Source organism: Choloepus didactylus, chromosome 5, assembly GCF_015220235.1.
Source record: "Choloepus didactylus isolate mChoDid1 chromosome 5, mChoDid1.pri, whole genome shotgun sequence".
Lineage (NCBI taxonomy): Eukaryota > Metazoa > Chordata > Mammalia > Pilosa > Megalonychidae > Choloepus > Choloepus didactylus.
The window spans coordinates 133,825,657-133,897,745 of record NC_051311.1 but is presented as its reverse complement, the minus strand read 5'-3'; the positions used below and the strand labels follow the sequence as shown (position 1 = coordinate 133,897,745).

The 72,089-nt window shown below is 38.8% G+C and overlaps 1 protein-coding gene and 1 pseudogene across 1 annotated transcript; one reads left to right on the top strand and one right to left on the bottom strand.

Moving 5' to 3' along the window:
• Positions 1 to 12,455: 12,455 nt before the first annotated feature.
• Positions 12,456 to 20,230, bottom strand: NPY (neuropeptide Y). Its single transcript, XM_037836910.1, has 4 exons — positions 20,075 to 20,230; positions 18,920 to 19,107; positions 14,509 to 14,589; positions 12,456 to 12,644 (listed from the first exon to the last, which is right to left on the bottom strand). The coding sequence occupies exons 2-4, from the start codon at positions 19,105 to 19,107 to the stop codon at positions 12,620 to 12,622; spliced, it is 294 nt and encodes a 97-aa protein (XP_037692838.1). The 5' UTR covers positions 20,075 to 20,230; the 3' UTR covers positions 12,456 to 12,619.
• Positions 20,231 to 42,544: 22,314 nt separating this feature from the next.
• Positions 42,545 to 43,824, top strand: LOC119535451 (annotated as a pseudogene).
• The last annotated feature ends 28,265 nt before the right edge of the window (positions 43,825 to 72,089 follow it).

Here is a 72,089-nt window from a genome sequence, read left to right as displayed (position 1 = left end):
GTCAGCCCTCCTTTCAGTCAAGTCTGTCCAAGTCAAATGCAAAGAAGGGTCTTCCCTGTCTTTTCTGGGCCTGTGACTAGTCCTGGGCTTGTGCTTGCCAGTGACATTAGAAATTCCCCTGTTTACAGGAGCTTGAATGCCGCCTCTATTCCCAGGAGACAGACTTCCTCCCTCTTCCAGGTGTTTCACTGCCCAACTTAAAGCAGGTAAGCCTTTGCCCCAGGTAGTCTGCCTCAACTGATTTTGTTTTTTGTTTTTTTTATTTCAACAGTTTTATTCCCACACCATACAATCCATCCCAACAATACAATTAATGGCTCTTGGTATAATCACAGAGTTATGCATTCACTACCACAGTCAATATAAGAACATTCTCATTTCTTTTGAAAACAACATAAACAAAAATCCCATACCCCTTTATCTCCCCCATTATTGACATTTAGCTTTGATTTAGTGCCTTTGTTACAGCTAATGAAAGAATATTACAATGTTACTCTTAACTATAACCATTAGTTTGCCTTAATTGTATTTTTCCCATATACCCTATGATTAACACCTTGTAATAGTGATGTACGTTTGTTCTAGTTCATGTAAGAACTTGCTTATATTTGTTCACTTCCCTATTGTCATCATCCATGTTAAGTTTCTCTAAGTTATACAGTCCCAGTTTTTATCCTCTAGCTTCCCTTCTGGTGACGTACATGACCCTAGCCTTCCTCTTCCAACTATACTCACAGTCAGCTTTTTCACTTACAGCAATTGTTTTTTATACTGCTTTCATTGTCTCAAGCTGCTTTAGCCTGGATGGAAAATTCTGGGAGTGGGAGACACACTGGAGAGGCGTTTCCCAAGTCAGTCTTTCCCAGCCAGAACAAGTCCAGTGACCCACCAACCAATTCCAAACTGTGGGGGTAGGGGATAAGGGAAGGGTCAGGGAAGGCACCAGACACTTCTTTCATGACTCCCCAAAGCTGTGCTTCCTTGGCCTACCCAGCCAATGCAGCCCTTCAACTGCCCTCCACAGCTCTGAGGAAACATATCCTCTTTAAGTCTCCTCTGCCGCCTTTGTCCTGGGCATGTTGGGACAATGGCTGCCCTCAGAGCTGGGCACCCAGCAATCCTAAGCAGCTAATCAAAAGCTGTGATCAGCGATCAGCCTACCTCAACCCTGGATCATGGGGAAGTGGATTTTTATTTCTCCTGTCATCAACAAGCTATGCCAGGGACCAGACTATACTGCTGCCTGCTGTGGTAGTGGGGGGGTCGGCTATTACAACCGTGTGCGGAAAGAGCAATTTACTGATATTTACTGTAATTTACCAGCCTCTTCCTCCCACTCTTCCCTAAAGCTGTACAGTATTCTCCTGGAGCCTGGAGTTTCAAAAGTTGATTTCAACAGTTCCTGCCTGTTTAACAATTGTTCTGGTGGATCTTCCTACTCCACCGTTGCCCCGCAATCCTCTGTATCGGCAACTGATTCTTATATGTATTGTCAAGGAAGTCCAAAGGGAAGCATGATGAATGGGAAGTTTCTAGCACTCAACTACATCCCAAACCTTTCTAACACATCCATCTTTGTAACTGGCGACAATGCTCTGTTATTATCTATCTTCCTCATTAAATGGCAAATTCCATGAGGAACTGTTATTAACTAGCATTTGTATCCTGAGTGCTTAGTACAACACCCAACACATATTAGGTGCTCAGAAAATGAATGAGTTTGGCCAATCGTGAATCTATTTCATCAATCACTTTTCCTCTGTTCCTGTCTGGCGGACCCCCGAATATTCCCTACACCAATGTGCCTGACCCACCTCTATCTTTGGCTCAGCTTTTCACCTCACCCAAAATGCCCTCCTTCCCAGCTCAATGTTCACGTTCTTTGTTGAGCCTTTTCCAACTCTTCTGCCCACGGTGATTTCCTTTTCCAAATATCAATTGTTCTAAGCATGCCAGAACTTTGTAACTAGATCCTGTATGATCTGGTTTCAAATTTCACTTCCAGTAGACATCAACAGTCAGGGCAAAGATGGCACGTGGAAGCATTGCCATCCAGTCCCACTAACATGATATAAGGTGAGTAAGTCACTTTCATTGGGCCTCAGTTTCCTCACCTGTGAAAGTGGAGGGAATCACCTGTACCATGGGCATTAGAAGGATCAAAATAAAAACAAGCTCACATATGTGGAAAACGTATGCGCAATTTAAACGTCAGAGAATGTAGACTAGAGCTAGGATCAGAGGAGAGCTTAATAAATGATTGTAGATTTACTTGACATTGATTATATTGCTCCTAGGCATCTCATTAACGAAGCCTGCATTGTTCTTATTTTAACTCCGGTGAGGATTTTTTGTGTCTGTTTTTTGCAATGGCAAGTGGGAATGAGATGATTAGATGACCCAGTGCCTTTAAATCTATTCCAACGAGGGTCAGCAGGGTGAACATATTTGAGAAATACTGGTATAGGGAACCTCTTGGAATAAAGTCTTGAAACTTTTTTTTCTTTTAGTGTGCCATCACTGTATTTTTTTTTTTAATCTTCATTTTATTGAGATATATTCACATACCACGCAGTCATACAAAACAAATCGTACTTTCGATTGTTTACAGTACCATTACATAGTGGTACATTCATCACCCAAATCAATCCCTGACACCTTCATTAGCACACACACAAAAATAACAATAATAATAATTAGAGTGAAAAAGAGCAATTGAAGTAAAAAAGAACACTGGGTACCTTTGTCTGTTTGTTTCCTTCCCCTATTTTTCTACTCATCCATCCATAAACTAGACAAAGTGGAGTGTGGTCCTTATGGCTTTCCCAATCCCATTGTCACCCCTCATAAGCTACATTTTTATACAACTGTCTTCGAGATTCATGGGTTCTGGGTTGTAGTTTGATAGTTTCAGGTATCCACCACCAGCTACCCCAATTCTTTAGAACCTAAAAAGGGTTGTCTAAAGTGTGCGTAAGAGTGCCCACCAGAGTGAACTCTCGGCTCCTTTTCGAATCTCTCTGCCACTGAAGCTTATTTCATTTCCTTTCACATCCCCCTTTTGGTCAAGAAGATGTTTTCCGTCCCACGATGCCGGGTCTACATTCCTCCCCGGGAGTCATATTCCACGTTGCCAGGGAGATTCACTCCCCTGGGTGTCTGATCCCACGTAGGGGGGAGGGCAGTGATTTCACCTTTCAAGTTGGCTTAGCTAGAGAGACAGGACCACATCTGAGCAACAAAGAGGCATTCGGGAGGAGGCTCTTAGGCACAACCATAGGGAGGCCTAGCCTCTCCTTTGCAGCAACCATCTTCCCAAGGGTAAAACCTGTGGTAGAGGGCTCAACCCATCAAACCACCAGTCCCCTATGTCTGTGGTCATGTTAGCAACCATGGAGGTGGGGTAGGCGAATACCCCTGCATTCTCCACAGGCTCCTCAAGGGGGCACTAGATCTTTTTTTTTTCCTTGTATTTTTTTTTTTTTTTTACTTTCCCTTCTTTTTTAAATCAACTGTATGAAAACAAGAGTTAAAAAGAAAACAAACATACAATAAAAGAACATTTTAAAGAGACCATAACAAGGGAGTAAGAAAAAGACAACTAACCTAAGATAACTGCTTAACTTCCAACATGTTCCTACTTTACCCCAAGAAAGTTACCTAATATAGCAACATTTCTGTGAACTTGCTCCTACTATATCCATCAGAAATTAACAGACCATAGTCATTCCTGGGCATCCCCAGAACGTTAAATAGCTTATCTGTTCTTCTTGGATTATTGTTCCCCCTTCCTTAATTGCTCTCTATTGCTAGTTCCCCTACATTCTACATTATAAACCATTTGTTTTACATTTTTCAAAGTTCACATTAGTGGTAGCATATAATATTTCTCTTTTTGTGCCTGGCTTATTTCGCTCAGCATTATGTCTTCAAGGTTCATCCATATTGTCATATGTTTCACGAGATCGTTCCTTCTTACTGCCGCGTAGTATTCCATCGTGTGTATATACCACATTTTATTTATCCACTCATCTGTTGAAGGACATTTGGGTTGTTTCCATCTCTTGGCAATTGTGAATAATGCTGCTATGAACATTGGCGTGCAGATATCTGTTCGTGTCACTGCTTTCCGATCTTCCGGGTATATACCGAGAAGTGCAATCGCTGGATCGAATGGTAACTCTATATCTAGTTTTCTAAGGAACTGCCAGACTGACTTCCAGAGTGGCTGAACCATTATACAGTCCCACCAACAATGAATAAGAGTTCCAATTTCTCCACATCCCCTCCAGCATTTGTAGTTTCTTGTTTGTTTAATGGCAGCCATTCTAACCGGTGTTAGATGGTATCTCATTGTGGTCTTAATTTGCATCTCTCTAATAGCTAGTGAAGCTGAACATTTTTTCATGTGTTTCTTGGCCATTTGTATTTCCTCTTCAGAGAACTGTCTTTTCATATCTTTTGCCCATTTTATAATTGGGCCGACTGTACTATTGTCATTGAGTTGTAGGATTTCTTTATATATGCAAGATATCAGTCTTTTGTCAGATACATGGTTTCCAAAAATTTTTTCCCATTGAGTTGGCTGCCTCTTTACCTTTTTGAGAAATTCCTTTGAGGTGCAGAAACTTCTAAGCTTGAGGAGTTCCCATTTATCTATTTTCTCTTTTGTTGCTTGTGCTTTGGGTGTAAAGTCTAGGAAGTGGCCGCCTAATACAAGGTCTTGAAGATGTTTTCCTACATTATCTTCTAGGAGTTTTATGGTACTTTCTTTTATATTGAGATCTTTGGTCCATTTTGAGTTAATTTTTGTGTAGGGGGTGAGGTAGGGGTCCTCTTTCATTCTTTTGGATATGGATATCCAACTCTCCCAGCCCCATTTGTTGAAAAGACCATTATGACTCAGTTCAGTGACTTTGGGGGCCTTATCAAAGATCAGTCGGCCATAGATCTGAGGGTCTATCTCTGAATTCTCAATTCGATTCCATTGATCTATATGTCTATCTTTGTGCCAGTACCATGCTGTTTTGGCAACTGTGGCTTTATAATAAGCTTCAAAGTCAGGGAGTATAAGTCCTCCAACTTCGTTTTTCTTTTTTTGGAGTGTCTTTAGCAATTCGAGGCATCTTCCCTTTCCAAATAAATTTGATAACTAGCTTTTCCAAGTCTGCAAAGTAGGTTGTTGGAATTTTGATTGGGATTGCATTGAATCTGTAGATGAGTTTGGGTAGAATTCACATCTTAATGACATTTAGCCTTCCTATCCATGAACATGGAATTTTTTTCCATCTTTTAAGGTCCCCTTCTATTTCTTTTAGTAGAGTTATGTAGTTTTCTTTGTATAGGTCTTTTACATCTTTGGTTAAGTTGATTCCTAGGTACTTGATTTTTTTAGTTGCTATTGAAAATGGTATCTTTTTCTTGAGTGTCTCTTCAGTTTGTTCATTTCTAGCATATAGAAACATTACTGACTTATGTGCATTAACCTTGTATCCCGCTACTTTGCTAAATTTGTTTATTAGCTCTAGTAGCTGTATCGTCGATTTCTCAGGGTTTTCTAGATATAAGATCATATCATCTGCAAACAATGACAGTTTTACTTCTTCTTTTCCAATTTGGATGCCTTTTATTTCTTTGTCTTGCCGGATTGCCCTGGCTAGCACTTCCAGCACAATGTTGAATAACAGTGGTGACAGCGGGCATCCTTGTCTTGTTCCTGATCTTAGAGGGAAGGCTTTCAGTCTCTCACCATTGAGTACTATGCTGGCTGTGGGTTTTTCATATATGCTCTTTATCATGTTGAGGAAGTTTCCTTCAATTCCTACCTTTTGAAGTGTTTTTATCAAAAAGGGATGTTGGATTTTGTCAAATGCTTTTTCAGCATCTATTGAGATGATCAATTGATTTTTCCCTTTTGACTTGTTAATGTGTTGTAATACATTGATTGATTTTCTTATGTTGAACCATCCTTGCATGCCTGGAATAAACCCCACTTGGTCTTGGTGTATGATTTTTTTAATGTGTCTTTGGATTCGATTTGCAAGTATTTTGTTGAGGATTTTTGCATCTATATTCATTAGGGAGATTGGCCGGTAGTTTTCCTTTTTTGTAACATCTTTGCCTGGTTTTGGTATTAGATTGATGTTAGCTTCATAAAATGAGTTAGGCAGTGTTCCATTTTCTTCAATGTTTTGAAAGAGTTTGAGTAAGATTGGTGTCAGTTCTTTCTGGAAAGTTTGGTAGAATTCCCCTGTGAAGCCATCTGGCCCTGGGCATTTATTTGTGGGAAGATTTTTGATGACTGATTGGATCTCTTTGCTTGTGATGGGTTGGTTGAGGTCTTCTATTTCTTCTCTGGTCAGTCTAGGTTGTTCATATGTTTCCAGGAAATTGTCCATTTCTTCTACATTACCCAGTTTGTTGCCATACAGTTGTTCATAGTATCCTCTTATAATTTTTTTAATTTCTTCAGGATCTGCAGTTATGTCACCTTTTTCATTCATTATTTTGTTTATATGGGTCTTCTGTCTTTTTGATTTTGTCAGTCTAGCTAGGGGCTTGTCAATCTTGTTGATCTTCTCAAAGAACCAACTTTTGGTGATATTTATCCTCTCTATTGTTTTTTTGTTCTCTATGTCATTTATTTCTGCTTTAATGCTTGTTATTTCTTTTCTTCTACTTGGTTTAGGATTGGTTTGTTGTTCATTTTCTAGCTTCTTCAGTTGATCCATTAGTTCTTTGATTTTGGCTCTTTCTTCCTTTTGAATATATGCGTTTAGTGCTATAAATTTCCCCCTTAGCACTGCTTTTGCTGCATCCCATAGGTTTTGGTATGTTGTGTTCTCATTTTCATTCGTCTCTATATATTTAGCAATTTCTCTTGCTATTTCTTCTTTAACCCACTGATTGTTTAGGAGTGTGTTGTTTAACCTCCAGGTATTTGTGAATTTTCTAAGTCTCTGGTGGTTATTGACTTCTAATTGTATTCCATTGTGGTCAGAGAATGTGCTTTGAATAATTTCAATCTTTTTAAATTTATTGAGGCTTGTTTTATGTCCCAGCATATGATCTATTCTGGAGAAAGTTCCATGAGCACTAGAAAAGTATGTGTATCCTGGTGATTTGGGATGTAATGTCCTGTATATGTCCGTTAAATCTAATTCATTTATCAGATTGTTTAGGTTTTCAATTTCCTTATTGGTCTTCTGTCTGGTTGATCTATCTATAGGAGAGAGTGATGTGTTGAAGTCTCCCACAATTATTGTGGAAGCATCAATTGCTTCCTTTAGTTTTGCCAGTGTTTCTCTCATGTATTTTGTGGCACCTTGATTGGGTGCATAGACATTTACGATTGTTATTTCTTCTTGCTGAATTGCCCCTTTTATTAGTACGTAGTGGCCTTCTTTGTCTCTCAAAACATCCCTGCATTTGAAGTCTATTTTATCTGAGATTAATCTTGCTACACCTGCTTTCTTTTGGCTGTAGCTTGCATGAAATATTTTTTTCCATCCTTTCACTTTCAGTTTCTTTGTGTCCCTGTGTCTAAGATGAGTCTCTTGTATGCAACATATTGATGGTTCATTTTTTTTGATCCATTCTGCGAATCTATATCTTTTAATTGGGGAGTTTAATCCATTTACATTCAACGTTATAACCGTGAAGGCATTTCTTGAATCAGCCATCTTATCCTTTGGTTTATGTTTGTCATATTTTTCCCCTCTATCTATTAATATCCTTTATTGTACCCATACCGAATCTCTTTAGTTCTGAACCTTTCTCCAAGTCTCTCTGTCCTTTCTTTGTTTCTCTGTCTGTAGGGCTCCCTTGAGTATCTCCAGTAGGGCAGGTCTCTTGTTAGCAAATTCTCTCAGCATTTGTTTGTCTGTGAAAAATTTAAGCTCTCCCTCAAATTTGAAGGAGAGCTTTGCTGGATAAAGTATTCTTGGCTGGAAATTTTTCTCACTCAGAATTTTAAATATATCGTGCCACTGCCTTCTCGCGTCCATGGTGGCTGCTGAGTAGTCACTACTTAGTCTTATGCTGTTTCCTTTGTATGTGGTGAATTGCTTTTCTCTTGCTGCTTTCAGAACTTGCTCCTTCTCTTCTGTGTTTGACAGTGTGATCAGTATATGTCTCAGAGTGGGTTTATTTGGATTTATTCTATTTGGGGTTCGCTGAGCATTTATGATTTGTGTATTTATGTTGTTTAGAAGATTTGGGAAGTTTTCCCCAACAATTTCTTTGAATACTCTTCCTAGACCTTTACCCTTTTCTTCCCCTTCTGGGACACCATGAGTCTTATATTTGGACGTTTCATATTATCTATCATATCCCTGAGGTCCATTTCGATTTTTTCAATTTTTTTCCCCATTCTTTCTTTTATGCTTTCATTTTCCATTCTGTCATCTTCCAGGTCATTGATTCGTTGTTCAACTTCCTCTAGTCTTGTACTATGAGTGTCCAGAATCTTTTTAATTTGGTCAACAGTTTCTTTAATTTCCATAAGATCATCCATTTTTTTATTTAGTCTTGCAATGTCTTCTTTATGCTCTTCTAGGGTCTTCTTGATTTCCTTTGTCTCCCGTACTATGGTCTCATTGTTCATCTTTAGTTCTTTGAGTAGCTGCTCTAGGTGCTGTGTCTCTTCTGATCTTTTGATTTGGGTGCTTGGGCTTGGGTTATCCATATCGTCTAGTTTTTTCATATGCTTTATAATTTTCTGTTGTTTTTGGCCTCGTGGCATTTGCTGAATTTGATAGGGTTCTTTTAGGATTTGTAGACCAATTGAAGTCCTTATCTCTAATTTATCAGATCTACAGCTTCGTGGAGTACACTTTCTCTAACTAACCAGCAGGTGGCGTCCACAAGCCACCTGTTCTCCACAAGCCAGTTCTCCCCTGCTTAGCCTTTTTGGTGAGTGGGGGAGTGAGTCTTGTGGGGTCCAATTGGTGTACCAAGCTTGAGTGTGTAGTTGGTGTTGCCTGCCCTGTATATGGGGCGTGTTTCTGGGCAGTCAGAGAGGGGGGGGGGCTCTAACAATCAAATCTCCCTGGTGATCCTAGAGTTTTAAAGCTGCTGCAATAGTCTAGTCCTTCAGTTCAGTCCTGCCACAGTTTGTCTCTGCCACTGACCCACAAGTCCTTGGTATTGGCGTATGGCTCCTGAGACTTGCAAGTGGGCCCCTCTTCCAGGCCGTGCACCCCGGGTCCTCTGTTGAGGGATGACTGTGCTATGTCACAGGTGAGTGCCGTCCCCCCAGGGCAGTTCTGGGCTGCTGGGCTGTGTAGGGAGGCTCCCAGTCTGCTGAAATGATGGCTGAATGGGGCTTTGTTAAGTCACACTGCTCTACCTTCCCAACTCTGGGACAATCAGCTGAGGTTGCAGGGAAGGCTAATGTCCACGCCCAGTTTTGTGGTGTGTGCCTGTCATTTGAAGCACCTCCATCACACTGGGCCGCCTGGGGCAGCTCCGGGCCACGGGGCTGGCGATGGGCAGGAGTGCTTCCTGTCCACCAGGATGATGGCTGCGAGCGGACACCCCCCGTTTCTTGGGAAGTTGTGGTGTTTAGTGAATTTTCTCAGCCACTGGATTATTGCGTTTTGTCTCAGAGCTCTCCTAGTTCTGCTCTTGACTTGACCTGCCCAAATTGCAAGTCTTTGAAGCTTTCTGTATTGGGCTTCTTAGAGTAATTGTTTTAGAAAAAGAAAAAAGGATTAAAAAAAAGGGCCCTCCTCAGAGATCTAATGGGTTATTGAAATGCTAAGAGACAAAGCAACCAGGGCCATTAAGGAAAGGTCCACAGGGCAGAGAGATCAGCTTTTCTTCGGGATTTGCATATGCGCCTCAGGGCCCTTCCCCTTTCTATGTTCACCAGAACTCCAAAAATCCTCCGCTTTTATTTTGGAGTTTTTCGTGTTGTTTTTTTTCTATGCCTGTCTCCTCTCTGCTGGGCTGGCTGCTCTCAGATTCTCTGGTGTCTGGTCTCAGTCTATCTATGGATGGAGTTTGGATCAGTAGAATGAGTTTCCGATAAGGGCTGCCACTGCAGTTCTCCCTTCTCCTTCCTGGAGCTGACAGCCCCTCCTCCCACGGGACTGAGCCTGGCAGGGAGGGGCGCGGGTCCCCTGGCCGCAAAAGCTTACAGATTTCGCTGATCTCAGCAGTTCCACGTTTTCATGAGTGTTGTATGAAGTATGCCCAAAGTCAGATTGCTCTGTGGTGTCCAGTCCACGCAGTTCCTGGCTTTCTACCTACTTTCCTGGAGGAGTAACTAAAACATACAGCTCACCAGTCTGCCATCTTGCCCCGCCTCCCCAACACTGTATTTTTAAAAACTGATTCTTGTTTATTGAAGACTTAGAATCCTCACAAACTTCATCCTTATCTCTCTCTCTTTTGTTACTTACTTGTAATGTTATCTTAACTTGACTTTGATCCCAGTATAGGCATATATGGAAAGTTGGGCAAGAATTATTATCCCCACTTCATAGGTGAGCACTCAGAAGTTTAGTGAACTTTAACATCAGAGAGCTTGGGATCCACTGACTCAGGACCCCAGAGCTCACAAGGTGTGGAAACTCAGTCCTCTTTCCAGTACGGTGAAGTGAAGAGGCAGAGAGCACAGGGTTGGATTACAAGCAAAACGCAAGCTGTCTAATGTTTAGGTCTTCAGGTGTTTAGGTTTGGTGGCATAAGAGTTTACATTCTTTTTTAAAATGAAATTCCTGGGTTATCTTTCAATGATTCATATACATTATTCCTATTTACTCAGTATAATCAAGAGTTGTGTATACAATGGTGTATTAGTTAAGATTCTCTAGGGAAAAAGAACCAACAGAGATATCTGTAAATATAAGATTTTATAAAAGTGAGTCACACAACTGTGGAGATGCATGAGTCCAAATTCTGTAGGGTAGGCAGCGAACAGGCAACTCCAATGAAGGTGTTTGATGAACTCCTCAGGAGACACTGGCTAGCTGAAGAAGAAGTGAAGGTCCTCTCTTTCTCCCTTAAAAGTCATCAGCTGATTGGATTAAATCCAGCTCATTGCATTCTCTCATTGTGGCAGATACGCCCTTTGTTGATATAATCAGTCACAGGTGCAGTCAACTGACTGATGATTTAATAAACCAGCCTTCTGGTTTATTAACCAGCCACAAATGTCCTTGCAGTAACGTTAGGCCAGTGCTTGGTTGACCAGACACCTGGGTACCATCACCTGGCCAAGTTGCTGCATGAACCCAACCATCACAGGTGGTGAATGTTTACCATGTCTGAGCTACCAAATTGACCTTTGAAACAATTCTCTTTGTTTAAAACTAATTTTAAAAAGAAATCTCCAAATATACCAGATTAATGAAAAACTTTTACATTGTATGGTAATCAATTGAGACTCATTCAACTTTATAAGATTTTAAAAAAACACTTTACATATAGCGGTTTAGTTCAAAGCACAAAGAAACAAAAATAAAGGGAATTTTAGGGAAGTGGCTTAACAGTTTTATTTTAGTTTCACTAAAGTGAATTACATTTTGTAGCACCATTGACTTCATTGACTAAAGAAATATTAGAATTTCTTTTATACGGAAAATATTTTATGTACTATAAAATTCCCTAAGCCATGATGTTTCTTGTTATTCATGGTTTGTGTGTGTGTGTGTGTGTGTGTGTGTGTGTGCAGATTTAGATTTCACATCAAAAATGCTATGCATATGATTGAACGTACCCATATGGCTTGAGACCCATTTTCTTTGATTTAGAGTTTATATGGAAGAATCTAGTAACATCTATTTTAAACTACCTTTATGTAAATAGGTACTTGAAAGATGGGGAAGTTTAATAACTTTTAACTAAATTAATTAAGATGCCCCATGCTGTGTGAAAAGGTACTTGGTGTATTTCTGTTTATGACTCAAATCCTGAGTGAAGAGTCCTGGGTAGATGTGCAGACCCGTGTTGTTAGATACAGCAGCCACTAGTCACATGTGGCTATTTAAATAAAATAAAAAATTCAGCTCCTTATTTGCAGTAGCCACATTTCACATGCTGAGAAGACACATGTGGCTAGTGGCTACTATATTGGACAGAGCAGAATATACAACATTTCACAGAAAATTCTATTAAAGAGCAATCTCTTTTGCTGACACAGGTTAATAAGGTCAACAAAGATTCCATGTGAAATGGGGAGAAGTTCAGAAAATTTCCCCAAATAAGCATTCCTTGTTTGTTTTCAAATACTTTTATATCTTACAAACACACCCACCCCCACCCATCCCCACACAGAACTCTGAGTCATGGTTACGATAAATAATCATATCTTTATATCTTCCACAGCAATTGCTTTAATATTGATGAATTGAACCCTGAATCTGCAACTTTGGGGGAGATTATAATTTAATGAATAATTTAAAATAATTCTCAGTATAGTGATAACAGAGTTTTCATTGAGGAGGAAACACTTTTGAATGCATGATACTTTATTTAAACAGATTACAAAGGAGAACACTGCCAAGTTCAGCACAGGGGTACATGCCTTGGTAGGACGGGCAGACTCTAGTTGTACAGGATGAAATATGGGTTGAAAAATAGGAAGAGACTGGAGAGCAAGTTTCACCTCCCATCACCACACAGAAGGGTCTTCAAGCCTGTAAGATATAAGAAGCAAAGTATGTAAGGAAGCTTCCCCACTTCCTAGGAAGCTAGTAAGAGTGAGATATTCTGTTCTGAAACTAAAAGAAGATCAGAAACTACTGAGAAGGGTCCTGTTGGCATTCTAAATAGGAGGCCCTGTAGAATATCAGAACGTGGCATAATGTGCAAAGGTGCAGCTGAGTAGTTTTCACGCATGTTAATGGGAATCTCAGGCAAATCTCAGAGGAAGTGTTTAAAAGGCTCTGTATATATCAAAGAAGCTGAAGAACTCTGCAAAATTTCTAAAGAGCAGAAGTACAGAAATCACACAAAACTGTAACAAGAAAGTTATTGTTACTCAACTCTTTGAATATGCTCCCTTGTTTCCCAGCAAGTCTTTTTATGTAGTAAGATACTGTTTATGAGACTTGAAAGGACCATTTTAAATAAAATAGCATTCACAGGCAACTTCAAGGCTGTCAAGTTTTGTCTCCTAACTGCATGATTGAGGCTGTCAATCAAGGTGCAATAAACTTTATTTCATGCACTAACTGTGTGATTTAAAGCCTTAGAACAAAACCCAGCAAGGTTCTAAGTGGGTCTAGATTGTCATTTTCCTAACAGTGAGTAGACGTACCGTAATCTAAACTTTTTATGTGGCTAATATCCCATATATGTCAATCAAACATGAAAAGGCATTTATCATTTAGTATTTTTTTTTTAAAAAACCCACATGAATTTTCCACCTGCTTTCCTTGCACTTTGATCTGTGAGCATTTGCTGTTTAAATCTGGGCTGGTACCTCTAGGGACAAGAGCACTGGAGTTTTATTCCAGTCCAAATCAGAGTTTCCCTCAGGGAAAACCAACCTGACAACTCCGTACTAGCCCCGTCCCGCTGGCTGGTTGGCCATCTCCCCAGAGAACTGAGGGAGGTTGGGAGGGAAAACAGTTGGCTCAGAAGGTCCCAGGAGTTGTCTGGACCCCAAAGAAGCAAGACACTGAGCAAGAGTTCTAGTGACCTCTTCTGGGGGACTTGGTTCTTGATGTTGTCAAGCTTTGGATTTGTGTAAGCCAGACAAACTACCATAGAAATGGGTGGCCTTCCTGGGGGTAGAAGTAGGAGGGCGAGTGCAGAAGAGCCAGGGGGTTATGAAAGCGGAGGGGCCCAGCTCTTTCAGCAGTCCTGCTTGTTAAGGAGGCACCAGAGAATCCTAGCATTTGACACAGGAGATATTGGAGGACACCTCTTCCCAAGACAGATCCACACTCCAAGAAAATCCCAAGGCCATAGACAGGCTGCTGGAATGATACTTCATTCAAAATTCATTCACTGAATGCAGTGAATTGTTCTGTGACATCAACTGAGCTAAAATATAAGTCAAAAAAGTAAACAAGAACACCCTGTGATTTATCTACAGTTTCATGTAAAGACAGGGGTACTGGAATAAGATCCATCAGGGACATTTTATTGAAGTCTAGACACTCGGTATAGAGTATAAAACCAAAGAATATGCCAGCCAAAGCTGGATGACGGGTCATTTCCATTTAGAGTTGGGGATTACTCTAAGCCCCCCCAAAGTTGGAAATGGGATATAGAGTAATTTCTGCAGAAAAAGTTACACACATTTGAAAGTTTCAAAGGAGCACCAAATAACTTGGACTTGAAAATATTACCCCACAGAAGTTTAGAGATTCATAAATGAATTCATGTGAAGAAAGGTCTCCCCCACCCCATTCTCCCATCCAATTTCTGGTGGCCCAAATCCCACCCAATCCTGAACTATTCCAAAGCTTCCCCAATGCAGAGTTCTCTGATTTCCCTCCCCTGGGCACCTCAGGTTCTGCAACAATGTCCCCATCACAAGCCTCCTCATACCTAGTTCTGGGAACGTTGTCTGTGCTCTCTCGCATCAAGAGGTCTGAAATCAGTGTCTCAGGGCTAGATCGTTTTCCATATCTTTAAAAAAAAAACAGTATTTTTAAAGAAGTTTGCAATAGTCATAAAAAAAAGAAACCTTTAGGAAAAAAAAGAAGAGAGTTTCACATTTGGGGTATTAAACCTAAAAATTATTTTCAGATGATCATCTGCTAACAAGTAATTTACTAGGTGTATGAAATGTACATTAGCAGAAGCATTGCCATAAACATGATTTTAATTGGATTATAGTTTAAAAAAGGCATTTGCTTAAATATTTTATAAATAGTTTAACAGATTGTTTAAACTCAACCAAGATGCCTAATAAATTCTTTCCTTTTCATACTATTACAAACAATACATATATAGATATAATTTTATAACTAGTTGACAGGAAATAAAACTACATCAGAGTATGATTTAAAATTTTTCCATAGTTAGTTAGTTGGCTATAGTTCTGCTGACACAGAGCAGTTTAAATCTCCACAAAGACATTTTAGAAACATTTTAGAAACATCACTAGAAAAGAAATCAGCATACTGATATTCTTAGACCCACTAATGTCTTTGAATCTTAGCTTCCTCATTTGTAAAACTAAAATCATAATCAGAGTCTTTGTGAAAACCCAATGAGAAATGTGTGTCACAATGCTTTGAAAGTGACAAAGTGATACGCAAACGCAAGTTACTGCTGCTGTAATGTACCCATTCCTACAGCTAGCAATAGGTCCTGTGTCCTATATTTCTCATTTTAATTTGGGGTAACAGCAGCTAAGAGCCTCCCTGATGCTGTGATTTTAACCTGCTTGCTCTATAAATAGGAAAGAATCCTACTTAATAAAATCAAGGATGGACAGAATATAAGCCTCAGTATAAGCAGCAGTCTACAGTCTGATACCAGAATCCTACTGGTCCATAGAAATGTTCTTGGCCTTTTTCTCCTGTAGCAGGATATAGATATGACAATAAATGAATGCAAAGTTATGTTTACCTGCTGAGGGTAGTGTGTACTACCTGCTCCAGGTGAGTGAGTTTTCCAGCATCTCTTCCTCTCTCTCTCAGCAAAAGATTTTGACAAGTCTACACCAAACTGCATTTTTGAAGAGGCTTATTTTCCCTTTCTCAGCAGCATTTTCTTCACAGATGAAAAACTAGCCTTGGCATGAAATGATTAACTAATAGGTAAAACAGCTGGACAAAACTGACAGAAGATAGCCAATAACTGCCTAATGAGCACAGTTAAATCTAAAATTTTCATAAAGATTTTCCTATTATTGCTCCTCTGCTAAGACTCAAGGGAAGCAAAAACAAATCAAACTCTGTGCCCCCCGGGTGCCCCATCATTTGTAAGATTTCTTCCAAGAATTCTGGGGTTGTGGTATCAGACTGTGGACTGCTGCTTATACTGAGGCTCATATTCTGTCCATCCTTGATTTTATTAATACCAAAACTCTGGACCAACCAGCTTAACTCATTTATCTACATTATGCTCCATGAAGGAAAGAAGTGGCAAATATTTTCTGTGATTTACCAGTAAAGGAGCTACACCTGCAAGGGAGGATTTGCACAGTCCTGAAACAAGTAGCATCCAGGACAGCATTGTTCACTATTCTTCCTTCTCTGTGTCTTCCTTCTTCTCTACTATGCTTTGGCCTTGAAAGATTGAGTCCCTGTAGGGCAGATTCTCAAACCTGGCTGCACATCACAATCACCTGGGAAGCGTTTAAAAAAAAAAAATCACGCCCCACTCCCACCTCCAGAAATTCTGGTTTAATCAGTCAGGAATGGAGTCCAGGTTCAGTATATTTTGAAAGCTCCCCAGGTGATTCTAATGTGCAACCATGGTGGAGAAACAATAATCTAGGGCAGCATTTCTCAACCTCAGTGCTATTGACATTTTGGGCTGGATAATTGTTTGTTAGTAGGGGCTGTCCTGTGCATTGCAGGATGTTTAGCAGCATCCTGTCCTCTATTCACTAGATGCCAGTAGCAACCTCTTCCAGATGTGACAACTAAAAGTGTCTTCAGGCATTGCCAAATGTCCCAGTTGAGAACCCCAGTTGAGACTGTATAAGCAAAAAAAAAAAAAAAAATGGGGTAGGTCCACACTCTAGAAAAAGATGCAGTTTTCAGAAACAATGAACCAGAGGTTTATACAGAAACAGGAATATGTTTTAAAACAGGAACTGAATAGAAAAAAGAAAGATAATGCTATCTATACAGACTAACATTTATGAAAATAATATCTATATCAGACTAACATTTATGCCAAATTAAAACATATATTCACACAATAACATTAATTTTCAAAGATACATACATCTCCAAGGATATTTGGCAAGCACATTTGAGTGGGTGTCTGTGTTGGAGGTAAAGAGAGTAGAGAATGGAGATGATGGGTGCAGAACATAAGCCTCTGATGTTTTTTAAGAAGCAATTCCATAAATTTATATGGAAGATGAGACAGGTAAGCCCACATTTCTGCTAGATGAGATGTAATTTTGTGTGTTATAAAATTTTGTCAATTATGAAAACAGAGAGCAAGAAATCTCTGAGGACAAACCTTCACTTGCTGGCCTGTACATAAACAAACCACCAGGTAATTTCTTGGAAGAAACAAAGGAAGGCCCGTACCTTACGCAATCGCAGACTAATATTTCCTCCCAGGGTAAACACATTCTACACAGGAAGCTCTGCTTCAAGAATGGCTTGTTCCCATCTATGCCATCCCTACCCAAGAAACTCAAGTCCCTTTCCCCTTCTATTTTCTTATCAAAGAAGTTGGAGATCACACTGTTAATCATGGTGACAACATCCAAGGAAAATCAACAAGATGGCTCCAATTCCGTTGCTCCTAAAAAAGCTTTCATAAAATGTCAGTTTCATGATCTGTGAAACAGAGATAATTATACTTACTTCAAACCTTGGAGGGAAAAACTAAATGAGATAATGCCTGGGAGAGCATTTTGAAATGCTAAAGCTTTATACAAGGGAAATGATAATCATCTGTGCAAAAATAAGTTCTATTATATATTATACTATAACTGAAATAATCAAAGGTTTTCCTAGAAAAAAATAGCAGCTGTGATTTTTATTTTTAAATTTACTATTTGCCTAAATCTCCCCCACCCCCAATCTGTATGACAGCATAAACGAGAATGTGAAGCAATGAACTTTCTGGGAACTTGATTAGGAAGGATATAAAACATGCTTTTCCCTAATTAAAATTTTCAGATTTCAAGGGATCACAAGTCAATACTATTCAATTCTGTCATTTTCATGTATTTCTGATGCTCTATGAATTGGGACTGAAAACTCTTGAGGTTGTCACACCCCTTGTTAATGAAACAATTAAAAGAAACTTTATTTTAAAACTATAAATTCACCCCTTTTGGAGACTTTCCAACTATTCCCTGACTTGTAAACAGTGGAAATATGGTTTTAAAAAATGCTTTATAAAGCAATTAAAACATGTTAAATAACATTAATTCTTTTAAAAGGCTCATCCTTTGTAGCTTATTAAAGTCATTTGATTTTAGTCATTAAAATAAGATATGATTTAGAAGTAAGAGGAACCTATTTTGAAAAAAATGGTAAATCATATATTATTTGTAAAATAGTTTGGATTTTTTTCTTCCTATTAAATGTTGAGAATGAAAATGTGGCATTTTGTTTTGACTTTCTGGGGGGTTCAGAGTAAAGTACCAAGTGAACTCTTTCTTTTCGGAATTCACCTGCTGTAAACGGGTTGGTCTCTATATTTTAGATTACCTGTTTTCATACTAAATCTCTCATTATTTGGACTGGAATTTTCAAGCATGGGGTAGAGATTAAAAAAAAAAAATGTACAGAAGAAAAGAAAATAGCTCTGTTTTCTTTTCCCAAGTCCTGTCTTTCAATTCCCCCAGGGCAGTTTGGAAAATGAGGCAGTGCCTTTGGCAACCAGTTTTCAAAGATACATACATCATAGGGTTGATTGGTTTTGTCTTGTTTTCTAGACACCCACCTCCCTCCTCCCTCCAGCATTTTCCTCTCCTTTTTCACAGGGCGCTTTCCAATCCAGGTTTCCAAACAGGCCCCCAAACACTCTGAGAACAAAATTGGCACAGGGATGACTGGTGAAAGGAGATGGCCAGCCACAGTCTGGGGAACCTGATACGCGATCACGATTTTATGATTGTAGTTGCAGACTGTAGGTACAGGACCTAGTGCTCTGCACGCACATTTAGTGAATGCTCAGTTTATGTCCAATACTGTCCTGTCCCTGGGATACAGCGAGAAAAAAGAAACGGCCCAGGTCTCCTAGGATCCCCAGGGTCTCCGGGTGTGTAGGTGGGGTGCGCCGGGAGTTGGGTACTGTGGGGTCCACCCACCTCTGCCTGGTGATAAGGTTGATGTAGTGCCTCAGGGCCGAGTAATATCTGGCCATGTCCTCCGCAGGCGCGTCCTCACCAGGGTTGTCCGGCTTGGAAGGGTATGCTTCCGCCAGCGCGCCCAGGCACGCCAGCAGGGACAGGGCGAGGGTCAGTCGGGACAGCCCCAGTCGCTTGCAACCCAGCATCTGCCGGCACAGAAGGCGCAGTGGGAGGGGCTTCGGAATGCAGAGGTCTCACGCCCGCACCTCCCTCCATTACTTCCCCGCACGTCCCTCGGGCTGCTTCCATCGACCCCCAATCCGCGCCCTTGACCTAGTCCAGCAGAGGGAACCCGAGCGTGGGGTGAGCTCCGCCCCGCCGGCTCAGGACACTACCTGCCCTGGCCGGGCCCTCTGCTCCTCCAGAAAACTCCGTGCAAATTGACCGCAAGTTGAAGGGCAGAGTCGCGCGGCTAGAGGCGTCGGTTTGGATACTTTTAAACAAAACTAGAAGTTCCTCCCGATGCGCTGAAGAATTATCATTTTCCAACCCTCGTCTCCAAACCCATGTCGGAGGATAAAACTTTCATCTCTGTTACTTTTGGACTCTCCAGCTACACGGAGGAACCTCGACAGTGAAGGCTGAGCTTACCTTGGGTGGCAACTTTGCGGGGGGTTGGGTGGAGATGGGGGTGTGGAGGGGTGGGGTGGGAGAATTGCTCCCCAGCACAGCTAGTCTCAGTTCGGATCCCGATGATCCCTGCAGGATCCCGAATGCCCGAGATTCCTCATTCAAGAGGTTGCCTGGGGAACCTCCCTCCCACGCACCGTTCTCTGGTAATTTAGGTGGCGACCCCCCGAGAAAATCGTCACGAGCCCTGAGATGAGGGTCCCGTGTTTTCCATTCATTTCCGCCAAAAGATTACCCGGGAAAGCCCGGGAGAAGAGAGAATGGACAATCAGAGGGGACCCGGGGACCCGAAGGAGCAAGTTGAGTTTAGCAGCCAAAAGGGGCTGGCGCGTGTGGGGGTGCAGGGGGTGCGCAGGGCCTGGGGAGTGGCACGCGACTCTCCCAGGGCTCCAGGGCTCCGCGAAGGGTGACAGAACGCCCGGGGCAAGTGCATGGGCGCCCCCTACGCTCCCGCTCCAGGTCAGGGGGACGGTGGACACTCACGGTGGCTGGCGGGCAGGTGGTAGGGAGTAGGCTGGATGGCGAGTGCTCTGCTGTCGGGCGCGCCTCTCCAAGGGATGCGGACCGGCGGATCGGGTGTCGAGAGCGGGTCGCAACGGGGCTTTTATGGTGCTCCCTCGCCGCAGCAGGAGGGGCCTTGGGCAATTACGCTCTGGTGACTCCCACCCCGCCGCTTCCCGCCTCCGACGCGCAGCAGGGGGAGGGGGCTGGAGCGGCAGGCGCACGAGCTTCGCTCTCCGAACCACTCATGCCCCAACGCCCCCGCCCCAGTCCCTGCCCAGGGAAGGGAGGATGCTCACGGTGCGAGCGAGTTCGCGCTCCTTGAACTCCAAAGTTCACACCCCTGACTGCCCGCGATGCCCCAAACCCCGCAATCATTCACGCCCGTCTAACCCTGCGGAGATCAACGGCCGCGATGCAAGGCACAGCCCAGGTCATCATTGTCGTGGTCCCAGGAACCACCAACCCGTTGGATACTGGGACAGGGATACCCAAATCCTCTACTTGAGCCGAGCATCTCCAGGACCCGCGCGGCAGCGGCTCGGGGAACAACTCCGCGCTTTTGGAAGAAAGCAGCAACTTGGCGCACAGATTTTCCTGCATTTAACGCAGGTCAGTGGCGGCTGAGCGAGAGGGTCCAAACGCCATCCCCCCAAGGGACTGAGAACCGGCCTCCGTGGCTTCGGCCTCTTTCCCCAGCTTGTTTTCCTGGAAGAGAAGCCTTTCCCAAGTACTCGCCCAAACGCAGAGAGCCCAACTGGATCAGGACCCACAGGGGTGTGGAAATTCAAAACTCCAGAGGCGGAATACAGTAAACTCACTTCCTAGATTTGCTGAAAAGAGCCACGTTTCGAGCGTCTGGGGACCCCTGAAAGCGCAGTAGCTAGAAAAATTTTGGTCTAAAGGTGGCCGGTAGTTAAATGAGCAACAAATTCTCCTTTATTTGCTAGAGCCTGGATAACCCTAATTATGTTCAATTAACATCGAATGAGAATATGTGTTATGACAGAAATGAAAACAGGTAAAAACGATCAAACTTCATTTGCACATTGCATTATACCTGTTGAATGAATATGAAAAAAAAGCCACAGAAATTATTCTTAAAGGATCAGGATTTTATGTAGTAGATGATGGTCTCAAAGTTCCTGAATGAATACTCCTAGAAGGTTGAATGTTCCTAACAAAAATGGCACCTTAGGAAATTAAAACGTTAAGTTACAAGTTATTTCAATGCTAACATAACAAGGGATTCCATTTAACTGCCACTTTGTTTTTATCTTGTTTCGACAGCATTGAACTAAATATCAATTACTATGCAGCTAGCAGCGCTAATACACACACACAAAGACACATACAATCCTATTATAAATTTTGAAGACCCAAATCACTTTCCCTTAGACGACTGCTTCCCTTTCCGTATTACACAGAACATGACAGGAACACAAATATCACGGCTCTCCGTGGAGCTCAGGGGGCACTCATGGGAAAGAACCTGTGGTAAAAGAGCAAAATATTTCTACTTTTCAATGAAATAATCTTATTTTTGGAGTGTATCATAGATTCACATCAATTAAGCCTAGACCTAAAAGGAGCCATTTAGTTTGAGAGAAATTACTTCTGCGCAGACATCACTCTTCAGTGGGAAGAACTGGAGAAATTTTATTATTTTAGCTTAGGGTGATGTCACTGGTATTCAAGAATAAGAAATGATTCCCAGGGTTCAGCAAATGGAGAATAAAAAAGCAGAGTGGTGTGCTCTACAGGTATGGGAACACCTGCTACCCTCCTTCTCTTTAGTCCAAAGTGCAGCCCCTCATCTTTGGCTCCAAACATTACGTCTCTTCTCTCTCAGACCTTGCTCCATCGATTGCCTCCTCTTTTTCCTAGAGCTTCCTATTCCCTCCCTCAGCTCATAAAATTTGCTTGGATTTGTACCATAAAAGAAACCAAGCAAAACTAAGACCCAGAAAAACAAAAACATCTGTTGCTCAACCCAGCTTCTCCTTCTAGTTGCTGAACCTTTTCTTTCCTTTGTTTCAAAGTCTTGTTTATTTATTTATTTATTTATTTACTTATCTATGTATTTACTTATAACAATTTCATTAAGGTTATGATTGAAATCCAATAAGGTACAAATGTCCAATTTGATAAGTTTTGCCACACACACACACACACACACACACACACACACACACACCTGGGAAGCCATCACCACAATCAAGACAGGGAATACATCCATCATCTCCAAAAGTTTGTACTTTCCCCCTCCCTTCTTCCTTTCCTGGCCTTCCCCCACCAGGCAACCACTGATCTGCTTTCTGTCATTACAGATTCATTTGCATGTTCTAGAATTGTATATAATCCTGTAATATATACCTTTTTTTTTTTTATGCAGCATCATTATTTTTATATTTGCCCATGTTGTTGAATATATCAGTACTTCATTCCTTCTTATTGCTGGGTAGTATTCCATTGTATGGATAAATCTCAAATTTTTTTATCCATTTAAGAACTTTGGGTTGTTTCCAGTTTGGGCTATTACAAATAAAGCTACCATTATTAGTCTTTGTGTAGATATAATACTAAGGAGCTGAAAGACTAAGTCATACAATAGGAGAATATTGTCCAACAGTCCTATAGTTCACGGATATTCTGGGTGTTTTTTAATTCTATTTTTTTTTCTCTTTGTGTTTTACTTTGAATAGTTTGTATTGCTATGTCTTTGAGGTCACTAATCTTCTCTTCTGCAACAAGAAGTTATTGTTGATCCTATCCAGTGTAGTTTGCACCCAAGACCATGTAGTTTTCATCTCCATAAGTTCAACTTGGATATTTTTGTGTCTTCCATGTCTCTACTTAACAGGATCAATTTTTTTCTAGCTTCTACTAATTCTATTATCTGTGTCATTTCTGGATTACTTTTGATTGATTGATGTTTCTCTGTATTATGGCTTGTATTTTCCTTATTTGTATCTTAATAATTTTTTATAGGATACAGACATTGTGAATTTTACCTTGCTATTTGTTAGATATTTATATATTCTTATAAATATTCTTGAGCTTTGTTCTGGGACACAATTAAAAATGTGGAAACTGTTTGATCCATTTGAATCTTGTATTTAGGTTTTGTTAGGTAGGACAAGAGCTGGTTTTAATCTAGGGTTCATTTTTCCACATTACTGAGGCAAGATTCTTCCTCTTACTTTAATTGATGTCCCCTGAATTGTGAAGTTTTCCACCTTGGCAGCTGACACTTTTCCTGGCCCCCTGTGAGCACTGAGTGCAGTTTTCTCTCATCCTTTTCTGTGGTCCTTTCCCTGTCTTGGGTAGTTTGGGCCCTTGCATGATCTGATCAGTAAGTAACTGTATATTAGAGGGGGGCCCTCTGCAGATTTACAGGGTTCTCTCTCTGTGCAGCTGCCTCCTATCCAGTACTCTACCTGCAAACTCTAGGTGACTGGTTTCCCCAAGCTCTCTAGCTCCACAACCAAGGCCACCAAAGTTTTGTTTTGGTTCCTCCCTCTTGTATACAGCTTGGATCATTTCTTCAGGTAGTAAGCTAGGACCTTTGTAGAGCTCCCCTCATTTGTTTCCCATCTCTAAGAGATCACTGTCCTTTGTTGCCCAAAGTCCAGTGTCTTAAATGCCATTATTTCATATATTTTATCCAGTTTTTCAGTTGTTTCAGATAGGAGGATAAATCCGGTTCCTGTTTCTTCATCTTGATGAGGAGTGGAAGTCTCACAGCAAAGCTATTTTTAAAAAGTTGCTCCTTTTTAAAAGATATTTGCTGCTTCTCTTTTGTGTTGGAGAGAAAACCACTCTATTCTAGGCTTTTGTCTGAATTAAGCCACTGGCCACTGAACGTACTCTCAGTAAGGCCTGCTAATAACCTTGGCCTGTGGACCTTTACCATTTCTCTAACTTCTCTTGACCATTACCTTCAGCAGTCCCCTGTGGTTCAAATCATTTCTGTCTGACTGTCTTATTTTCCCAGCCACTATGACAAATACCACACAATTAACAATGGGGATTTATTGTCTCATAGTCTCAGGGGCTGGAAGGCTTGCTTCTTCCCAGAGTCAGTAGCATTCTGGATGGCTGGCAATCCTTGGGTTCATCACATGGCAATGTCCTCTCCTTTCTCTTCCAGGTTCCGGTGACCTCCACATTCTGCTCCTCCACCTGGCTTTTCTTCATAAAGCCTCTAGTAATGGGAATAAAGCCCAAACTCATTCAGTTTGGTACACCTTAACTGAAAATAATATCTTCAAAAGGTCCTATTTACATTGGGTTCACACCCACAGGGATGGATTAAGAACATGTTTTTTCCTGGTACATAATTCAATTTACCACACTGACCTTGCCAATCTCCTTTACTGAGTCATCCTTCTATACCCACAGCCCCAGCCTCAACTTTTTTCTTTCCACTCTTCAAACACTGACCTTTGAAGGTTTATATACTCCTATGGCTTGTGAGTCTGAAAACTCTACCTCCAGCTCAGATCTGAAATGTGTAATCAATCCAAATCTAGATAGAAAATCTCTATCAAGGGGCTAAAACTTAACATATCCAAAATAAAGCTTCCACTAACATAAATTCTTAATTCTATGTCATTAAAAGTCCAAAATATTTTCAAAATCCATAAAATTGAACTATAATGCCATACATATTTGGATTCTACTGTTTTGGTTTGCTAAAGCTACCAGAATGCAATATACCAGAAACAGGTTGGCTTTTACAATAGGGGGTTATTAGCTTACAAATCTACAGTTCTAAGACCCTTCACCATTTGTGTAGAGCAGTTCCATGGATTTTAAAATTTTTATTCTATTACCATATAAACAATCTAACATTTCCCCTTTCAATCATGTTCAGATATATATTTCAATGCTGTTAATTTTCACAATGTTGTGCTATCATCACCACCATCCATTACCAAAACATATCCATCATTCCAAACAGGAATCCTATACTTCCCATCCCTGTCCCCACCCCTTCCCTTGGTAACCTATATTCTAGATACTGACTCTATGAGAGAAACTATCCCATTTTGAAGGTAGATTTATTTGGAAGGTATGGGAGATAGGCTTTTCTGAGGGCTGAGATGTGATATGTGAGAGAAAGAAAGGAAATAAGGATGACTCCAGTTTTTTTGGCCCAAGAAACTGAAAGGATAAAGTAGCCTTGACTGTAATGAGGGTAAGTGCAGGTCGAGTAATTTTGGAGGTTGGGACTGAAAGCTCAGGTGAAGATATGTTAAGATTCTGGTGTCTATTATTCACCAAGAGGAGATGTTTGCTGTAACATATGAATCTGGAGTTAAAGAGAGAAATCTAGTTTAGAGACAGACATTTGTTGTCCGCCTTTAGATGGTGTTATAGTTTGCTAATGCTGCCAGAATGCAAAACACCAGAAATGGACGGGCTTTTATAAAGGGGGTTTATTTGGTTACACAGTTACAGTCTTAAGGCCATGAAATGTCCAAGGTAACACATCAACAATTGGGTACCTTCACTGGAAGATGGCCAATGGTGTCTGGACAACCTCTGTTAGCTGGGAAGGCACATGACTGGCGTCTGCTTGATCCCAGGTTGCGTTTCAAAATGGCGTTCTCCAAAATGTCTGCATCGGTTTCCAATGCCCATCTTCAAAATGTCTGTCTCATCTCAGCTAGCTGTGAGCTCCTTCTGTCTGAGCTTATATAGTGCTCCAGTAAACTACACCTCTGTGCCCATTTGAATGTATTGTGTCCCTCAAATGCCATTATCTTTGTGGTCTTGTGAGGAGACGTTTTGGTGATGGTTGGATTTGCTTGGAATGTGCCCCACTCAGCTGTGGGTAATGATTCTGATGAGATGTTCCTATGGAGGCATGGCCCCACCCATTCGGGGTGGGCCTTGATCGGTGGAGCTATATAAATGAGCTGACTCAGAGAGAGGGAACTAACTGAGTGCAGCTGGGAGTGATGTTTTGAAGAGAAGCAAGCTTGCTGGAAAGGAACGTCCTGGGAGAAAGCCGTTTCGAGGCCGGAGCTTTGGAGCAGACGCCAGCTGCCTTCCTAGCTGGCAGAGATTTTCCGGATGCCATTGGCCATCCTCCGGTGAAGGTACCCGATTGCTGAGGTGTTACCTTGGACGTTTTGTGGCCTTAAGACTGTAACTGTGTAGTGAAATAAACCCCTGTTTTATAAAAGCCTATCCATCTCTGGTGTTTTGCATTCAGCAGCATTAGCAAACTAGGACAACCTCCATGGAAATTATCCAATCAGAGTTATGACCTACAGTGGGGTGGGTCACATCTCCATGGACACTGAACCAATAGGTTCCAACCCAATCCACACTAATGTGTCTGCCCCACAAGAATGCATTAAAGAATATGGCTTTTTCTGGGGGACATAAATATACAAACCAGCACAGATGGTACTTAGATGAGCTCACCAAGGGATTGAGTGAAGAAAGACAAGAAGGGGCCTCAAGACAAGCCCTGAAGTGAGTTGATACGGAGAAGTCAGGAGATGAGAAGGGAAGAGCAAAGGAACCCAAGATGGAGGGACCCGCAATACAGAGGAAAACTCAAAATTTGGGGTTTGGTATACTAGAAGCCAAGTGTAAGTGCAAGGGCAAAATTTATTTTTTCAAGGAAAAGGAAGTAGTCACCTGCCTCAGTTGCTGCTGAAAAATAAAGTAAGAGGAGGAAATTGACCACTCGGTTGAGTAATGTGGAGGTCTTGACAAAAGCGGTTTCAGTGGACTGGCAGAATGAAAGCCTGACTGCTTTGGGTTTCAGGGAGAGAGAGAGGAAAGATATTGGAGACAAAGAGAATATATGTGACTCTCCAGGAGTTTCACTGCAAAGGGAGTAGAGAAATGACATAGTAACTAAGGGGAAAATGAGATCAAAAGAAGGTTTTTTTAAGATGGAGAAAACGAAACATATTTGCTTATTGGAGGGAATAATCATGGAGGGGGAAATAGACAATGAAGGAAAGTGCGTTCTAAAAGGTTTTATATGTTAGCAATTTTATCCCCTTGTGAAATGAGTTGCAAATACTTATTTTGTTTATTTTTCTGTTTTGACTTTTGAATTTTGAGACTTAGTTTAAAAGCCCTTCCACACTCTGCAGCAGGAGGTGGTATACTATTGCCTGTTGGCTAAATCCAGCCCTTAACCTATTTTTGTAAATGAAGTTTTATTGGAATACAGCCACACCCTTTCACTTACATAGTATCAATGGCTGCTTTCATGCTACAATGACAAAGTTGAGTAGTTACAACAGTAACCTTATGGCCTGCAGGCCTAAAATATTTACTATTTGGCCCTTTACAGAAAAAAAAAAAAAAAATGTGTCAACTCCTGCTCCACAGGAAAAAAAAATTGCCCATTTCTTTTCTTGTACTTTTATGATTTCTTTCTTTCTTTTTTTTTTACATTAAGGCTTGGAATTTATCCTGGTATAGTGAGTGAGTGAGAGTTTCAAATTTCTTTTTCTCTAGATTTTTTTCTCTAGATCGTCTATTAGTTGTCTCAGGATCATTTGTTTGAAAAGTTCATAATTTCTCCACAGCTTTAGGATGCCAACTTTAGCATATACAGTAATAAATTCTTATAAGTACTTGTGTTGATTTCTAGACTTTGTTTTATTCCATTGGCCCCAGTATCTTATTGCTTTAGTAATTTGAGGTAATAAGCAGTAAAGTCTTGCTCCCCACCTCCCATCACTATTGTTTTCAGAGATTTTGATGTATTAGTAATCTTTTTTTTTTTTCCAGGATAGATATAGCTTTAAAATTCTGTTATCTTATTTTACATTATGGGATTTCTTTTTTGTTTATTTCAGTAGAGCCTTGTGGTTTCCTTTATGTTCTTTTACTTTATGATCTCTAATAGTTTTTTTTTTTTATTTCTTACTTATAGCAATTTGGAAAGTATATTACCTATTTTTATTTTTTCTAGTGGTTCTCTTAACAAATTTGAATAATTTGAATTGAACAATGCTGCCAGCCAACAATGGCTTTTGATTTTGATACCAATGTTTCCAGCCAAAGGGCTGAATTATAGGTCTCTTACCTTCCCCAGTGATTGGCTTAGGGGGAAGCATGTGACCCACTGATGACCAATGAAACCTGAGGACAAACCCACTGGAGGCTTTTAGGAAAGTGTTTCCTCCCTGAAATGGAAGAGGCATGCCCTTTGCCATGGTCCTCTCTACTCCTGCCTTGTAAGCTGTTGGGAGAAGATGTGATGCTTAGATGACCATCTGTAGTCAGGAGTGATCTTGCTATTACGAGACTGGAAGAATGCAGAGAAGAAAAGGTCCTGGATCCTTTATGAAATCAGTGAACTGTCAAAACAGTCTTGTGACTGCTTGCCTGTGAACCACTTGTAAAGTAAATACTAAATGGCAATTATGTTTTAAGCCACAATTAGTTGTTTTTCTGCATCTTGCAGCCAAAGAAATCCTAATTGGATTCTTCATTCTTGATTTATTAATGTTCCAATTCTTGATTTATTAATGTTCTTTCTTTACCTTTATTCCTCTGTTACTTTTGCTCTTTTGTTACTTTTTATGTAGAGGATAGTTATTTTTTGATAAGGAAACCTCTATCTGAACTTTATTTTTATCTTTCTATGTGTAGTGGATTTTTCTTGATTCTCCTTCCATATTACCTGGGCTCCCTTTGTCACTTTCTCTCATAAATGAGAGCTAATTTAGAGCTGTTGTACTTGTGAGCTGTGTTACATCTGCTTTTTGTTGTTGGAAAGGGTGTCCGGGATGAGAATGGTTTGAGGAGGAAGGTAGGAAGCAGGGCTCTGAGGTATCGCAGCGGATTTTGTCACTGAAGACTTTCTCTGTATTTTACTTAAAAGCTCTGTAATGGGATGTACTCTTCATAGTTACAGATGTATCTAATCCAGTAAGAAAGCCCTTAGATTTCAGATTTTCACCAGGTTCCAGGTGAACCCAACCCAGCTAATAAAAAAATAGATGTTTTTATTAGGAGCTCAAGTCCAATGCTGCTAGTCACACCAAACCATATAATGGCAGAATGTTTTACTGGAAATAGAACCATAGATGCAGTGGCAGGAAAGACAAGCAAACTTAGGTGATTATTTCCTCTCCTCCCCTCTTCTCCCTGCTTGTCTCCCCTGCTGCCCTTTGGGATGTAAGTGAAAAAAGCGTGAAGAAGAAGAAAAAAAAAAAACAACAAAGCAAAGCAAGGGTTCATCACATTTCTCCTTTCTCTGCTTGTATTCTGTTTCTCCCAGCTAGTAAAACACATATATATACCAAACAAACAAACAAACAAAAAGCCAATTCTTAGTAGCTCTTCCAGTCTTTAATGAATTAATTATTTATTTTTCCTATCATGGTGGAGAGAGACAACTGTTTAAACAGATTCTTTTATCTTTTCTTTTGAGCTTCCTCTCCAGCTTCCATTCCCACACTGTCTGCCTACTTCCCTCCAAATTAGAGGGTATCAGTGAGTTTTTTCAGAATTCTATTTTCTTATATTGTTGTCACTACTTCTGGAGAAGTCAGATAGAGGTTACAATCAATTTCTAGAATCTTCTCTCTGTAAGTGATAAATCTAAACTGGCAGTATAAGGTAGTGCTCCTTCTTTGGTTTGGATGCTTCTGGCATATTCTTTGTTATTCTAACTTATCCTTGTATATTTTGTTAAATTTGGGAGAAAGGAAATTTCTTGATTCTATGAAACTGGAACAGGGTTTACTGACAGCACTACTTCTATTGCTATGTATTTTTGGCAGTGTCTGGAAGTACATGTACAAGAGAACTGAGGCAATTTTGAAGACTATTTAGACTAAAATTACCCCCAAATTTATCAGAAACATTCAGATAATTGCAGGAAAATGTATTTTTTTAATTTGAAAATATTCTGATAATAGTGCCAATTCTGTCCTCCACTTTGCATGAGCAGGCACAAACAAGATTCTGAAATAACATCCATAGTGCTGAGCTGAGTCTGGCTTTGTGTTCTTCAGTTACAGGCTTTTATTATTAGCTCAAATCCAATGCTGCTAGTCATACCAACCCAAACAAGGCAGAATGTTGATTGTACTGGGAATAGAACTTAAATATAATTGTGGGAATGACAAGTGCATTTTCTCACACAGAAGGCAGACTTTTTAGGAAGATGTTGATTTTCTATTGTGTAGATGGCTAAAATGCAGCATGGAGCAACCTCTCCCTCAGCTGTGGGCGTTGTCTACCCTGTAGCCTACTGCAGAGTTTTATCATAATTTCTGATAGGGATGAGTTCAAAGAACATTCAGTCTCTGATACTGTTGTGGATATTGTGGATTGGATGTCCCTCAAGACCCATGGCAAAAACATTCCCAGTCCCCCAGGACTCCAGAGGCTGGAAAACAGCAGTCCATCTCCCAGCCTCATTTGCAGCTTGGTTCAGAGGTGAGTCAGATCAGAAACATTTGCTTGGTTTACTAGTTTAATGATTCAAAAATGCATTATAACTAACACTAAGCAGGAGTCCAATCTTCTCTACGTGTATTATTAAACATTTTTTTTAGAGTTAAAAAAAAATTAAAAACCTGAGTTATGAAAAGACTAATTGAGATGAGGAGAGATACAGGGTGTGGGCCTGCTCCTAATTGCCTCAGTTCTCTTTTTTACATGTCCCCACCGAGGCAAAGGAAGTGTGGTGCTGGAGCAGACAGCCCCAGTGGAAGTATTCAGATTTTGCTCCTTTTGACTCAGGCCACTTTTGGCAACCTGGTTCTGTGGCAATTTTTTTAACTTTATGCAAATGAATCACACACTATGCACTCTTTTGTACATATTGTATTTATTTTCTTTCACTCAATATTATCTGGGTAAAATTTACCATGTCGTTACATATAACAATGGTTTGTTCATTCTCATTGCTGTATAGTATTCCCTTGTATGACTATGCCATGCTCTATTTCTTTTCCATTATTAATGGATATTTGAGTTATTTCTACTAGGGGGCTATTACAAATACCATTGCTAAGAATATTATAGTACATGCCTCCCTGAGAAACTATGCACTATTCTGTTGGATACGTACCTAAGAGTGGAATTTCTGGATCATAGGTTATGCATAGGTTTATTAGATAGGGTCAATGATTTTTCCAAAGTGGTTGTGCTAATTCATACTCACCAGCAGAACACAAGAGTTCCAGTTGATCCACAACTTTGCAAATACTCAGTATTGTCACTCTTGGCCACTCTGATGGATGCTTTTAATTTTAATTTTAATTTGAATTTCTCTGGTGACTAATGAGATTGAGCACCTTTCATATATTCGTTGGCAAATTGGGTATCTCTTTTGTGAAGTGTCCATGAAAATCTTATGCCTACCTCAAAGTCATGAGGATATTTTGTCTAAACCTTACAGTTTTCCTTTCAATTTAGATGTATAACCTATTTAGAATTGATTATTTTGATGGTATGAGGTAGGATCCAGCTGTATCTTTCCATATAGACATCCAATTAAATCAGTACCATTTATTTTAAAAGATCATCCTTTTCAATACTGTGTTCCTTTGGTCTAATTATATTAACATACTGTCTTAACAACTATAATGTTATAAGAAATCATAACAGATTGTAGTGTATGTTCTTCAGCTTTTTTCTTCTTTAAATTTTCTCTGGGATATTATTGGCCCTTTGCATTTCTGTATAAATTTTAGAAACAGTTTGTCAATTTCTAAAAAAAATTAGTGAGGTCTTCATTGGGATTTTTTTAATCTAGAGATCAATTTGCAGAGAATCTTTTCAATATTGAGACTTTTAACCAAGAAACATAGTATTTTCCCCTATTTGCTTGTACCTTTTTAATTTTCTCAATTATATTTTGTATTTTATTGGTATGTATTTTTTATCAGATTAATAGAGTTCCCTTCTATTCCTAATTTGCTAAGAGATTTTTATCACAAATAGATTTTGAATTTCATAAAAATATTTTTTCTATATCTGTTGAGATGATGTATGAGTTTTCTATTCATTTTGTTAATATGTCTATTTCCAGTGATTTCAAATTTAAGACTCTTGCATTCCTGGAATAAACTTCATTTAGTCATGATATAATAATCATTTTACATTTTACTGGATTTAATTTACTATTTTTACATCTTAAATCTATTTCATGAGAGAGCTTGGCATGTAATTTCCTTCCTTGTACTGCCCTTATTAGATTTTGATATCAAGATTTTGTGTGTGTGTGGTGCCACCCTGTGAGTTACTTGCCTTTAAACAACCATTTACGAATATATTCACTTTTAATGCCTCGCTGATACTTATAATACCATTAATGAACCATAGTCACTCCTGCCCATTCCCATACCATTAAGATCACCCTCATTATTACATCTGTACCTATTAGATTATTTATATTCTACTTTTTAAGACACTCATTTTACATTTTTCACAGAGCTCACATTAGCAGTAACATATAATATCTCCCCTTATTTCACTCAGCATTATGTCTTCAAGGTTCATCCATGTTGTCATGCTTCACAACATTGTTCCTTCTTACTGCCGCATGATATTCCATCCTGTGTATATACCACATTTTGTTTATCCACTCATCTGTTGAAGGATATTTGGATTGTTTCCATCTCTTGGCAATTGTGAACAATGCCGCTAGGAACATTGGTGTGCAAATGTCTGTGTCACTGCTTTCAGATCTTCTGGGTATATACCGAGAAGGGAAATTGCTGGATCATAGGGTAACTCAATATCTAGTTTTCAGAGGAACCGCCAAACTTTCCTCCAGAGTGGCTGTACCATTATACAGTCCCACCAGCAATGAATAAGAGTTCTAATTTCTTTACATCCCCTCCAGCATTTGTAGTTTCCTGTTTGTTTAATGGCAGACATTCTACTTGGTGTGAAATGATATCTCATTGTGGTCTTGATTTGCATCTCCCTAATAGCTAGTGAAGATGAACATTTTTTTTTCATGTGTTTAAGCCATTTGTATTTCCTCTTCAGAGAAATGTCTTTTTGTATCTTTTACCCATTTTATAATTGGGCTATTTGTACTACTATTGTTGAGTTGTGTGATGTCTTTATATATGCAAGATATCAGTCTTTTATCAGATACATGGTTTCCAAATATTTTTTCCCATTGAGTTGGCTGCCTCTTTACTTTTTTGACAAATTCCTTTGAGGTACAGAAGCTTTTAAGTTTGAGGAGTTCCCATTTATTTTTTCTTAAAATCTGATATCAAGATTTGCTGACATCATAAAATAAGTTGGAAAGTATTTCTTCTTTTTCTTTTCCTCTTGAAAAATATTAGAAAGAATACACTGGTGAAGCCATCTGGGCCTAGAGATATTTCTTGAAGAAAGGTTTTAAATTATTGGTTCTACTTGTTAAATCATACTTTGAAAGTTATCACTGTTACATATATATGTTAAAATTACAATAAAAATGCATTAAAAATTATGGGTTCAATTACTTCAACAGATATGGGACTATTCATATTTTCTATTTCTATTTGTCAATTTTTGGAAGTTGTGTTTTTATAGGAATTTGCCCATTTTCTCTCATTTCCAAATTAGTATATTATGGTTCCTCATTTCCTCATATTATTTAAAAAATATCTCTAGGATCTGTAGTGATGTACCCTTTTTCATTTCTGATATTGGTAATTTATTACTTCTCTCATTTTTTCCCCTTGGTCTGTCTTTCTAAATGTCCATTAGCTTTATTAATCTCCTCAGATAACTAACTTTTAGCTTTGTTGATTTTCTCTAATTAATATTTGCTTTTTAAATCATTAGTTTCTGCTATTACTTGAAAATTTTCTTTCATCTACTCTTTTTGGGGTTTAATTTGCTAGGCTTGTTCTAATTTCTTGATATGAATACCTAGAAAACTGCCTCTTCAGCCTTTCTTCTTTCAAAGAGACACGTTTATCACTGTAAATTTCCCTCTAAATGCAGCTTTAGCTGGATTCCATAAGTTTTAATATATTGTATTTTCATTATCTAATTTCATAATATTTTCTAATTTCATTGGGATTTCTTCCTTAAACCATACATTATTTAGAAATGCACTGCATAATTTCCAGACAAGGGATTTTCTTGGTTTTTCATTTGTTTATTCGTTTAAGCTTAATTCCTGTGGTCAGAGAACATGCTATGTATTATTTCACTCCTTTGAGATTTCTGGGAACTTGCTTTATGCTCCAGCTTGTTATCAATAATTATCAATTATTTACTCTGGAAAATGATCCATGTGCATATAAGAAGAATGTATATTCAGTCGTTGATTGTGTTGTTCAGATCTATATACTTGCTGATTTTTTTCTATTTGTTCAATCAGTTATGGAGAGAAGTGTCTAATCTCCTATTTTGGTTACAGATTTGTCTATTTCTATTATTAGTACTATTAATTTTTACTTCATATATTTCAAAAACATGGCATTAGATACATATTTTTTAAATTATTGTATTTTCTTCTTGGATTGACCATTTATCTATAAGAAATAGCCCCCTTATTTTCTAGTAATGCTTCTTCCCTTAAATTCTACTTTATATACTGATATAATTATACCAGCCTTTTTTGGTTAATGTTTGCATGGTATATTAAATTACTTTCCCTCCAAAGAAGACCCGTGGCTAGGATTTGAGTGCAAGCAAATTTATTTGGAAGATGAAACTAGGAACACTGGTGAGGGAGCAGGAAATAGACATGGAAGGGATGGAAGCTAATACAGAATCAACTAGTAAGTAAATATGAATTGTTGCTGTGGACAACTGGAGCTCAGCTCCTCTGGGAATCTCCAGGAGACTATTCAGAACCACCTCAGAGTTTTTCCACCTGATGATGAGAAAGCTGGGATATTTATCACCAACTCACATCCATCATTACATAATGCCCACTCCTAAGAGCAAATGCACCCTTTGCAATTGCTGTTAGTAAGGACCACTAGAAACAGTTTGCTTTCAGCTGGCAAGACCAGCAATATACCTTCACTGTCCTGCCTCAGGGGTATATCACCTCTCTAGCCCTATGTCATAATCTTGTCCACAGGGACCTTGATCATTTCTCCCTCCCCCAAGACATCACACTGGTCCATTATATTGAAGATATCATGTTGATATCATGTTTATTGGACCAAGTGAGCAAGAAGTAGCAACTACTCTAGACTCATTGGTAAGGTGTTTGTGTGTCAGGGTATGGGAGATAAATCCAACAAAAATAAAGGGGCCTTCCATCTCAGTGAAATTTCTAGATGTTCAGTGGTGTGGGGCATGTTGAGATATACCTTCTAAAGTGAAGGATAAGCTGCTTTGACTTCCAGTCTCTTGAAGCACCAAGAATAAGCAAATACTCCAGGAGGAAAACAACTTCCAGGGTATCTGCTTACTCTGCCAATCCTCTTTCCAGAGGGGATTTGGCCTTTCCATTCCTCATTGCCTTAGCAGCTATCCAAATACCGTCAAAAATGTTTTAGGTGTTTTAGTCAGCTTTTCTAGTTGTTTTAGCTGGATGGTTTGCATATGATAAGCTGTTCCATCATAACCAGTAATGGAAATCCTTCTATAATTTACTTATTCTGTTACTTCTTGATGCACAATTTCTTCCCCCAGTCTCCTCCTATTACAAAAAAATGTTGCAATGAATAACTGGACATCTGTCTTTGCTGGTGTGTGCAAAAGTAACTGTTGAATTCATAGAAATGGAATTTCTAGGTCAAAGAAAGTGTGCACTTGAAATGTCAATAGTTCATGCCCTAGAAAGGCTACAGTGATTAGACATCATGCTGCTAAGAAATGAGATATGAAATGATAAAGCCATGTTTCAAAAAGATTGATCAGGCAATCACACAATGGACACTGGAAAAGGAAAGGAACCAGATTTATGGAGCCCAGACAGGCTATAGTTGTCATCCTGGTGGGCAGTGAGAGGGGCAGTGGGCACAGAAAGGAAGATATGAGCGAACGAGGCAGTTAGAAGTGAACATAAAAGGGATGTGGGAATTGACTCCTAATATTAATAATGTTCCTAATAGCTAACATCTATCCATTCATTCATTTCCACAAATATTACTTAACTGCTTTCTTTGTACCAGTCACTGTTCTAGGCCCTGGGAATAAAGCAATGAACATAACAGGCAAGGCTGCTTCCCTCATGGAATGTACATTCTAATGTCAGTGGTACATGATAAACCAACAAGTGAAATATAACTTCAGGTGGGTAATTTGTGCAATGAAGACATAAAACAGGGAGAGAGGCTAGATAATGAGGGGTTGGGAAGGTTCAGTTAGAGCAGGTGTCTCTGAGGATGAGATATCTGAGCATAGACCTGACTGAAGTGCAGGAGTGGCCATGTGAATATCTCTGAAAAAGTATTCCAGGCAGAAAGGGTAAGAAGTGCAAAGGCCCTGAGGCAGCAGTTTTCTCATTGTGATCAGGAACAGCACAGCCGGAGTAACCAGAAGAGAGTGAAAGGAGAGTGGGAGTGAGGCTGAGGGGTGAGCAGAGGCCAAGTGGTGAAGGGCCTTGAAGACCATAGTGAGGATTTGGGAATTTTTCCTAGTGAGATAGAAACTGAAGGGATTTGAGAAGAGGAGTGACATGACCTGATTTACATTGTAAAGGATCATCCTGACCCCTTCACGGAGAACTGACTATGGTGGAAAAGAGTAGAAGCAGGAAGACCAGTTAGTCAGTTTTACAATAATCCAGGTGAAAGATGCTACTGGCTTGGACTAGTGGAGGACGTGGTAAGAAGCAGTCGGACTGGGGATGCCTTTTAAAGACAGAATGAACAGGACTTGCCTATGGATTATATATAGGGCATGGGGTAAAGATTGAAATAAGAATGATTATGGGGGGGTGTCATTTACTGATTTTCAGGATGAGGGCTGAATGTAGAATCAAGAGTTCTGTTTTGAACATTTTTAAGATTGAACTGCCTATCAGAAAGCTAAGTGGAGAAGACAAGCTGGCGGTTGAAGATCAGGGAAGAGGTCAGGGCTGGAGATATGAACTTGAGAAGGTTTGAAGCTTCCCACATTGACCACACCCATCATGAGCGTGCAAAGTGCTTTCCCTATGGTGGACGATTCGGATGTGCTCTCTCAACCTGGTCTCACTTTTATGTGAGATGTTTTAGCTCAGAGCCCACCTTGTTGGGCAGATCAGATTAAAGGTGTTACCTTCCCTCTTGAGCCTAATTCTGTCTCAAGGCTCTGGAGGTGAAGGAGAGAGGGATGGTCTGAGCACAAAACCAGTAATTAAAAGAGGAGCATTTTTGGGTTTATGAACCCAAATCAAGAAGAAATATTTGGCTGTGTTTACCTTCATATGGAACCACTAACCACAAGAAAATAGATCAGAAGACCATTAGTGCTTGGTAAAATGGCCATAGAAACCGCAAGCCTGCCCTGCAAAAGCAACCCTAAAACTCATGCAGGTTTCAGGCCCCAGGGCAGATAACTTGCATATTTGCTTATAGGGTTCTGGACAGCAGGGAGTCACATCTAGTCCCCACAGAAAGGACTGTGCAAGACCTGGAGAGCCCAGACTTTGAGCAGCATGGAACTCTGGATGGCTCCCTTGGAGAAGGGGTGAATATGTTTTCTGACCCCAACCCTTCCCCACACTGGGGACCAACAAGGTAGCCATGCCCCACCTGGCCTCTGGCTGGTACATGCCACTGTCCTCAGAAACATCCCCACACCATCCCCCAGGACACTTTTGGGTTTCTGCGTCTCTCCTTCAGCTAACATCCATACTATCTGAAGGCAGCAGACACGGGAGATTTGACATCTCTCCCAGGCTTCTCTGGGAGCTGCGGGTAACTTGGGACTTCATCTTGGCCACTCTACCCCTAACACAGGCATCTCCATGCTACTTCCTCCACCCAACCATGGATAAGGCACCTCTGTGAGCTTTCTGGTTCCTCAAAACCTATCTTGGGAGGGAGGTTATCCTTGATTCTTTGATTTTCCTACACTCCAACCACCAAATCTATCAATAAGTACAGTAGACTCTACTTCCAAAACATACCCTGAATGTGTCCAGTTCTCACCACCTTCCCCACAAACACATTGGTGCAAGCACCATCATTTCTTTATTGGATAGTGCAGAAGTCTGTCAGCTAATCTGCCTATTTCTACACTTGCCTGATAAGCCATTCTCCACAGAGATGCCAGATTCACTTGGTTTCTGCTAAAAATCCTTAATAGATCCTGGGATAAGAAGCCCTTAGACTAAAACCCAAATGCTTCAGCCTGGCTTTCAGAATCTTACATAATCTGGTCCCTGGTGGCTTTGCTAGCTTCATCTTATGCCACTCTTCCCCTTGCCCTTTGCACTCCAGTTAATTTCAGTTTCTCAGATACACCAAGCTCACTCTACTCTAAGAGCCTTTGCACTCAAAAGTTTCTCTGACTGGTAAACTCTTCCCTTGGATCTTCAAGGCCCAATCCTTCATATTATTTAGTTCTCAGCTTAAATGTCCCCTCCTCAGACAGCCTTCTTGATCACATCACCAAAGCCAACCAGTCATTATTTCTTTTGAAAGGAATAGTATATATAATGGCCTTCCTCTTGAATCTGGGCTGGCCTTAGTGACTTGCTTGATCAACACAGTGCAGCAGAAGTGACTTCTGTGCCTTCTGGAGCTCAGTACCTTGCAGCATCAACCAGGAGCCCCGAGCTTCCATGTAAGAAGGGTGACTACCCTGAGACCGCCACGCTGGAGAGGCCATGTGCAGGCAACTCCAGTCAACCATCCCAGCCGAACCCAGCTCTCCAGCCACCCTCACCAAGTCACCAAACACCCAGACAAAGCCATCCATTGGCTGAATACCACACCAAGATAATACCATGTGGATAGAAGAATCACCCAGCCCAGTACTGCTCAAATTCCTCACCAACAAAACTGTGAGATAATAAAATGGTTGTAGTTTTAAGCCACTGAGTTTTGGGGGAATTTGTTATATGACAATAGATAACTAGAACACCTTCTATCACAATCACTATATTTTACATGACATTTATCTTTGTATAACATTGATCACTATCTCATATTTTCTTGTTTATTTAGTTACTGTCTATATGTCATCTATCTATCATCTATATCTAATCTATCATCTCCTACCTATTGTTTAATTTCTTCCTCTATATTATAAGATCCATGAGAGCAGGGACTTGATCTGTCTTATTTATTGCTGTATCTTCAGCACCTAAATCAGCATCTGTAGACAGTAGGTATTCCATAAAAATGTTGCTAAACAAATGAATCTGCATTTCTGAATATCCGTATCCTAAGGGCACCAAGGGTGGAAGGAATACAACACACACATACACACACACACACACACACAAATGCAGAGAGGAAAACCTGGGTAAATAATTCAAAATACTATCCTCCAGGTTCACAGAGCTGGCAAAAGGCAGAGCCTGGGTTGGAGCCCAAATAATTTGATTCCCTGCCAGTGTCCTTAAGTACTATGCTCTTCTGTAAAGAAACAAGTCAATGATATTTCCAAGTGTGCAGACCTGGGTAAAACAGGCAAAAAGGAAGGGAGGGCAGGACATCGCAGGAAAGGGGCCACGGGAAAAGCGCCTGCGGATCAACTTACAGTTCTTGCTCATCTCTGCTCCCAAGGCAGTGACAAGGGAAGACTGTGACTCAGCTGTTGGCCGCACTTTTTGTAAATGAGTAGAAGAGAAGTAGGGTAGGGGGGACTGAGGATGTAAAAACTTCTTGGAGACAGAATATAGTTAATAGTATTTTTTGCTGTATGAATAGAGAAATAAAAGTCAAATCTTGAAAGTTAAGAATGAAAAAGAATCCACTAGCAGAACTGAAACACACAACAGAACTTCAGAATTAATTTGAAAGAGAAATAACCCCTGTATCAAAGAGAAAATTAAAACTAAAATTATATATTATTGAGAAGGAATTGAAGTGTAAATTGCTAATAGAAAAGGCTATTGGCACAGCCTAATTTATAAACAAGGAGAATTTAGAGCTGCAAATCATTTTTAAAAAGATTTTTTAAAAAGAAAAAAACAAATTAACCAATTATTCAACTGTAAGGAATTATAAAGAGGGCAGCCAGTAAAACAAAAGAAACTAGAATATGGTATATAGTAAAGATAAAAGCAGAAGTAAGGAAATTAGAAAAGGGAAAAGTAGTAAAAATGAAAATAAGACCAAAAGTTGGTTCTTTGGGAAGACCAATAAAAAAGATAAACTTCCAGCGAGTTTGAATGAGAAGTGAGAAAGCAGACTGAATAAAGGATCCTGAAGAGTATAGAAATTAAAAGTTAACAGTATGTGCAGGTCAAAAACCATAAATTTAAAATTCTAGAGGAAATGGATAATTTCTTAGTTAAAATTTTAAAACTGACTTAAGAAAATAAGAAACAGGAACTGATCAATAACTGTATGAAAGACTGGAATGGTAATTAAAGATCCTTTATTTTAAAAGGAACCAGACCCAGATGGTTTTACAGTTGAATTCTATCTAAAGCTTTAAAGGACAAAGCATTCCTGTATTTATTTAAGCTGCTCCAGACCAAAGGAAAGCTAGCCTACTCTTAATGTTAAAATCTTATTAAGACAGAACATAAACAGAAAACCATAAACCTCATAACTAGAGAGGCAACATTTCAAAATGCAATTTTATCATATCAAATAATAAGAGTTGTGATAAAATAGAATGTATTCTAGAATACAAGGATAGTACTATATTATGAAATCAATGAACATAATTCATTACATTGGCAAATTAAAGGACAAAACTAAATGATTAATACATACATACACATACAAAACCATTTGCTTAATTTCAGAAGTCATTCTTAGTCAAGAAAACAAAAACAAAATGCCCCAAGAATAAAGGAAAACTACAGTACTTAAAATTGATGAAGACCATTAACCAAATACAGGCACAAAACATCATATTAAATGAGGATTTTTTTTTTTTTTTCCTGGCTGGAGGGACATTGCAGAATCTTTCTGGATTCAGTGTTTACTTTTTTTTTTTTTTAATTTTTTAATTTAGTTTTATTGAGATATATTCACATACCATACAATCACCCACAGTGTATAATCAACTGTTCACAGTACCTTCATAGAGTTCGGCATTCATCTCCCCAGTTTTTGAACATTTTCCTTACTCCAAAAAGAATAGAAATCAGAATAAAAATAAAAGTAAAAAAGAACACCCAAAGCATTCCATCCCCCATCCCACCCTATTTTTCATTTAGGTTTTGTCCCCATTTTTCTACTCATCTGTCCATACACTGGATAAATGGAGCGTGAGCCATGAGGTTTTTACAATCACATGGTCACACCATGTAAGCTACATAGTTGTACAATTGTCTTCAAGAATCAAGGCTACTGGGTTGCAGTTCAACAGTTTCAGGTATTTCCTTCTAGCTATTCCAATACAATAAAAACTAAAAAGGGATATCTGTAAAGCACATAAGAATGCCCTCCAGAGTGACCTCTCGACACCATTTGAAATCTCTCAGCCACTGAAACTTTATTTTGTTTCATTTCACTTCCCCCTTTTGGTCAAGAAGATTTTCTCAATCCCATGATGCCGGGTCCAGGCTCATCCCTGGGAGTCATGTCCCATGTTACCAGGAAGATTTACACCCCTGGGAGTCATGTCACACAAAGAGGGGAGGGCAGTGAGTTTTCCTGCCGAGTGGGCTTGGAGAAAGACAGCGGCCACATCTAAGCAACAAAGAAGTTCTCTTGGGGAGACTCTTAGGCACAATCATAAGTAGGCGCAGCCTCTCTTTTGCAGCAACAAGTTTCACAAGGGCACATCCTAAATGAGACATTTTAAATCAAAACTAGAATAGATATGCTTGCTTTCACAACCATTAATTGATATTTTTGGAGGTTTTAACTAATATAATAAGAAACAGAAATTATCAATAAACATATAGGAAAATAAATTATATTTTTTTCATTAATATTACTCCCTAAGAAAACTATCAGAAAGCTAAAAGCTATTCAAATTAGAAAGATAATTTTAAAATCAGATAAATGATAATAATAAATTAATACAATTATTTCTAAATCCATAGCAACTGTCTTCTCTAGAAATGGAAAAATGGGGGCTGGGGAGAGATACTATTCACTAAGTGACAGAAGCTATAAAATCCCAAATAAATTTAATAAGAAAATTTTAGGACCTATATGGAAAAAAATCATAAAATTATCTGTTAGACATAAAATACCGTATGAACACATAAAGAGGCATACTATACTTCCCAAGGTAACAAATCACTTCAATGTAGGAACTATCATAATCTCAATAGTATTATTTTGGAAGTGATATAAAAATGATCTGAGAATTCTTATGAAAGAATAAATGACTGAGGCTGTCCAAAAATGTTTTTAAAAGGAAGAATAGTGAGGAGGGACTTTCCTCTCCAGATATTAAAACTTAATGAAGCCGCGGGGTCAGAGCCCCCGATGGTTTCCAGGTGCATTAAAGTCTGGCTGGTGCCACCTGTCTCCTCAATGCCCTCCCCTCTTCAAGGAACAGGGTCAGGTCGGGGGCAGCAAAAACACAGGGGAGGAAAAAAAGGAGATCACTGAAGACAAAACTTTTGGCCTGAGGAATAAGAAAGGAATAAAGCAACAAATTTATCAAAGCTGTCACTCATCAAGTTAAATTTGGTCAACAAAATCCACGTCTGGTAGCACAAAGTGAAGCTGAAAAGAAACTGAGTAAGGATGACAGGAAGCAAGAACTAACTGCAAGAGCTAAATGAACTGTTCAAACCTGTGGATGCTGCTTGAAAAGTAAGTAAAGGAGAGATTCCAAATCTGTGGGATGTGCAGTCTTCAAGCAAGGACAGTGCATAAAGGAGGTTCTCTCATGACATGAGTCTGGACAAAAAATGTGAAAAGCAAAGTGTTTACATTGATGCAAGAGATGAAGAACCTGAGGAAGATATCGTGGATAACTGGGATGAGGAAAAGCTGGCAGCAGTTGTGAACGAGAAGCATGGTGAGGAGGAAAAGAAAATATAAAAAACTCAAATAGTGTACAAGCATTTCCTTGAAGCTACTGCAAACAACAATCATGGCTGGTATTGCGTATGCCCTGGAGGGGGTGACACATGCATAAAGAAGAGAAAGAAGATGAAATTTCATAAGAAGATCTAATTGAAAGAGGGCACTCTGCCCTAGGACCAAATGTTAGCAAAATCACTTTAGAATCTTTTCTTGCATGGAAGAAAAGGAAAAGACAAGAAAAGTTTGGTCAACTTGAGCAAGATATGGAAAAAAGGAAAGCAGATATCAAAGCCGGGAAGGCACTAGTGACCAGTGGTCATGAAGTGTTTGAATTCTGTCCTGAACTGGTTGATGAGGAAGCAGAAGACACAAGTTACATCTGGAGATCAGCTGGTGTAGAGGTTGATTCTGTGAGTGTGAAGGATTTAGATTTAAGCCTGTACATCCCAAGAGATGTAGATGAGACAGGTATTACTGTAGGCAGTCTTGAAAGATTCAACCATTATACTTCAGAAAAAGATGAAAACAAATTAAGTGAAGCTTCTGGCAGTAGGGCTGACAATGGTAGAAGAAGTGATTTGGAAGAGGACAATGAAGGAGAGGACAGGAAAATGGAGCCATCGATGCTGTTCCTGTCAATAATTTTGCTGGAGAAGATTGGATGAACTAGAAAAAGAATTAAACACATTTAATTTAGAAGAATGACACCAAACCAGTCAATGAAAAATTGTCAGCTCTACATGAGTTAAAATTGACTACATTAATTTTTTTCACCTAGAATTCTTCAACAGGATGTTTATTTCCCATGATAATTCTAGAGGGCTTATGCTTCTCTTAAAAAGGAATATTTTTCTTACATCTTCTCTTGTGATTTTGACTACATCTCATAGTAAGTTCAGAGTAGTTCATAAATTGAAACATAATGGTCATTGCAGAAAATGATTGTTGTAACTGTCTACTCAAGTGGGATGTGTAACTGCTTTTCCAGTTTTGATTCTCACTGGGCATGTGTTATCACCAGGAAAACATAAATTTAAATTTAAAATACCCTTCATTTTATGCAGTTTTTAATGAGCGATGTGATTACCTATGTATTTATATATTTAAAAAGACTGCATAAAATATGAGCACTGTGCTTCATAAAGTAAAATGCATATGCAGAGTCAATGTTGCATATATTTGGACAATTAGTCAGATGGACATTTAAAATAGAACTTCCTTAATCTGATGGGATAAGCTGCAATGCCTTGTGTTAAACTGTTTTAAACTTTTCCCTCTTCCCTTTTGCCAATGAAGTCATAAATAAAGACCATCATACATTAAAAAAAATTTTTTTGATGAAAAGTTAATGAAATCAAAACAATGTAATATCATCTCAGGAATAGGCAAACAAATTCATGGAACAGAACTGAGAATCCAGAAATAGATCCAGATATATGTGGAATGTTAATACATGACAAAGGTAGTTATATGAAAATAAATTATAGATGAAATAAATCTCATATTAAAAACATAAAATATCTTTTATTTTATCCATCTAACAAAGGGAGGGACTTTCCTAAACCAAGCAGCAAATCCAAAAACCATGGAGAAAAAATGGGCATAGTTGACTGTATAGAAATTGAGTATTTTGAATGCCAAAAGATACCAAAAACAAAGTTAAGGACAAAAAAAAAATAGATTAGAAAAGAAATTCTTTCAATATATATGACAGGTCCATATTTTTAATATAAAAATAGTTATTACAAATTAATAAGAAAATGATGTCAAAAATGAACAAGCAAGATAAATGAGAAATCCACAAAGAGAAATGAGAATGACTGGTGACCTTATGGAAAGATGCTCAACATTACCAGGGCAATATTAATGCAAATTAAAAGAAGTTACCTTTTAACTCATTAAAATCATAAAATTTCATTGTTCTTACCTTTTTTTTTTAACTTTTTACAATAAACGCTAGAGGGTATAGTGTTTGGACACCTATACCCATCGCCTAGATTTAATATTTTACCACATTATTTAATCTATTTATGTTTGGATGAAGTATTTTTGATGGAGGGTATCATCCTGCTTAACAGTAAATATTTCAACATGCCCCTCTTAGAAAAATAATATTTTCCTAAATAACCACAATGCCATTATCACATCTAATGGAATTAATGGTAATTCTTAAGATTATCTAATTTCCCCAGCTGACCCTAAAATGTCTCGTATAGATGATCTGTTCAAAGTAGGATCTGATCAAGGATCACTTTTTTTTTTTTTTTTTTTTTTTTTAATCATCATTTTATTGAGATATATTCACATACCACGCAGTCATACAAAACAAATTGTACTTTCGATTGTTTACAGTACCATTACATAGTTGTACATTCATCACCTAAATCAATCCCTGACACCTTCATTAGCACACACACAAAAATAACAAGAATAATAATTAGAGTGAAAAAGAGCAATTGAAGTAAAAAAGAACACTGGGTAACTTGGTCTGTTTGTTTGCTTCCCCTACTTTTCTACACATCCATCCATAAACTAGACAAAGTGGAGTTTGGTCCTTATGGCATTCCCAATCCCACTGTCACCCCTCATAAGCTACATTTTTATACAACTGTCTTCGAGATTCATGGGTTCTGGGTTGTAGTTTAATAGTTTCAGGTATCCACCACCAGCTACCCCAATTCTTTAGAACCTAAAAAAGGTTGTCTAAAGTGTGCGTAAGAGTGCCCACCAGAGTGATCTCTCGGCTCGTTTTGGAATCTCTCTGCCACTGAAGCTTATTTCATTTCCTTTCACATCCCCCTTTTGGTCTAGAAGATGTTCTCCATCCCACGATGCCGGGTCTACATTCCTCCCCGGGAGTCATATTCCACGTTGCCAGGGAGATTCACTTCCCTGGGTGTCTGATCCCACGTAAGGGGGAGGGCAGTGATTTCACCTTTCAAGTTGGCTTAGCCAGAGAGAGAGGGCCACATCTGAGCAACAAAGAGGCATTCAGGAGGAGACTCTTAGGCACAAATACAGGGAGGCCTAGCCTCTCCTTTGCAGCAACCGTCTTCCCAAGGGTAAAACTTATGGTAGAGGGCTCAACCCATCAAACCACCAGTCCCCTATGTCTGTGGTCATTTTAGCAACCATGGAGGTGGGGTAGGCAAATACCCCTGCATTCTCCACAGGCTCCTCAAGGGGGCACTAAAAATTTTTTTTTTTTTTTCCTTTTTTTTCTTTTTTCTTTTTTTTTTTTTTTTTTTTTTTAACTTTCCCTTCTTTTTTAAATCAACTGTATGAAAAAAAAAGTTAAAAAGAAAACAAACATACAATAAAAGAACATTTCAAAGAGACCATAACAAGGGAGTAAGGAAAAGACAACTAACCTAAGATAACTGCTTAACTTCCAACATGTTCCTACTTTACCCCAAGAAAGTTACATAATATAGCAACATTTCAGTGAACTTGTTCCTACTACATCCATCAGAAATTAACAGACCATAGTCATTTCTGGGCATCCCCAGAACGTTAAATAGCTTATCTGTTCTTCTTGGATTATTGTTCCCCCTTCCTTAATTGCTCTCTACTGCTAGTTCCCCTACATTCTACATTATAAACCATTTGTTTTACATTTTTCAAAGTTCACATTAGTGGTAGCATATAATATTTCTCTTTTTGTGCCTGGCTTATTTCGCTCAGCATTATGTCTTCAAGGTTCATCCATGTTGTCATATGTTTCACCAGATCGTTCCTTCTTACTGCCGTGTAGTATTCCATCGTGTGTATATACCACATTTTATTTATCCACTCATCTGTTGAAGGACATTTGGGTTGTTTCCATCTCTTGGCAATTGTGAATAATGCTGCTATGAACATTGGCGTGCAGATATCTGTTCGTGTAACTGCTTTCCGATCTTCCGGGTATATACCGAGAAGTGCAATCGCTGGATCGAATGGTAGCTCTATATCTAGTTTTCTAAGGAACTGCCAGACTGACTTCCAGAGTGGCTGAACCATTATACAGTCCCACCAACAATGAATAAGAGTTCCAATTTCTCCACATCCCCTCCAGCATTTGTAGTTTCCTGTTTGTTTAATGGCAGCCATTCTAACCGGTGTTAGATGGTATCTCATTGTGGTCTTAATTTGCATCTCTCTAATAGCTAGTGAAGCTGAACATTTTTTCATGTGTTTCTTGGCCATTTGTATTTCCTCTTCAGAGAACTGTCTTTTCATATCTTTTGCCCATTTTATAATTGGGCTGTCTGTACTATTGTCATTGAGTTGTAGGATTTCTTTGTATATGCAAGATATCAGTCTTTTGTCAGATACATGGTTTCCAAAAATTTTTTCCCATTGAGTTGGCTGCCTCTTTACCTTTTTGAGACATTCCTTTGAGGTGCAGAAACTTCTAAGCTTGAGGAGTTCCCATTTATCTATTTTCTCTTTTGTTGCTTGTGCTTTGGGTGTAAAGTCTAGGAAGTGGCCTCCTAATACAAGGTCTTGAAGATGTTTTCCTACATTATCTTCTAGGAGTTTTATGGTACTTTCTTTTATATTGAGATCTTTGGTCCATTTTGAGTTAATTTTTGTGTAGGGGGTGAGGTAGGGGTCCTCTTTCATTCTTTTGGATATGGATATCCAACTCTCCCAGCCCCATTTGTTGAAAAGACCATTATGGCTCAGTTCGGTGACTTTGGGGGCCTTATCAAAGATCAGTCGGCCATAGATCTGAGGGTCTATCTCTGAATTCTCAATTCGATTCCATTGATCTATATGTCTATCTTTGTGCCAGTACCATGCTGTTTTGGCAACTGTGGCTTTATAATAAGCTTCAAAGTCAGGGAGTGTAAGTCCTCCCACTTCGTTTTTCTTTTTTAGAGTGTCTTTAGCAATTCGAGGCATCTTCCCTTTCCAAATAAATTTGATAACTAGCTTTTCCAAGTCTGCAAAGTAGGTTGATGGAATTTTGATTGGGATTGCATTGAATCTGTAGATGAGTTTGGGTAGAATTGACATCTTAATGACATTTAGCCTTCCTATCCATGAACATGGAATATTTTTCCATCTTTTAAGGTCCCCTTCTATTTCTTTTAGTAGAGTTATGTAGTTTTCTTTGTATAGGTCTTTTACATCTTTGGTTAAGTTGATTCCTAGGTACTTGATTTTTTTAGTTGCTATTGAAAATGGTATCTTTTTCTTGAGTGTCTCTTCAGTTTGTTCATTTCTAGCATATAGAAACATTACTGACTTATGTGCATTAATCTTGTATCCCGCTACTTTGCTAAATTTGTTTATTAGCTCTAGTAGCTGTATCGTCGATTTCTCAGGGTTTTCTAGATATAAGATCATGTCATCTGCAAACAATGACAGTTTTACTTCTTCTTTTCCAATTTGGATGCCTTTTATTTCTTTGTCTTGCTGGATTGCCCTGGCTAGCACTTCCAGCACAATGTTGAATAACAGTGGTGACAGCGGGCATCCTTGTCTTGTTCCTGATCTTAGAGGGAAGGCTTTCAGTCTCTCACCATTGAGTACTATGCTGGCTGTGGGTTTTTCATATATGCTCTTTATCATGTTGAGGAAGTTTCCTTCAATTCCTACCTTTTGAAGTGTTTTTATCAAAAAGGGATGTTGGATTTTGTCAAATGCTTTTTCAGCATCTATTGAGATGATCAATTGATTTTTCCCTTTCGAGTTTTTAATGTGTTGTAATACATTGATTGTTTTTCTTATGTTGAACCATCCTTGCATGCCTGGAATGAACCCCACTTGGTCATGGTGTATGATTTTTTTAATGTGTCTTTGGATTCGATTTGCAAGTATTTTGTTGAGGATTTTTGCATCTATATTCATTAGGGAGATTGGCCGGTAGTTTTCCTTTTTTGTAGCATCTTTGCCTGGTTTTGGTATTAGATTGATGTTAGCTTCATAAAATGAGTTAGGTAGTGTTCCATTTTTTTCAATGTTTTGAAAGAGTTTGAGTAAGATTGGTGTCAGTTCTTTCTGGAAAGTTTGGTAGAATTCCCCTGTGAAGCCATCTGGCCCTGGGCATTTATTTGTGGGAAGATTTTTGATGACTGATTGGATCTCTTTGCTTGTGATGGGTTGGTTGAGGTCTTCTATTTCTTCTCTGGTCAGTCTAGGTTGTTCATATGTTTCCAGGAAATTGTCCATTTCTTCTACATTATCCAGTTTGTTGCCATACAGTTGTTCATAATATCCTCTTATAATTTTTTTAATTTCTTCAGGATCTGCAGTTATGTCACCTTTTTCATTCATTATTTTGTTTATATGGGTCTTCTCTCTTTTTGATTTTGTCAGTCTAGCTAGGGGCTTGTCAATCTTGTTGATCTTCTCAAAGAACCAACTTTTGGTGATATTTATCCTTTCTATTGTTTTTTTGTTCTCTATGTCATTTATTTCTGCTTTAATCCTTGTTATTTCTTTTCTTCTACTTGGTTTAGGATTGGTTTGCTGTTCATTTTCTAGCTTCTTCAGTTGATCCATTAGTTCTTTGATTTTGGCTCTTTCTTCCTTTTTAATATATGCGTTTAGTGCTATAAATTTCCCCCTTAGCACTGCTTTTGCTGCATCCCATAGGTTTTGGTATGTTGTGTTCTCATTTTCATTCGTCTCTATATATTTAGCAATTTCTCTTGCTATTTCTTCTTTAACCCACTGATTGTTTAGGAGTGTGTTGTTTAACCTCCAGGTATTTGTGAATTTTCTAAGTCTCTGATGGTTATTGACTTCTAATTGTATTCCATTGTGGTCAGAGAATGTGCTTTGAATAATTTCAATCTTTTTAAATTTATTGAGGCTTGTTTTATGTCCCAGCATATGATCTATTCTGGAGAAAGTTCCGTGAGCACTAGAAAAGTATGTGTATCCTGGTGATTTGGGATGTAATGTCCTGTAGATGTCTGTTAAATCTAATTCATTTATCAGATTGTTTAGGTTTTCAATTTCCTTATTGGTCTTCTGTCTGGTTGATCTATCTATAGGAGAGAGTGATGTGTTGAAGTCTCCCACAATTATTGTGGAAACATCAATTGCTTCCTTTAGTTTTGCCAATGTTTCTCTCATGTATTTTGTGGCACCTTGATTGGGTGCATAGACATTTACGATTGTTATTTCTTCTTGCTGAATTGCCCCTTTTATTAGTATGTAGTGGCCTTCTTTGTCTCTCAAAACATCCCTGCATTTGAAGTCTATTTTATCTGAGATTAATATTGCTACACCTGCTTTCTTTTGGCTGTAGCTTGCATGAAATATTTTTTTCCATCCTTTCACTTTCAGTTTCTTTGTGTCCCTGTGTCTAAGATGAGTCTCTTGTATGCAACATATTGATGGTTCATTTTTTTTGATCCATTCTGCGAATCTATATCTTTTAATTGGGGAGTTTAATCCATTTACATTCAACGTTAAAACCGTGAAGGCATTTCTTGAATCGGCCATCTTATCCTTTGGATTATGTTTGCCATATTTTTCCCTCTCTCTATTAATATCCTTTATTGTACCCATACCGAATCTCTTTAGTACTGAACCTTTCTCCAGGTCTCTCTGTCCTGTCTTTGTTTCTCTGTCTGTAGGGCTCCCTTTAGTATCTCCAGTAGGGCAGTTCTCTTGTTAGCAAATTCTCTCAGCATTTCTTTGTCTGTGAAAAATTTAAGCTCTCCCTCAAATTTGAAGGAGAGCTTTGCTGGATAAAGTATTCTTGGCTGGAAATTCCTCTCACTCAGAATTTTAAATATATCGTGCCACTGCCTTCTTGCCTCCATGGTGGCTGCTGAGTAGTCACTACTTAGTCTTATGCTGTTTCCTTTGTATGTGGTGAATTGCTTTTCTCTTGCTGCTTTCAGAACTTGCTCCTTCTCTTCTATGTTTGACAGTGTGATCAGTATATGTCTCGGAGTGAGTTTTTTTGGATTTATTCTATTTGGAGTTCGCTGAGCATTTATGATTTGTGTATTTATGTTGTTTAGAAGATTTGGGAAGTTTTCCCCAACAATTTCTTTGAATACTCTTCCTAGACCTTTACCCTTTTCTTCCCCTTCTGGGACACCAATGAGTCTTATATTCGGACGTTTCATATTATCTATCATATCCCTGAGGTCCATTTCGAGTTTTTCAATTTTTTTCCCCATTCTTTCTTTTATGCTTTCATTTTCCATTCTGTCATCTTCCAGGTCACTGATTCGTTGTTCAACTTCCTCTAGTCTTGTACTATGAGTGTCCAGAATCTTTTTAATTTGGTCAACAGTTTCTTTAATTTCCATAAGATCATCCATTTTTTTATTTAGTCTTGCAATGTCTTCTTTATGCTCTTCTAGGGTCTTCTTGATTTCCTTCATATCCCGTACTATGGTCTCATTGTTCATCTTTAGTTCTTTGAGTAGCTGCTCTAGGTGGTGTGTCTCTTCTGGTCTTTTGATTTGGGTGCTTGGGCTTGGGTTATCCATATCGTCTGGTTTTTTCATATGCTTTATAATTTTCTGTTGTTTTTGGCCTCGTGGCATTTGCTGAACTTGATAGGGTTCTTTTAGGGTTTGTAGACCAGTTGAAGTCCTTATCTCTAATTTATCAGATCTACAGCTTCGTGGAGTACACTTTCTCTAACTAACCAGCAGGTGGCGTCCACGAGCCACCTGTTCTCCACAAGCCAGTTCTCCCCTGCTTAGCCTTTTTGGTGAGTGGGGGAGTGAGTCTTGTGGGGCCCAATTGGTGTACCAAGCTTGCGTGTGTAGTTGGTGTTGCCTGCCCTGTATGTGGGGCGTGTTTCTGGGCAGTCGGGGAGGGGGGGTGGCCCTAACAATCAAATCTCCCTGATGATCCTAGAGTTTTAAAGCTGCTGCAATAGTCTAATCCTTCAGTTCAGTCCTGCCACATTTTGTCTCTGCCACTGACCCACAAGTCTTTGGTATTGGCGTATGGCTCCTGAGACTTGCAAGTGGGCCCCTCTTCCAGGCTGTGCACCCCGGGTCCTCTGTTGAGGGATGACTGTGCTATGTCACAGGTGAGTGCCGTCCCCCCAGGGCAGTTCTGGGCTGCTGGGCTGTGTTGGGAGGCTCCCAGTCTGCTCAAATGATGGCTGAATGGGGCTCTGTTAATTCACACTGCTCCCCCTTCCCAGCTCTGGGACATTCAGCTGAGGTTGCAGGGAAGGCTAATGTCCACGCCCAGTTTTGTGGTGTGTGCCTGTTATTTGAAGCACTTCCGTCACACTGGGTTGTCTGGGGCAGCTCTGGGCTATGGGGCTGGCGATGGGCAGGAGTGTTTCCTGTCCACCAGGATGGTGGCTGTGAGCGGACACCCCCCTTTTCTTGGGAAGTTGTGTTGTTTAGTGAATTTTCTCAGCCACTGGATTATTGCCTTTTGTCTCAGAGCTCTCTAAGTTCTGCTCTTGACTTGACGTGCCCAAATTTCAATTCTTTGAAGCTTTCTGTATTGAGCTTCTTAGAGTAATTGTTTTAGAAAAAGCAAAAAGGATTTAAAAAAAAAAAAAACGGCCCTCCTCAGAGATCTAATGGGTTATTGAAATGCTAATAGACAAAGCAACCAGGGCCATTAAGGAAAGGTGCACAGGGCAGAGAGATCAGCTTTGCTTCGGGATTTGCATATGCGCCTCAAGGCCTGAGCTCCGCCCTTCCCCTTTCTGTGTTCACCGGAACTCCAAAAATCCTCTGCTTTTATTTTGGAGTTTTTCGTGTTGTTTTTTTTCTATGCCTGTCTCCTCTCTGCTGGGCTGGCTGCTCTCAGAGTCTCTGGTGTCTGGTCTCAGTCTATCTATGGTTGGAGTTTGAATCAGTAGAATGAGTTTCCGATAAGAGCAGCCTCTGCAATTCTCCCTTCTCCTTCCCGGAGCTGACAGCCCCTCCTCCCCCGGGACTGAGCCTGGCAGGGAGAGGCGCGGGTCCCCTGGCTGCAAAAACTTACAGATTTCGCTGATCTCAGCAGTTCCGCGTTTTCATGAGTGTTGTATGAAGTATGCCCAAAGACAGATTGCTCTGTGGTGTCCAGTCCACGCAGTTCCTGGCTTTTTACCTACTTTCCTGGAGGAGTAACTGTGTAGGGTCCATAAGCATTTCTGTGACCATGGGAACCTCTGTGTAGTAGCCAAGGATCACTTTTTGCATTTGGTTGTTTTACTTCTTGAATTCCGAAAAGAACGCCCACCTCCACCTTTTTGTTGTGTTTCGTTTTGTTTTGTATATGACAGTGACTTGTTGAAGAAAATGGGCCATTTGAACTGTAGGATGTCCCACCTCCTGGATGGTTTCCTTGTGGTTTTCCTTACTATTCCTCCTGTTTATCCTATAAACTAGTTTGATGAGATTCAGGTTAAGCATTTTGGGCACAAGTGTTTCACAGGTGTTGCTGTGCATTGCTTGTTATACCACATCAGAAGGCAAGTAGTGCCTGCCATCTTCTATTACTGATTCTAGAATGTTCATCGAGTCAAGGTGACAGTAGCATGATCCTACATTGTAAAGTTGTGTTTTCCTAGTTGTGACCACTATGTAATTTTTGAGGTGGTACTCTGATGACATACAATATCCAGTTCTCCATTCATCTTTTACCTAATTGCTTTAGCATCCACTGACAATCTTAACATGGATCAATTTTTTTTCATTATGGGTTGCACAGTGGTGATTTTCAAATTCTATTATTTTTTCAACACTTATCAGCTGACATTCTTTTCTGAGAAGAGATATCCCTCATCAACTGGAGCTACTGGGTTATCCTGATTGAGTTCCTACTAAAAAGGCAGGATAAATATTTAATTCTTTATGCTTAATAACTAATTTTCAAAGAAAGGAATAGACCTAATAACCACTTCCAATGTTGATCCATGAGATTTCTTTTTCTTTTAAATTTAGCTTTCTATTTTCTATTTATCTAGGAAGAAAGGGAAAACGCAGCCCCTGAATTCCGGGAACCGACCTGACCCTCACAGCTAGTCCTCAGTGTTACTTCAAACAGATCTGATGCTTACAGCGAAGCCATGTTGCTCTCCTCTTGGACATAAACAATCTTACAGAACATCCACTTCAGACAAAGTCACTGTGTAACCCACAAAATACTAAACATTCCCCTCTTGGCTATTATGCATGATTGTTGCTTCTTTACCAATTACAGCTTTATCCTGGCTCTAGTCTGCCCTCCCTGTAGGTAACATTTATTATTGTGATATTCAATCATAGAGTTACGTCTGCCTTCTGACAGCACCCAATTTAGAGCAAACCTCTGCTTCCTTAGACCCTCCCCAGAATCCTGCCTGCACCCACTCCCTGGACCCCATGGTATGTGTTCTCCCTGGTGGCAAGGAGTAAGAAGAAGAAATCCAACTTCTTCAATTACAGGTGTTCCTGGTGGTCTTTTACAAACGGAGTTGAAGATACATACATGTTTTTTATGTATTTAATGTGTTTCAATTCATTACAGTTTTTTTTTTTTTTTCTGATGCTTAAATTGACCTGACTGGGTCAGTGGGAGACACTTCAAGCCAGCTTATGCAACCCTTTAGCACAATACCAATAGTCTCTGAAACCATCTTTGTGTTTGTTTTTGACACATAAATACATTTCTGGCTCACCTGGTATATTCTCTGGCCCAGACCTGGACAAAATTTAGAAGGTACTGTAAGCAGTGACTTCAAGGGTGTGAGAAGTCAAATACTTTCATAACTTGCTGATTGGTACTGAATTCTTGTAATGTTTTTGGAAAGTAATTTAAAGGTATTTACTAATATCTAAAGTATTCATACTTACTGATGCAGCAATCCTATCTCGTGGAATCTAATACAAAGAAAGAAAACCAGGAAAATGTAAGAAGATATACACAAGGATGCTTATTGCGAAATTGTTTGTGTGGCAGAAGAGTGGAAACTGAATATTCACAAAGGGAAATGGAGACTAAATTATAGGGGGTTATAAAATATCATGCAGCTATTTAAAAAAAAAATGAATTAGAGCTATAGCTAGGAAATAGCCATGAAATACTGACAATGAAAAGAAACCTGTTGCACTGTGATGTACACAGTAGGCTCTAATTTGGAGGATTAACTCACCCTATCCTCGTGCTTGTATTTTAGTTTGATCATGACAGAGGAATTTTAACAGATTGTTAACTCAAGGGAATGGGAATGAAGCCAAACTGTCTTTGATTTGTGTTAGTATATATATTCCTTTTGCATTTAAAAATTTTAAAACATGAGGAAAAACATAAGTAAGCAATAACAAATTAAAAAAACAACAACAGAATTTCAGTACAAAGCAATGTATAAGGCATAAGATAGACCTTTTAGGGGAGAGTGAACAGGTATTTATATGTGATAGTTTCTTGATAAGGGCCTGGCTTTCTCCCAGGAAGGTTTGTCTTCAAAGCCTCCATTGTAAAAGATTCTGTGCCACACTGAACCCCAGGTCTTATACTGTGAACTGTGGTGGTGGTTTGGTTGACCTTCTCATACTTTCCCCACTGTTATAAAAAAAAGAAAAAACCCATTTAACTCCTCAGTTGACAGGGAGAGGAACTTCACCTTATAGCATCATAGACTGCCCTGTAGCTAAAGTTTTCATTTGGCCATTCATCACAAAATGTACACACGTATGGCAATTTTATGGGATTGGGACAGAACAACTGTGGGAAAAGTCCCTAAAGTCATTATATTTCGGTGAGTACATATTTATTTAGAAATAAATTTAAAAGTAAATTAACAGAACTTTTCAAAGATTTGGGCACTAAAGCTAAATGGAAAAGAGAGCTGAAATGAGAAAAAGGCTCATCCTTAGCACTGCAGAAGGACTTTCCACCCAAAGTAATTTCCGTTTTCCGGGTGAGTGGGTTTGCATTCTCTAACGAAATAGCTCTATGTATGAGTAATTTTAAACTTCTACTCAGCAATTCTAACTCCACTGATAAAGCCTTCTTGTGGATGAAATTGTGTTCTTACCCTTATCAAAAATGCATTTCCATATAAGAGTAAATTGTGACCAATAAATAAATAAATATTACTAGTAAAGATGCTATAAACAAATCATGGCTCTGCTCATGGCCTTGAGAGCTTTTGGTAATGATATATCACATAACTTTCTTTCACAATAGCCCCAAGCAGTTTGTTTGTTGTTGTTTTTAAGACATGAAGCACAATCCAGAAAGTACACTTTGCCTGCAAGCCTGCTATTATAGGAACAGGAAGGCTAATAATTCCCTTCTTTCTCAGAACACATTTTTCATTTGTTTAAATATTCTGTTATGAATCTTGATGGAGTTGCAGCCGAGCTGAGAGGAGACCACTCTCCCACTGGATAATCTCAACCTGGCTCTAAGGAGTGGCGTTCCCAGTGTCCATTTGTCACTGGGTCCCACTAGGAGTGGGAGGCGGGTTGGTGAGTACCTAATCTTCCCTCGGAGAAAAAATAGTTACAGTTGCAAGTTCCATCCGAGAGCACAAATACTCTCCTGATTTCACCTCACTTCTTCCATCGGTAATTGTGGGTTTGACTGTGCAGCTTTCCTTCCCTTCCTTTAATGTGAAATTTGACTCTTAGAGAACATCTCCAATGAAATAAGTGTTTTGTCTTCTGGCAAAAAAAGGTTATTTCTATACCTTTAATAACTATGGGCTCACTGCTCTTCCTTCTCTCATCAGCCTTTTTTCTACTATGAGGGGTTGATGATATAGCATTGGTCTGTGGGATCCATTTCCCTTCTCTGCCTGATGTAAATCCCTCTCCTGCCTTGATTGTTTGGCCGGAAAACTCTTATGTCAGGCTTGTCAATGCTTTGGGCTACAATTACTATCTTCTGAAGCTGGCACATGAGATTAACCATTCTAGATCTCAAATATTTCTGCTTTTCCATTTAAAATGAATTTTAATATAAACACACTTTACATAAACATCCTCACAGACTAGCACAATGCCAAGCACATAGTGGCAATAAATATTTGTTAAACTAAATATTCTCATTATAAATCTGATTCTTATGTACTAAGCTTGGGGGTGAGGTTGCCAGCTGTGAATAGAGGAGAAAGGTGTGATAGGGTGATGACTAACTATAGAGTCAAAGGAGCCTGCAGGTGCTGAAATCAAGGGGCAATTTATCAGCACCTGAATCACTTGTCTATTGGATAGAGACTTATTCTATCCAGAAACTGGTCTCTACAGCTTCCAACTAAGGCAATCCAAAGAAATGCTCACTTGAGATAGTATCTCCCAACAGATTTTAGGGTCAATTCTATAACAGGAACTTTTCAGAGCATCTGGTTAGTATGTCAGGCACAGAACTATCTGCTTACTTCTAGGAGTGGATAATATGTACTCTGGATATACAAGCTTCTACAGACCATGGCTAGCTGGGAAAGCATTTTTACTGATTGAAATCCACAGACAATAATAACAGCAGCAAATGGCATTATTTACAACAATCCAAGCACCTTAAATAACTCATAGTCAAAATCATATTATTTTAATGGTCATACCCTAAACAGGATGTATTAGAACAACATCCAAAATTTTCCTTGTAACTAAAAATCCTGGCTGTATGGAATAAAAATGGCTATAATTCAAGGAGTTCAAATTTCTAAAATGCCAGGTTGCTGAACAAACTCTTGGAGCCATGATTAAGTCAAAACGTGATTTATACTCATAAGCTTCCCCTGTGCACTGATTGAGTTTCCCTCTTAACATCCTTCCCAGTTCAACAAGACCTTCCCACCCTCCCCAGATGTGCCAGATGTCTAAGGATTATATGATCACCCATATGCTTTCCTGTCTTCTTGTCTTAAAAACATAGAAATCTCCGCTTTCTTAAATTTGTAATTTTTTTATTTTGAAATTAAAATTAAAGAAAATATTAAAGAAAAATTGCAAAAAATATTAAAGCATGGACCAATGCCCTTCACCCAGATTCTCCAAATGTCTACATTTTACCAAATTTGCTTTGTCATTCTGTGTATATGTACATGTATTTATATTACATACATGAATGTGTTTTGAACATTTGAAATGAAGTTATAGACATGTTTCCCTTTACTCCTAAATATTTCAAAGTGTATTTTCTAAAAACAAGGACATTCTTCTACATAATCATAGTACAAATTATCACAATCAGTATCACATTGATACAATACTATTCTCTAATCTATAATACTTAAATTTCACCAATTTTCCTATTAATGTCATTTATAGCAAAAGGTAAAATTTCTTCTGGTGCAAAATCTAGTCCAGGATCAGATGTTGCACTTAATTGTCATGTCTCTTTAGATCCCTTTAATCTTTCCTGAACGTAACTTACCATTTTTTAAGGAAACAGTCATTTTGTACAATGGCTCTTAATTTGAGTTTGTAGCTTTGCCTCTTTGGTAGGAACACCACGGAAATGATGCTGTGTCCTCAGGGCTCCACCAGGAGGCATGTGATGTATAGCTGTCCCATTATTGGTGATGTGAGCTCTGTTGACTTGGTTTAGGTGTTGTCTGCCAGGTTTTTCCACTGTAAAGTTATTTTCCCCCCTTGAAATTAATAATAAATTGTGGGAAGGTACTTTGAAACTATATAAATATCAAGTTTCTCATCAGATTTTCCCTGCTAGACTTAGCATCCATGACTCTTTTCTGCTTTTTGAATGATCAGAATTGGCTCCATAGTGAGAAAGTAAACCTTTAAGTTTCTTCTTGCAACCCAAGTATTTTCTCAGGATAAAGTGATAATGTTCATCTTTTCTTTATATGAAATAATTTTGTAATGTTTTGGGCAATTCTACAGAAATGGAATTTTTACCATATTAACTTGATTCATCAGAACATTGAGAGAATTTGGCAGAAAAATTAAGCTATTATTCTGTTTTGCAAAAGCTGCCAGAATGCAAAAGACCAGAAATGGATGGGCTTTTACAATGGGGGGTTATTAGTTCACAGATTCACAGTTCTAAAGCCATAAATGTGTCCAAACTAAGGCATCAACAAGAGGATACCTTTACTGAAGAAAGGCTGATGGCATCTGGAACACCTCTTTTAGCTGGGAAAGCAAGTGACTGGCGTCTGCTGGTCCTTTGCTTCCAGGTTGCTTTGATTTCAGCTTCTGATTCCAGTGGCTTTCTCTTTAAGCGTCTGTAGTTTCTCACTTAGCTTCTCCAGGGTAAAACTCTGGATTTCATCTCTTAGCTTCTTTCCTAGTTCTGGTTTCAATGGCTGTCTCCAAAATGTCTCTGGGCATTTTCTCTCTGAGCATCTCTTAGCTCTCTTCAAAATGTCTCGGCCTTTTATTCTTTCCCAGGGGATGCCAGTAAACTAATTAAGACCCACCTTGAATGGGTGGGGTCACATCTTCATGGAAATAATCTAATCCAAAGGTCCTACCCTCAATTGGGTGGGTTACATCCCCATGGAAACAACCAGATCAAAGATTCTACCCACAATAAGGCTGCACCCACAAGACTAGATTAAAAGAATATGGGTTTTCTGGGTTACATAACCTATTCAAACTGGCACAACTATCTATTCCTTTCTTAATATATCTATTATGGTATATAATTTTAATGCAATTAAACTATTACTACAATTCAGCAAAAATGTTTAAGACACATTGATTAAAACACATTAACAGTAAATATTCAAGAAGGCATCAGTTTAATAAATTTCAAAATGGCTTCCAGGGAAGATGTGAAAGTGAGAATCTTAGAAATGACATGCCAATGCTGTTATTACTTAAATTCACAAAAAAAAAGGGCAGACCTGAATTATTTTTTGTCATATTGAAGTTAAGACACACATTTCCTCCAGAAAAAAATGCAAATGAGATTCTCACTTTTGGAAATAAATGTTGACGACTCCTTACTTTCCACCCTCTATTTCTTTGAAGTTGTTGGAGTGAATGTTTCTTTGTTTTTACTAGTGTTTATTTGAATCACAGGGCTTTCTGTTTCATTCCGCATAATCTCTCCATCTCTCAGGATGTTCCCTGCCTTCAACTCTGGCAATGTGAAATTAACTCATAGGTGGCAAATATAGAAGAGTTGTAGAAGAAGTGATGGAATGATTACTGAGCAGAAAATATGAAATCATTCACCTGAACCAAAAATATATTAATTCAGCTCTCTCAAGTCACCTAAAAACTATCTCTGGCTGCATTTTCTCTGGCTCCCAGTAGGGTGTGGTTTTAAGTTATCAGTAGTTCAGAGAATATCATATCACCCCAATGGCTTCAGTGGAAGTCCTTTAATAATGTGGACCTTTTATACAGCTCCATTTGGTCAGCAGTAAACACCCCATACCTGTAGAGCACTGGCCCTCAACCTTGGCTGTACATCGTAACTACCTGACTCCCGTTCTGAGATTCCGATATTGGTGTAGGATGTGACCTGGCATTCAGGGCTTTTAAAAGCTCCCTAGATGATTCTAACAGGCAGCCAAGTTTGGGAACCACTGCTGTAGAAGATTTTATTTATTTATTCCATTAAGGCCTAAGAAATAAAATTCTAGTCTCCTTATTTAAGAAGAGTTTTGTGACTCACTATACTATCAATTTATCCCTACTAATGTATTTCTATGCATATTAGCATATAAAAAACAATTTATGTAAACTGTTTTGTAAACTAGGATTGTTCAAATTTTCAGAGACAAATGAACTAAAAATATCTTATTTGGCTTCTTAAATTTTACCTTAGAAAGTAAAGAATTTGAAATATTTTATTTTCCCCCTTCAAGTTCCACCATGCATGTCACCTCATTGCTGCTTCTTGGTATTTGTTTCCATCACTACGATGCTTTCCGATTTTGGTGGCTGAAAGAGCTGGTGCTGGGGGGTTGTAATTATAACATTACCATTTATTGAGTGCCTATCAGCTACCACATGCTTAACATACATGACTTTTAAAAATGTATTTTAAGTGGAAAATCCTAAGTTTCAAAATAGCTAATAAGCAAAATAGCCAGGATTAGACAGCAGGTCTGGGCTGCTCCAAAATCATTGCTCTTTCTACCTTATGGATGAAAACCCTGGGGACATTTCCCCTCTGTTGATTAGTACAAGCCCATGACTTTTCCTGGCAATTGTTACTAGTTGAGGGCGGCCCACATGTTCTAGGGTCTCCTGAAAAAAATAAGTTATATTCATGTAGTTGAAGGATAGGTTAACTCTCTTGCTGAACGTGAGTAAGGAGGCCTGGAGCCTCGATTTCCACTGGCTGCCATCATGTGACATGAGGTAAAGGAGCTTCAGTTTGAAGCCAGGAGCAAACAGAGATGAAAAGAACACGAGTCGGATGACGTCTTTGAACCACTGATTGCATTGCACCTGGGTCTGTATTGATTTTCTACCTGGACTTCCTATTATATAGGATAAAAAATTGTCCTTATTTTCTATGTTAAGTTAGAGGTTTTCTGAAACTTGCTCCCAAAGCGTCCTAACTCAGAGTTTTCTAAACACTTAGATCACAATCTCTTATTGCATCATGAAATCAATTCACTATGTCAAAACCAACATTTAAAAAACACGAACTCAAAATAAAAACCAAAAAACTAAGGCTGCCTTATACACCGTAAGAGTGAGAATTGTTTTGAGATACCTTTGTTTCTATTACACACACACACACACACACTCACACGGGTTTGTCTAAGACTAGGTTGAGATGTAAAATGTACCACAACTGTAGTTGGTGGTAAAATTTTTGTTTAAACTTCTCATAAATAATTACTAATAAATTCCCAAAACTGCAAGCAAAGATTGTGTAAAACATCCTCAAACATCTATCAATTGTTGGTCAACGCATCCACTTAGGGGTGATATTCAAAGCATTTTAACAACTGGGTTAGCATGTTAGCATGGCACCAACCAAGCAGAACAGAAGCCTGGTGTAAAACACCAGGACAGTCATACAAAAACATCCCACTTGAATCTGATGTTTGCATGCACTTAAGTGAACAAGCCATACATTTAGAGAATCCTCCTGCCTTTAAAGAAAGTGAACCAGTCCTCAGAAAGAGTTTCAAGGTCAAAGCCAATTTCAAGGTCAAAGCCAATTAGGTGAGAGAAAACTGGCTAAGTCAGTAGACACAATCATAATGAAATAACTGGTTCCTGTTTCCAGGCCTCTAGGATAGCAAATGATCCAAGTACAGGAATACCTTGGAGATACAGCAGGTTCAGTTCCAAATCACAGCAATAAAGCAAATATTGCAATAAAGTGAGTCACATGAATTTTTTGGTTTCCCAGTATAAAAATTATGTTTATACCATACTGTAGTCTATAAATTGCATATAAAGTGCATAATAGTAATGAAAAGGTTTGAAATATTGTAAGAAATACCAAGTATGACACAGAACTTGGAAAAATGGCTCCAACAGACTTGCTCCACACAAGGTTGGCACAGACCTTCAATTTGTGAAAAACAAAGTATCTATGAAGCTCTATAAAGTGAAGCACAAGAAACAAGGTATGCCTGTAATTAAAAATGGCTGGGTGAGTGTAGGCCATTTTAAAATTAAATTCTTCCTACTTGCTGGAAACATCTCCTCATCTTATCCTTGTTTTTTGTATAGAGAGCTGCTCTGAAATTAACAAGGAAGAAGTGTGTAGGAAACAGCAGACCACACATTTTTAGAAAACAACTGAAGCCCACAGAAGGACATAAAATTCTACCTTTGAATAAACACAAAAATAGGACTAGGCTAATGCATGCCCATGCCTTGAATAGAATGTTAAATGTTGGATATATGAACATTTTAATGGTTCAGGCTGAATATTATTTGAATGCAATGAAGTTCCCAGAACAAACATTCCTTTAAGATTGGGACTGACCCAGAGCATCCTATCCTTGAAACTTCCTCTTTGACCCATGGATTACATAGAAATGTGTTATTTAATTTCTAAGTGTTTGAAGATTTTTACTTAATCTTTCTGCTACTGATTTCTAGTTCAATTCTGTTATGATTAGAGGACTTATTTCAATTACTTTGTATATGTTAAGGTTTGATTTTTTTTTTATTCACTATATGGTCTATCTTGGTGAAATGCTGCATGTGCACTTGAGAAGGATGTGTATGCTGCTTTTATTGCATGGTACATTCGATAAATGTCAAGTAATACTAGCTGATTTTCTGCCTACTAGTTCTTTCTACTATTGAGAGAGGAGTGTTTAAGGCCTACACCTATAACTGTAGATTTGTCTATTTCTCTTTTCAATTCTGTCAATTTTTGCTTCAAGTATTTTGAAGTGCTGTTAGGTGAATGGCATCTAGGATTGTTACATTTCTTAGTGCATTGACCCTTTTAACCTTATGTAATGTTTTTCTTTATTTGTAGGAAGGTTCTTTGCTCTGTAGCCTACTTTGTCTGATATTAATGTAGCCACTCCAGCATTCTTTTAATTAGTATATATACTTTTCCATCCCTTACTTTTGACCTACTTGTAGCATTATATTTGAATTTTTGCAGACAACAGATAGTTCTTTCAGAACTTAAAAAGCTTACAGAAGTAAATGTGTGCTACTTTGTTCTGGTGTCCACGGTTTCTTATGAGACATCCACAGTCATTCGTATCACTGTTACTCTATAAAGAATATACCATTTTTCTCTGGCTGCTTTCAAGATTTTTTTCTTTGTCTTCAGTTTTCAGCAGTTTGATTATGATATCTATAGGTCTGAATTTCTTGGGGTTTATACCTTGTGGAGTAGGGGTTCATCAGATTGTTGAATCTTTAGGTTTAAGTTTTTCACCAGTTTGGAAGTTCTCCACCATTATTTCTTCAAATATTTTCCTGCAACACAATTTTCTTCTGTCCCTCTGGAATCTGATTACAAGAATGCTAGATCTTTTGGCATTTCCCCACATATCCCTGAGACTCTATATATGGTGGTTGTTTTTTTTTTTTTCCCCATCTTTTTTCTCTCTGAGGTTCAAAGTGGGTAATTTCTATCAATCTGTTTCCAAGTACCCTGACTCTTTCCTCTGTCATCTTCATTCTGCTACTGAACCACCCCAGTGAGTTTTTATTTTAGTTACGGTGTTTTCAGTTCTAAAGTTTCCATTTTGTTTTTCTTTATATCATCTTTTTGTTTGTTGAGATTTTCTAGCTTTCCCTTTGTTTCAAGAGGATTTTCCCTACTTCTTGGAGCATATTTATAACAGCATTAGTCTTTGTCAGGTGATTCCCACATTTATGTCATCTCGGTGTTAATGTCTGTTGATTGCCTTTTCCCATACAACGTCAGATGTTCCTGATTCTTCATATGTCAAGTAATTTTGGATTATTTCATGACATTATGAATTATGTTATGAGACTCTGTGTTCTGTTTAAATCCTCTGGAAAATGTTAATATCTTTATTTTAGGAGCAATTGACCCAGGAGGGTTCAGGCACAAGTTCTGACCAGCATTCTGTGGATTGTCATTCCAATGTCAGATCTGTCCCAACTCCACACCCCCACATCCCCACCCCCACCCCCATCTCCCAAAATACTTGACTTTGCAGTGCTATTTGGATCTGTTCTCTGCATGCACTACCCAGGGCTAGTCTGAAACCCAGTTGGTCCTTTCCTTAACTCAGTTCTCCAAGTCTCTGCCCTGCTATTTAATGTCAAATCTGTGTATGTGCAGCTTGATGGGTAAGCTCAGTGGGTCCACATTCCTGAGTTCCTCTATCTACATGATCTCTCTCTCTCTGGTTCCCTGGGCCCTCTTTGGTCCTCTGGCCAGAGAGCTGTGATTTCAGTTGCCCTGCTCTGCTCCAAACTTCCTGTGACTACTCTCATATTTGGGACCAAGCAACGAAAGAAACATGGAGATTTAAAAAGCAAGGGAAATTTGCCCTACCCTCTCAGGACCACAGCACCTCCAACTGCAGAACAACTTGTCTCATAGTTTTTGGCACCCTGAGCCATTATTGGGGATAGAAGTTTGAAGAGAACAGAAAAAAATAAGCAAAAAGAGAAACAGGATTTTTCCCATTCTCTAAGCATTAGACGCCTGCTTTCTTGTGCTGAGAGGAAAAAGCAGAGGCTTCTCCTAGAATTCTTTGAATTCTGGTCTTCTGTAATCTGCCTGCCACTATTTACTTCTCTGAGTCCTCAAATAGCTTCTCCAACACATTCTTTCAGGTTTTATAGCTGCATGCAGTGGGAGATACAGGGTGACATATGATTACTTTAGCTGATCCAGATTCAGCTAGTCTTTCTCAATATAATTTTTCTAGGAATGTTCTACCAAAGAAAATACCTCTATTTCATGTTACCAGAGTACCCATAACCTTCATTATTTAAACAACAAAAGTGTGGCACTTTCCTGCTGATATGCCAAAAGTGCATGCTTAAAAGCTGATGGCAACTTTGATAAACATTTTTCGTGGTTAGTGCTTAGATCCTGAACACTTTATTGTTTGTCATTTCTCCAAACTCTTCTGTTGGAGAGGATGAATTATTAACCTCTCTTAAGAGGAGAAACCAAGGGTCTCACAAGAGAAGTCCCGGCTGGGACATTTAATATTCACTCCATACCACATATTTAAATGCACAAGAGAAAAATTGGGTCCCTGTGGACATTCCAATGGTCCACCTAGTTTACTCCTAAATCCATTGGCTAGACCTAGAAATAGCAAGTGGACTTGGGTGAATTGAGGTGGCTGATCTTATTGCATTCATTTATTTGCCAGTCTTTATAAAGGAAAAAGAGTAAGGAAATGAGCCAGGATTCTGCTTTCAAACACTGAAAGAGCAGACTGTTGCTCCTTACTCTCCTTTTCAATGATACCATGGTACCTTATGATTCTCTATCCCACCCCACGTTTTAATATTTAGTATTTTCATTTGCTGGAGAAGCCTCATTCCTGCTGTTAATTTATCTTTGTAGAAATCAAAATATATAATGCATAATCACTTAGCTGGATGTGTGAGGCCCCAGCCCACAGATTAGCCCTTCAGATTCCACATTTTGTCACAATGCTACAGGCTGAGTAGTGCCAGCCCCTCCATAGTAATTTATTTTTATCCCTCTTTCTTTAGTGAAGATGAGACGAGGCAACCCTTTAAAAAGACAGGAATCACCATATTTTTTTCACTATTACTATTCTACAATATGACCTTCATGGTTGTAATTACGAGAGTAGAGAATCAGGGCTTATATCAGAGTATTTGGATGGGCAAGTTAAAATAAACCTACCCACTGGACAGGTCCTTTCTGCCATTGAGTAGCTTATAAAGAATCACCATGTATGTTTTATACACAAAATACCAAGTTTCAAAGAGTTTGAATCCAGAAAAAAAAATGAATTCAGCACTAAAATGTTTCTGAAACTCATTTAAACATTCTTGGATGATTTATAAGGCTCCCCTGAAATCCTAGAGGATTTTCATCATAACCATCAATCATTTTTAGGCAACAGATGTGCAGAAGTGACAGTAGAGAATTCTGGTTAACAGAATGTCAGCTAATCAAGAGTTCACACTAAGGCATTGTTTCAGGCATCAGGGGAAATTCATTTAAATATTGACATGGATGACAATCCTTCATCTGAAATACACACGTACTTACTGACCTGTCTGAAACATCTCTATTACGCCTGTGGTCACCGCCGGGCAGCTAGGCCACAGATTGTCACCATCTGCATCATAATATTGGAAACACAAGATGTTTAGTAAAACTGATATGAGTGTCATAACAGGAGCTGTCAACATCATAAATATATGTACCAGGGAGAGACATGAGCTTGCCTTTCCCAAAGAAGCCCTTATTTCCTCAGTGATGAGTCCATGCTTCCTGCACCAATTGCTCAGACAGTATCATGTCTCATCTTTGTCTTGCCATCCCAGGGTGAATTTCTGGGAGCCAGATATCATGAATTTTATTTATAGCCCAACCTTAAAGTCCGTGTGACAGAAGAAAGTAGAAAAGTCTGTACTCTGTTCACTGTGCAGCAGGCCCCTCCTGAGTGGACACCACCACGCCTAGTCAGCTGCCTGACGTTTCCTGCTTATTTGGTTTTTTCAACCTTTCTTCCTACTCACATCAGTTGCATATACCCATACACATTTTCCATAGGACATGGTCAGCGCATAACGAAGACCTTGTAAATAGAGTGTAGATTCTTTGGGAAATTCATTTAACCCTTTTGAGACTCCATTTCCTGTAAAACAGGGATGCTGACTCCTGACTTGCACAATTGTTGTGCCTGGCACATAGGAATTGGTCCACAGTTGGATGCTGTCATTGGTAGTACTCCTCTTTCTTGAGTTCTTGACTGTTCTGCTTCCCATATAAGGCCATCTCATGTACCCTCAAGCTGTACCTCGTGAAGTATGGATGTACTAATTCTGCCTGGTTCCTTCACAGAAAACACCAAAGCATGCTCCGTCAGCTTACACATTATAAAGACCACATCCAATAGTTAATCCATTTAAAAATTATCCGGGTGTAGGAAAATGGTGGAAACTATTGGAGTTCAGAGAAAAAAATAACTTGAAGAAACATAGAACCTAAGTTAAGAAGGGGAGAACTATTTCTGGTTATGAAACAGGGATTGGAATCATCTTTCTGACTGAAACAACTAAAAGATGTATAAGATTTATGCAACACCTCCCCCCTACGTGGGATCAGACACCCAGGGGAGTGAATCTCCCTGGCAATGTGGAATATGACTCCCAGGGAGGAATGTAGACCTGGCACCGTGGGACGGAGAACATCTTCTTGACCAAAAGGGGGATGTGAAAGGAAATGAAATAAGCTTCAGTGGCAGAGAGATTCCAAAAGGAGCCGAGAGGTCACTCTGGTGGGCACTCTTATGCACACTTTAGACAACCCTTTTTAGGTTCTAAAGAAATGGGGTAGCTGGTGGTGGATACCTGAAACTATCAAACTACAACCCAGAACCCATGAATCTCGAAGACAGTTGTATAAAAATGTAGCTTATGAGGGGTGACAATGGGATTGGGAAAGCCATAAGGACCAAACACCACTTTGTCTAGTTTATGGATGGATGTGTAGAAAAGTAGGGGAAGGAAACAAACAGACAAAGGTACCCAGTGTTCTTTTTTACTTCAATTGCTCTTTTTCACTCTAATTATTATTCTTGTTATTTTTGTGTGTGTGCTAATGAAGGTGTCAGGGATTGATTTAGGTGATGAATGTACAACTATGTAATGGTACTGTAAACAATCGAAAGTACAATTTATTTTGTATGACTGCGTGGTATGTGAATATATCTCAATAAAATGATGATTAAAAAAAAAAAAAAAAAAAAAAAAAAAAAAAAAAAAACAATAAAAAACAAAAAAAAAAAAAAAAAAAAAAAAAAAAAAAAAAAAAAAAAAAAAAAAGATTTATGCAACAATAGTTTTCAAGACACTGAACATAAGGCAACAAGGGACAGTGATCTCTGAGAGATGGGAAACAAGTTAGGTAAGCCCTATCATTGCCCCAGCTTCCTGCAATGAGATAGTTTTCCAGGCCATGGCAAAGGGAGGGAAACCCAACCACAGCCCAGTCGGCTGCTTGAGTTCAGGAGACGGAGCTGAGAGTCCAAGGAGACCAAAATATATAGAAGGCACCAAGAGCATACCAGAAAGGGGAGGGTAGCACAAAGACAGAATTCTGGTTATCTGCAGAGTGTCCCTCTCAAGTACTGATCCGAGTGTGCATGTGAGGAAACTATCCAAGGCTGGGGAAAGAGCCACCTGAAAGGATTAAAGGTAGCAGTGCTTGCACTCACACAGCACCAGGAATAGTGCCTCTTCCCACCAGCCAGAGTGACAACCTCATTACTCACTGGATATTAGGCAGAGTGCAGAGAAGGTATTTGCCTCAGCAGTGGGGGAAAATTAGCTCTGGACTAAGCATTGCTCCTATTCTGCCTATTATATATTAAAAAGAAGACCCTGAAGGATCAAACTGTTTCCAAATGACTTAAATGCATCCCAGAACAAAGTTCAAGTGTATTTATAAGAACCCAAAAATAGACCACACCCAAAAAGGTAAAATTTACCATTTTGTGTATTCAATTGAAAATTACCAAATAGGAAAAAAGCAGGAAAATACTACCCCTAATGAGAAATATTAATCAAAGTAGAGCCAGACACAGGTGTCAAAATTAGCAGACAAATATATTTTAGAAGTTTTTATAACTGTATTCCATTTATTTTAAAATTTAACTAAAGTCATGGAAGATATAAAAAAGTTTCAAATAGAACTTAAAGAGATGAAAAGTACAATGTGTGAGATGAAAAATATGCTCAGCGGGGTTAACAGCAGACTAGCCATTCCAGGAGAAAGATTAGTGATCATAAAACACAGCAATAGAAACTATTCAAAATGAACACATAGAGGAAAGAGAATTTTTAAAAAGTGAACACATCATAGTGAGCTGTGGAAAAACTTACAACTTCAAGTAACCTAATATATGTGTAACTGTCCCTGAAGGAGAGAAGAGAGGGAGGTGGGGGTGAAAAAAATTATTTGAAGAGATAATAGCCAAGATTTTCCAAATTTTATGAAAAACGTGAACCCACAGATTCAAGAAACTCAAGGAACCAGAAGCATAAGGTACGTTCAAATTGCTCAAAATCAGTGATTAAAAATAATCTTAAAAGCATCCAGAGTAGAAATTCACATCACTTATAGAGGAACAAAGATAAATATGGCAGCCATTTTTTTAAGCAAGAAGACAATGGAGCAACATCTCTAAAGTACTGAAAGAAAAAAAAATAAAACCTGTCAACCTAGAATTCTATACCAAGCAAAAATATCTTTCAAAAATTAAAGTGATACTTTAATTTTCATACACACAAAAGTTGAAATAATTCATCATCAGCAGACTTTCACTGCAAGATATGTTAAAGAAAGTCCATTAGGCAGAAGGAAAATGATACCAGATGGAAATGTGGATCTACACAAAGGAAATAAGAGCACTGGAAATGGTAAATACATGGGCAAATAAATAGGATTTTTTCTTATTATGTAAATAATTTTAAAACAAATAATTTAAATAAAAACAATGTAGCAAGAGGTTTATAACATATGTAAAAGTAAGATACATGACAACAATAGCGCAAAGGTCAGGAGGACAGAATTGGAAGAATGCTATTGTAAGGTATAATATTATTTGTATGTAGACTTTGAGAAGTTAAAGGGGTACATTATAAATCCTAAAGCCCCCAGGTTAAAAGACACATACACACACAACAAAGAGTTATAGCTAATAGCCACAAAGGAGGTAAAATGAAATCATACAAAATTTAATTAACTCAGAAGAAGAAAAAGAAGACAAATATAGAACAAAGAACAGATGGGACAAGTAGAAAACAAGTAGCAAGATGACAGAATTAAACAAAACTGTATCAATAGTTGCATTAAAGATAAATGGGCTACACACCCAATTTAAAGGCAGATATCCTCAAACACAAATTTTTAAAAAGGCAAGACCATGAAATTTTTTAAACTAGAAAAGGTTTAAAGTAAAAGGATGGAAAAGATACACCATGAAAACAGTAATCAAAAGAAAGCTGACTATATTAATATCAGACACAATAGATTTGAGCCAAGAATTTTACCAAAGATAACAAAGTTCACTTCATATGAGAAAGTGGACAATTTATGAAAGGACATAAAAAATCTTAAATGTTTATATATCAAATGGCAGGGTTTCAAAAATACAAGCAGCAAAAACTGATAGAATTTCAAGAAGAAATAGGTAAATCCAAAATTATATTCAGGACACTCATAGTACAAGACTAGAGGAAGTTGAACAACGAATCAGTGACCTGGAAGATGACAGAATGGAAAATGAAAGCATAAAAGAAAGAATGGGGAAAAAAATTGAAAAAATTGAAATGGACCTCAGGGATATGATAGATAATATGAAACGTCCGAATATAAGACTCATTGGTGTCCCAGAAGGGGAAGAAAGGGGTAAAGGTCTAGGAAGAGTATTCAAAGAAATTGTTGGGGAAAACTTCCCAAATCTTCTAAACAACATAAATACACAAATCATAAATGCTCAGCGAACTCCAAATAGAATAAATCCAAATAAACCCACTCCGAGACATATACTGATCACACTGTCAAACACAGAAGAGAAGGAGCAAGTTCTGAAAGCAGCAAGAGAAAAGCAATTCACCACATACAAAGGAAACAGCATAAGACTAAGTAGTGACTACTCAGCAGCCACCATGGAGGCAAGAAGGCAGTGGCACGATATATTTAAAATTCTGAGTGAGAAAAATTTCCAGCCAAGAATACTTTATCCAGCAAAGCTCTCCTTCAAATTTGAGGGAGAGCTTAAATTTTTCACAGACAAACAAATGCTGAGAGAATTTGCTAACAAGAGACCTGCCCTACTGGAGATACTAAAGGGAGCCCTACAGACAGAGAAACAAAGAAAGGACAGAGAGACTTGGAGAAAGGTTCAGTACTAAAGAGATTCGGTATCAGTACAATAAAGGATATTAATAGAGAGAGGGAAAAATATGACCAACATAAACCAAAGGATAAGATGGCTGATTCACGAAATGCCTTCACGGTTATAACGTTGAATGTAAATGGATTAAACTCCCCAATTAAAAGATATAGATTCGCAGAATGGATCAAAAAAAATGAACCATCAATATGTTGCATACAAGAGACTCATCTTAGACACAGGGACACAAAGAAACTGAAAGTGAAAGGATGGAAAAAAATATTTCATGCAAGCTACAGACAAAAGAAAGCAGGTGTAGCAATATTAATCTCAGATAAAATAGACTTCAAATGCAGGGATGTTTTGAGAGACAAAGAGGGCCACTACGTACTAATAAAAGGGGCAATTCAGCAAGAAGAAATAACAATCGTAAATGTCTATGCACCCAATCAAGGTGCCACAAAATACATGAGAGAAACACTGGCAAAACTAAACGAAGCAATTGATGTTTCCACAATAATTGTGGGAGACTTCAACACATCACTCTCTCCTATAGACAGATCAACCAGACAGAAGACCAATAAGGAAATTGAAAACC

Coding starts and splice junctions, on each gene's coding strand:
- NPY (XM_037836910.1), bottom strand. CDS start 19,107: ATGCTGGGTTGCAAGCGACTGGGGCTGTCCCGACTGACCCTCGCCCTG. Junction 14,590..18,919: donor AACCTTATCACCAGGCAGAG/GTGGGTGGACCC, acceptor TTTTTTTTAAAG/ATATGGAAAACGATCTAGCC. Junction 12,645..14,508: donor GACAACGTTCCCAGAACTAG/GTATGAGGAGGC, acceptor TATATCTTACAG/GCTTGAAGACCCTTCTGTGT.